The sequence below is a fragment of the Malania oleifera genome, chromosome 6, assembly GCF_029873635.1.
Source record: "Malania oleifera isolate guangnan ecotype guangnan chromosome 6, ASM2987363v1, whole genome shotgun sequence".
In the NCBI taxonomy this organism is placed as follows: Eukaryota; Viridiplantae; Streptophyta; class Magnoliopsida; order Santalales; family Ximeniaceae; genus Malania; species Malania oleifera.
In genome coordinates, this window is record NC_080422.1 from 102,224,355 (window position 1) to 102,296,443 (window position 72,089).

The 72,089-nt window shown below is 35.9% G+C and overlaps 3 protein-coding genes across 3 annotated transcripts; all 3 read left to right on the forward strand.

The window, feature by feature from the left end:
• Positions 1-8,868: 8,868 nt before the first annotated feature.
• Positions 8,869-36,305, forward strand: LOC131157225 (NADH-cytochrome b5 reductase-like protein). The gene is made up of 13 exons (XM_058111210.1): positions 8,869-9,218; positions 20,720-20,762; positions 22,889-22,964; positions 30,224-30,283; positions 30,430-30,480; positions 30,563-30,617; positions 30,744-30,814; positions 30,912-30,963; positions 31,774-31,851; positions 32,119-32,208; positions 32,326-32,439; positions 35,426-35,494; positions 35,591-36,305. The coding sequence occupies exons 1-13, from the start codon at positions 9,054-9,056 to the stop codon at positions 35,645-35,647; spliced, it is 981 nt and encodes a 326-aa protein (XP_057967193.1). The 5' UTR covers positions 8,869-9,053; the 3' UTR covers positions 35,648-36,305.
• A 13,256-nt stretch (positions 36,306-49,561) lies between these two features.
• Positions 49,562-59,054, forward strand: LOC131157226 (zinc finger CCCH domain-containing protein 34-like). The gene is made up of 3 exons (XM_058111211.1): positions 49,562-49,809; positions 50,560-50,670; positions 55,161-59,054. The coding sequence occupies exons 1-3, from the start codon at positions 49,738-49,740 to the stop codon at positions 56,598-56,600; spliced, it is 1,623 nt and encodes a 540-aa protein (XP_057967194.1). The 5' UTR covers positions 49,562-49,737; the 3' UTR covers positions 56,601-59,054.
• LOC131157227 (uncharacterized protein At1g15400) lies at positions 58,481-59,054 on the forward strand. The gene has a single exon (XM_058111212.1). It carries the CDS (start codon positions 58,481-58,483, stop codon positions 58,829-58,831), a length of 351 nt encoding a protein of 116 aa, XP_057967195.1. The 3' UTR covers positions 58,832-59,054.
• Positions 59,055-72,089: the final 13,035 nt, after the last annotated feature.

The window sequence follows — 72,089 nt, forward strand, 5'->3', positions numbered from 1 at the left end:
TTTTCCCAGCCAGAACTCACATTTCTTGCATTTGGCATAAAACTTCTTTTCTTTTAGCAGCTGGAGTACCAACCTCAAATGGTTCTCATGTTCCTTGGGACTCTTCGAATAAATCAAAATATTATCAATAAATACCACCACAAACTGATCCAGGTATTCATGAAAAACTCTGTTTATAAGGTCCATAAATGCAGGCTAACCAGTCCATTCCCAGAATTACATCAAATTCATGCATCTCAAACACTACTAAATCAGCAGGTAGCACCCTTCCCTATATACTAATTGGATAATCTTTAAGTACCTTTCTACATACCACTAAGGTTCCCGTCGGTGTGACCACAGATAAGTCAGCATCTAATGGTTGAGTTCCTACCCCACACATTTTAATATACTCCAGAGATATAAAAGAATGTGTTGCTCTAGAATTAATTAAGACCATTGCTTGCTTCGAAATTATAAAGATATTACTTGTCACCAGCATTTTCTACATCTCCCGGAGTAAGAGAATAAACTCGCACCTGAGCGGTGCTCCTTTGATAGTTGCCCCGAGGTGCCTGATTGTTTCCTTGATATTGATTAGGAGTGGGTGCATTATTTGGTGGCGCACGACAGTCTCGTGCAATGTGGTCGAGTCTACCGCACTGATAACAGATAACACATCCAACCCGGCATTCATCCCAATGCCTCTTATAACAACTAGAACAAGGAACGTGTGGCGACTTACCCTGATAGGCCCAATTCCCCACTACTCACCTCTAACCACGTTATCACTATTTCTCTTCCATGGACCCTGACTTGCATTAACATGAAAACTAGGAGGCATAGGCCTCTTCCTCTGGTTCAGTACCTTTGTACTTTTCTGTAGGCCTTTCTTCAATAAGGTTGCTCTATCCACCAACTCTGAAAAGTTCTGGACTTGAAATGTCACCACCTGCTCATAGATCCTCAGACTTAAACCTTTCTCAAATCTCCAATCCTTCTTGGATTCATCTGGAACCATATCCGGGCCGAAACGAGACAATTCAATAAACTTGGTCGCATATTGCCGAACGGCCAAGTTCCCCTGAGTTAAATTGGTAAACTCCTCCACCTTGGCATCTCTGGTGGAAAAGGAAAAATATCGAATCATAGAAGATTTCCTTAAAACGGTTCCATGTCAGGGTTGCTAGTTTTGGCCTTTATTCTTCTAGTAACTTTACGGAAATCCACCAACATTTGGCCTCCCCAGTCACTTTAAAAATGGCATATAAAACCTTCTACTCTTCTACGCAGCGAAGAGTTGCCAATAACTCCTCCATCTCTTGGATCCAGTCCTCCACAATGATTGGATCAGCTCCTCCCGTAAAAGTTAGGGGGTTCATGCGGGTGAATTGCTCGATGGTGCAACCCTGGTTAGGGGGTAGGCAGTTCTATCCCCTAGAATTCTTCATAATCCTTGCCATAACCTGCTGGTTTAGCCCACGTAGCAATAAAGTAGAATCAATGTTCTCTTCCTCATTGAAAGCCCCCATATAACTACTTCCTTCAGCATCCACGTTCTTATCTCTGGGATCCATCCTGAAGATAGGACAAACAACTAATTTAGGATCCTAATGCCATAACACGATCGGCTCAAATATTTCACTAGGAATTATAAAGTACACAACACCCTACACAAGATTACATAGACTCTCTCTCTTAGGGACTTCTCCCTACAAATCAACCAACTTAACGTTCAAGTTCCAATTTTTAAGCTCCAATCTCACTACTCAGAAACAAAACCATTGATGGTTTGCCATGGCTTTTCTGAAACCGTTGTTTCAGAAAAATCACAGAAGACCGTAGAGGGATTTCTTCCTCCCGGCTGCGAGACAAAACAAAAATTCCATTTTTCTTGCTGTATTTTATTGCGCTATGCATCCTATACCCAATCCATCTTACAACACTTTGCCTACCCATTCCTACCCTCATTATAAATCATACCTATGCTCTAGTAAGATTATCTACTAAAGTCTATAGAACCTAGTAACCTAGGCTCTGATACCACAACTGTAACGCCCCGAACCTGAAACTGGGGTCTAAAGTGCCACATAGGAATAAGTATACTCTCTAATACCACAATTATAATGACCCAAACCCAGTGGGATCCAAGATGAGACTTTCCATACATTAATTCAATCTAAGTAGTGGAAATAATATAAATCTCAAATACTATACTAGAGTACTAAACCATCACAAGCATATATGTATCTCCAAATAACAATATTACGACCCAAGAGTTATAGACACATACTTAATTCAATATTTTACAAACACTTACTCTAAACTATATTATCTCACCCCTTCCCAAAGCTCACTAAGCTTGATTTCCTGTAGGTCCTGAAAAGTTGAAATATTTGTTTGGGTGAGACACCTCTCAGTATGAAGGAATAAATTATTATCAGTGTGTGGCTAACATGAGTTTTAATGTGCACAAAATACCTTCATTAATCTAACTTTAAATAAAACTGCATTTATAAGCTGTAACTCACACCTATATAATTTAAAATATACATTTTCCTTCAAAACATAATTTCGGCTCAATAATAGCCCCATTTACATAAATCTACAAATATGCATAGAAGAACACCCCCTTTTGGACTAATGACATGTTAAACCCCCATGACGGGTTGTGCAGTCCGAAAACTGGACTTAACTTGGTTAATCAAATCACAGTTAAGTCAAAGTAACTCATCTGTAAGTCCGATTTGCCTACCGCATCCTGGTCCAGACTCTAGGAGGATACACAACCCTTCTTTGGCCAAATTGACTATCCACCGCCTACACTTCCACAACAGTGTGGCTATACTAATATTTCTCTCTAGTTACGGTACCGAGCTTTCAGGACACATAGTCCATCAGGGATCTTAAACCATATATTGCAATTTACATATTAAAATAGATAAAATGATCTCATTTTCTCAACACATGATTCGCAATAGCTTTTTCACAATTTTCCAACAATCCCCGTGATCGGCATAAAACCGTTATATTCAAAATATGCACGTTATTCTCAACCATTCAAGAAATTAGTATATCACCATATAGTTCATAGTATATTACCACAAAAAAATCCAAATAGGCTTTTATTATATAATAAATGAAATATTCTCATGCCACACGATTTGAGTGTTAAATCATAATTTAATAAACTACAAGAGAAAGCATGTCATAATATACCCGGTATATGCTTTATTGAAAATATAGGTATGATCATCTCTACAAAATTAACTTAACTCAAAATATTTATTTAAAATGGAAATGGAGATGATCAACCCTACTCACTTTATTTCTTCCTAGACACGTGTTTAATAGATCAAAATCACTAATTTCATATGCCTGATTCATTCAGAAAATCTGATATGATATACCTATATTTGTATACTCAAATTTAATCGGTTAAAATTTCAAAATAAACTGACATAACCTATTTCCCTTACATATGCTCAAATTTAACTGGTTGGATTTTGAAATAACAACTAACATAATATCCCTAGGATCATAAACTCCAATTTAATTGGTTGAAATTTGAAAACAAACTGACATAATTTATTCCCTTTATTTTAACCCTGGAGTGGTGCCTACAATGTCCAAACAACAAAATCTCTCTGGTTAAAACGTCGAGGAGTGAAACTAGGACCCGAAAATGATGTTCGTTTTTCAAGTTGGCCGAGAAATGCAAGAAAAATTAAGATAGAGAGAGAAATAGAGTGAAGAGAGAGAGAGAGAGAGAGAGAGAGAGAGAGAGAGAGAGAGCAAAACGTGAGGGGGGGTTTTGGAAATCTTCATGAGGAAGTCTCCTACTTCCTTTATATATATATATATATATTATAATATTATAATATTATAATATTATATCTTTATATTAAATGGTATTATATTAATATATATCATATTATATTACTTACTTAATAATTATTATTATTAAAATGGGCAAATGGTTACATGAGGCATAAAAAAATGTGAAAACATGATAAATTTTTATTTTATAAAAATCAAATGAATTGATTAGCTGATTTGTCACGAGCTAAGCTTGTTCAGGGTATTATGCTTGCCTGTGACCGCTTATCTCGTGTGCTTGGGATGAGTTTCCATCATGTAAATACTAGTGTAGGGTTATTTTCTACTAGTAGAGTCTTTGTAAACCAAATAAGGTAGTATGACTCTTCGGTCACTTTGACGTTTCCTAATTCCAGGATAATAATTACATAAAAACCTCTTTAGGGGAGGGTGATTGTTCATCAGTCATTGTAAAACTCACTAACAATTGTAACGTGCTTAGCCTACTTGCTTCCCTCGCCAAGTACAACATGTCAACGGAGGATTTGTTAATGAATTACGTTTGCTTCAATGTTTACTGCTTGCTTGCCACGACTTTCATGAATTGATTACTATTTCTGCTGCTATCTGAATGAATGTTAATGAAAGTGCTTCGTGGATGAATGTTGGTAAATGATAGGCTGGCTAGTTAAGTAAGAGTGCTTTAGCTAGCGCCGCACGACCCTTCACAATGGTGTGAAAATAGTCGGACCGTAACATTTGGTATCAGAGACAAGTCGGTGACACTTGGTGAGAGCCCAAGGTTGAGTTGCTACGTGAATTTGATTGCCTTCGTTGTTGGATTTGGGAAGCTTTGGTGAGTGACCATGGCACCAAACACTGCTGAGAGGATCAGCGTGTTGGAAGCACAGGTTGAGACAACAACCAACACTATGGCCACGGAGGTGGCCCAAATGAGAGAACTTGTTGATGAGGTGATGGGATCACAAAAACATCAAACAGGTTTGATAGGCGACATGTCTGAGGACTTTCGCCACACAGTTGAAACTTTGCAGTCGCAGATGGCTGATCTGGATGCAAAGGTGAATGTGATGGTTCTTGCTATGGAGAACTCCAACACTTCGGGAGTTAGCAAGACCAAGGTGCCAGAACTCAGGATGTATGGGGGTGCTCGAGATGCCAAGGAGTTAGAGAACTTCTTGTTTGACGTGGAGCAGTACTTTTGTGTTGTGAGGATGGCCTCAGAATAGGCAAAGGTGGATACTACAACCATGTACTTGGTTGGTGATGCCAAACTGTGGTGGCGTACCAAGTACAGAGAAATTGAAAATGGAAGCTTTGTAATTGATAGTTGGGCAAACTTGAAGAGAGAGCTCAAAGCCCAATTCTTTCCTGAGAATGTTGAGTATAATGCAAGGAGAAAACTGAGAGATCTCAAGCATACGGGGTCAATCAGTGAATATGTGAAACAATTTTCTGCTTTGATGTTGGATATTCGGGATATGTCGGAGAAGGAAAAGTTGTTCTATTTTCTAGAGGGGATGAAATTGTGGGTAAGAACTGAACTTCATAGGCAAAGGGTTCAAGACTTGTCAACTACACAAGCGGCTGCACAACGCTTAACTGACTACGTTGGTGATGATACCGCTTCGTCCAAACGGTTTGGCAGAGAGGGAAACAGTGGAAAGTCTTTCAAGAATGGCAAACCTAAGAGTGGGGGAACCGACTCTAAATCATTAACCTCAAAGGAAGCTTCGTCGTCTCAAGGGTTCAACACACCAAATGGAAAGGGGAAGAGCAAAATTTCGTGCTACTTGTGTAGTGGGCCTCATAGAGTTTTTGAGTGCCCTCACAAAGCATCACTTAATGCTTTATAGGCTTCCATTTCAGAGCAGGCAGTGGAATATGGTGAGGAAGAGGATGATGCCCCGAGGGTGGGTTCAGTGCGGCTGGTGAGCGCATTGGAAAAGCAGGAAAAAACACCAAAAGTAACACGAGCAAAAGGGTTAATGTTTGTGGACTTGAGGATAAATGGGAAGAGTACTCGCGCTATGGTGGATACGGGGGCTACTCATAATTTTGTTTCGCAGTTGGAAGCATGGAGACTTAACTTATCCTTAGAGAAGGATACCGGACGCATGAAAGCAGTTAACTCTGTAGCCCACCCTACTTTGGGAGTAGCCAAGCAAGTGGCTGTAAAGCTTGGACAGTGGGAAGGTCATGCGAATTTCACAGCGGTGCCATTGGATGACTTTCCAGTCATTCTAGGAATGGAGTTCCTAAGGGGGACGAGGGTAGTGCTGATGCCTTTGGCTGGTTCCCTGTGTCTGATGGGAGATCACTCGTGCATAGTGCAAGTCATTGCAATGAAAGGAGATGACGGGAAGTCCCTTTCAGCCATACAACTCAATGAAGGATTGGGTAAGGGTGAGCAGACATGTCTAGCCACGGTGGTGGTAGACAAAGAAGTAGGCCAAGAGCTGGAGCCTACGACCATCCAAGCAATGTTGGATGTGTATAAGGAGGTGTTGCCGGATAAGCTGCCTCATCATTTGCCTTCATGACGGACTATGGAGGATGAGATCGAGTTGTTATTAGGAGTGAAACCACCTGCTAAAGGGCCATGTCGGATTGCGCCTCGAGAGATAGTAGAGTTGGGGAAGCAACTTGATGAATTGGAAGCGGGATGTGTTCGCCCTTCCAAAACACCGTTGGGAGCATTGGTGTTGTTTCAGAGGAAACATGAAGAGCATCTACAGAAGGTGTTTGTAGGTTGAGGGGAAACAATTTGGATGTGAAGAAGGAGAATTTCTCTTTCGCTTGGCGAAGCAACAAATTCCTTGGTCAAGTGGTTGAATAAGGTCGCATTCGAAGGGGTATGGAGAAGGTAAGGATGATTCAAGAACGAAAGATCCCCACGATAGTGAAGGATTTGCGTTCCTTTCTTGGCCTTACTGGATACTGCAAGAAGTTCGTTGAGGGGTATTCGCGGAGATTGACTCTAATGACAGGACTACTGAGGAGGTATTATGCCGCACACGCGGGATGATGTGGTTGATTATACCAAAACTTGTCTCACTTGCCAACAAGACAAGGGGGAGCGGAAGAAGTATGGTACTTTCATAGCCACACCAAAGTACTGTTTGGTAGAGGAGATGACACAATTGTTCCTTGTGACTATTGTGAAACATTGGGGTGTTCCCCAAGTTATTATTTGTGACCAAGATTTAATGTTCACTGACAACTTCTTAACAAAGTTTTTCAGGATACTCAGGTCACATCTTGACATCTCTTCAAGTTATCACCAACAGATAGCCAAATAGATGAAAAGATTCAGAGAGCTGCTAGATGAGTATTTGTGTCATTTTGTCAATGACAACCAGAAGAATGGCGTGCAACTACTTGATGTGGCTCCAATCTGTGGCAACGCCCAAAAGTGCTCAACAACCAACAAGAGCCCTTTTGAGCTTGTTACAGGCCAACTGTCGCTGTTACCTCACATAGTGGGCAAGCCGTACAGAAAAAAGAGTCCTAGGGCGTACATCTTCACCAGTGAAGGGAGACAAAATGCAGAGTTTGCCCAAGCTTATCTGGAGAAAGCTTCTGAGCATATAAAGAAGTGGGTAGATAAGGGGAGAAGACCGCAGTTTCATGTCAGCTGTCTCAAGCCATTCAACGCCAACACCAATGACCTGAGCAGAAGTCAGTTCAACATAATAGAGTTGAAGATAGTGCAACCTGACAGACATGAAGTTGAAGAGATCCTTGCAGATAGAAAGTTCATATCCTCAAGGAAGAAGCGGCAGAAGTTCCTAGTGAAGTGGAAGTGCCTTGATGACAAAGTAATCATCTGGATTTCTGCGGAAGATTTGAAGCCATTCATGGACAAAGTTGAAGTGTACTTATCACCAAAAGTCTATGAGGACGTCGACTGCATAAGTGGGGGAGAATGTCACGAGCTAAGCTTGTTTAGGACATTATGCTTGCCTGTGACCGCTTATCTCATGTGCTTGAGATGAGTTTCCATAATGTAAATACTAGTGCAGAGTTTTTTTCTACTAGCAGAGTCTTTGTAAGCCAAATAAGGCAGTATGACTCCTCGATCACTTTGATGTTTCTTAGTGTTAGGATGATAATTGCATAAAAACCTCTTTAGGGGAGGGTGATTGTTCATCAGTCATTGTAAAACTCACTAACAATTGTCAATGTGCTTAATCTACTTGCCTCCCTCGCTAAGTACAACATGTCAACGAAAGATTTGTTAATGAATTAAGTTTGCTTCAATGTTTATTGCTTGCTTGCCACAACTTTCATGAATTGATTACTATTTCCACTACTATCTGAATGAATGTTAATGAAAGTGCTTCGTGGATGAATGTTGGTAAACGATAGGTTGGCTAGTTAAGCAAGAGTGTTTTAACTAGCGCCGCACGGCCCTTCACAACGGTGTGGAAATAGTCAAACCGTGACACTGATCTATGCTTAAATGAAAACTTTCAATTTATATTATTAGTTTTTAGTGGATTGTAACTACGATTGGATTGTCTCAGTGGATTACTTGAATATTCAAAGGGACTTACACACACTATAATAATTTATATTTCACCATTTTGGATTAAATAATTGCATACAAGCTTTTTTTTAATAAGAAATAAAAATAAAAATAAAATTAAACCATTCCTAAATTTTATAGAACTTTGAAAACTAATCAAATCATCCAAAATATTTCCTCAATTTTCAACCGTTGTATGGTTATTTATGGAGGACTAAAATTAAGTTTAAAAATAAAATAAATAACTAAAAATAATTAAAATAAACTTGTATTTTTGTTATTGTATATTTTAACTACATTTTCTATTATCAAGTAAATAAAATAGTATAATTGATTTTTATTTTTACTAGAATACATTTTAATCTATATTTTGTATATTTTATTACCATAATTACATTTATTAAGGTTTGTTTGAAAGCATTAATCTCAAAAATTAAATTTAAATTTTGTAGAATTTAAATAAAATTGTGTATAATTATGTTCAATTTTAATTTCTGTTTTGGCTGTTAATTTTTCTTTATAATTTGTATTTTTATGTATGTTTTTTTAACAATGACGCTGAAACCAAATTGCCGTATAATTTAAACTGGATTCTCTCAATTGCTTCAGCGTTGAGCCCTGCGGTCTGTGGAGCACCCGGTCTCCCTGTTACGGCTGAGTCGAAACCCTACGCAGTACCGACTACTGTTCTTCTGCTATCAAAATGGCTCTGTTCTTCAAAAGACTCGCTCAATCTGCTCCAGTGATTTCCAATGCTTTCAGAGGCCAACATCAGTCGAGCCTAGGCAGTTTTCGACTACCCATTGGGTCCATTGCTGCCGTTTCTGGTGGAATCTCGTTCTACTATTACTTTTCTTCACCTGATGTGGTAATTTCGTACACTCATTTCCTTTTGCTCTGTTGTTTTTGTTTTCAATTGCAGATTAATTGTATCGGTTTGGTTTTTGGAAATGGTAATGAAAACGTAGTAAAAAAGAAGAAGTGGAAGAAAGAAAATTTGCGTCGTCATAGGGGTTTCTTAAAGGCGTACGTGTTGAGGGATTTGCATAATTTAGAATTTAGAGTAGCGGGTCTTCTTACAGAGACTTTAAGCCAAGATTGATTGGGTTGTCTTTTATCTGTTTGATATCTACTTACATTGGTAGATTAGGGCACATATTCATCATTGTTTTTAATAAAAGTTTTGAATAGGGCTAATGTTGAAAAGTTGGGGCTTGTATTATTAGGAGATATGTTTGGTTGGAATAATGAATTGTCTGAATTGCTTGAGGGTTGAAATTGTTTGTCGTACAAAGTGATACGAAGAACATACGGGCAGTAACAAAGCTGGTCAGCCCAATAAATGGAAAAAATATACAAAAAAATATTTTTTGTAAGCATCACCCTTCAAACTGGAGATTGTTTAACTGAAAATTTCTGGAGTTTGAATTTCAAAAGCTGAAACTGAATGGTAGCATGGGACTTAGGAGGCTTATTTAGAGGAGATGTGGGATAGGAGAATGGGACCTTCATGCACAGGATGGGAAGCAAACCAGCAACATATCTTGATGTTTCTAGTGCATTCATGGAAAACATCATTTTTAGCCAACTGAGTGACGCAATTATTATCACGAAATATTCTAGTTCCCGAGAATTCAAATCTCCCGCCCCATGTGACAATCTCTGTAGCCATACAATCTTTGAAGTGGTATCTCCATGGCTTGTACCTTTCTTCAACACTAGCAAGGGCTACAAAAAATTGTTTTTTGGTGGAGTCAAAGAACTTCCCAGGAAATTGCAAAAACCAGTAGTAGGTCATCTGTCACCCAACCCCCACCCACTTCCCAACCAGTATATGAAAGAGTTTTAAATTTGGAAATTGAAGGATAACAAACCTTGATATAAAGTCCCTCAAACTTACCTCAAAATGCAAAAAACAACAACAAAATGCACTGGATTATAAAAAAATATAAAAAAAAAAAAAAAAAAAACAAAACAAATAGCACTGACCAAGTTCCTCAGGTTGGCTAGCAATATGAAGAGCATAGTTCATGTCAGATCTGCTAGGATAAGTAAGACTACCAACCAATTTCTTGTAAAAATGCATTCATAAGAGGCTTTCCATCAATTGAACAAAGTTTAGCAAAATTCACAAGAGGTGTATCGGGAGTCTTATTATTTATTTAACTTCTAAGGAAATAAGGTCAGAAGCATATTTAATTTGAGATAAAATATATGCACGAGGATGCAAATTCCACCTCAATACCGAGAAGATATCTCAAAAGAACTAGATCTTTCCACTCAAGGCATTTACCAAGTTGCTTCTTGATGTCCTAAAGGACAACAACACCATTGCTTGAAACTGCCATATCATCAACATAAGCAGGTAGTTAAAAAGTACCTAACTCATAAGCTTGCTCATGAGAATGAGAGTAAACTAGTAAACTACATGGTCTGGCTTCTGACAAGGGCTATGATTCGAAAAGTAATTTTTCTCAACCCAGAATTCCTTTGTTAAAAGCCTCCAATAATTGAGTGAGGCAGCCCCAACGGGTTATTACCCGCCGTGTAAGACTTAATTTATGAGGGCAAAAACGACGGTGTGGAACGTGCGAGGTATAGGCACGTCAAAGAAACGCTTGAGGAATTTGGTTAGGAAATATTCGATTTTTGTGTTGGCCATTTCGGAACTGTTCATGCAAGAGGACTATATGTTTCGTTTCGCACAATTTTTAGATTTTCCTAACTATTGTTCGAAGGAAGCAATGAGAGGTAAAGTGTGGGTTATGTGGAATGAGCATGATGATTTTGAAATAGTGAGTATGTCGAATCAAATGATCGCAGGATGGGTGGTCTTAAATGGGACAAAAGTGCTTGTCACCTTTGTTTATGTGAAATGCTCCTTTTATGAGTGTAGGGGTCTTTGGAAAAGATTTAGAAGCTCTACAAGTAGGGTTGAATCCTTGGCTTATTGTGGGGGACTTCAACATTATTCGGGAGGATGAGGAACGAAATGGGGGGCAGCCTAGACCTTTGGCTGCTATGGAAGAGTTTAATAGTTGTTTAAACAATTGTGGTTTTGTTGATTTAAAATTTCATGGTGGGCATATGTCTTGGTTTAATGGGCATGTTGGTCTGACTAAGAGAAGGGCGAAGCTTGATCGGACTCTTGTGAATGTGCCATTCATTAATCGTTTTCAAACTAATAGGCTGGAATACTTGGCGAGGAAGACGTCGAATCACAAACTTGTGCTGATACACTTCTCAAATCACTCAACAAGATATGGGCCACCTCCTTTCAGGTATTAAAATATGTGGAGTTCCCATGAAAATTTTTTCCCTTTTATACGTTAGATTTGGATGGAACCAGTTCAGGTTTCGAGCATGTGTAAGTTGGTTGCAAAGCTCAGAAAGCCTAAAGTTGCTTTAAAAAGGTGGAATATAGAGGTCTTTGGTCGGGTGGAAATTAATATCAAGGATTTAGAGAATCGAATGAGAGACCTGGAGGAGCAGTTACAAAGGGGATATAGTCAGGAGGTGGAGATAGACTTCCCCGTTACAAAATGTGAATTGGATTATTGGAAAAAAAGAGCGGAAACCCGTGTTGCTCAGCTTGCGAAGAAGCGATGGTTGGTGGAGGGTGATCAAAATTGCAAGTATGCGGTTATTAATCAAAATAGGAATTCTTTGATGATTAATTCTATAGTCTTAGAGGATGGTACGGTTCTGGCGTCCCCCGAGGAGATTCATGAAGGTGCGGTTATGCATTTTCAAAATTTTCTCTCGGAACAATCTACTAGAGCATTACTTGATTTGAGTCAACTTATCTCTAGGGAGATATCGAATGAAAAAAATGAGTATTTGGCCAAAGATCCTCTAGAAATGGAGCTGAAAACAACTCTAAATTCTGTCCCAAAAGATAGTAGTCCAGGTCTCGATGGTTTTGGATCAGGATTTTACAAATTTTGTTGGGACTTTGTAAAATAGGATTTGTTGGAAGCTGCCAAAGAATTCTTTAGTGGAGCGCCTCTACCAAGATTTTTCACGTCTTCGTATTTTGTTCTTATCCCTAAGGTAAAGGATCCCAGAAGCTTTGAAAAGTTTAGACCAATTAGCCTATATTCTGTCTCATACAAAATTTTTTCAAAAATTATTGTAGGGCGATTGACGCGTTGCCTAAATAGAATTATCTCTCCGGAGCAAGGGGCTTCTATCCCTGGTAGAAGTATTTTAGAAAATATTACTCATGTGCAGGAAATGGTTCACTCAATCAACAAAAAGAGTAAAGGAGGAAATGTAGTTTTAAAAGTGGGTATGGCAAAGGCTTATGATGGGGTTGACTGGAGATTTTGGATTTGGGTCTTGGACGGTTTTGGCTTCTCTAGTCATGTTTGTAACTTAATAGCAGAATGTGTTAAGACCCCATGGTTTTCGATCATGATGAATGGTACATATAGGGGTTTTTTCAAGTCTCAACGGGGCCTTCGGCAAGGTGATCCTCTATCTCCATATTTTTTTTTTTATTTTGATGGAAGAAATTCTTTCTAGATTATTAAAAAAAAAAAAAATTCGAGGAAGGCAGGATTGGAAATTTTTATCTTCCAAGGGGAGCTCCTTTAATCTCGCATTTATTATATGTGGATGACTTGCTTGTTTTTGCTAACGGAGAAAGGAGATCCTTGAAGATGCTTTTGAAGACGTTGGATTTGTATGAAAGTTGGTCTGGCCAATTAATCAACAAGGAGAAATCAACTCTCTTTTTGTCCAACAAGATCAACATTTCTAGAAGAAGGGGGCTTTTACAATTGAGGGGTTTTGCGGAAGGAAATTTTCCAACGATGTACCTTGGTGCCCCTTTGATTTCTGGTCCCCTTATTGCTAGAATGCTTGATTTGTTGGTCTCAAAAATTCGAAATAAGGTGGCAAGTTGGAAGATGAGGTTGCTGTCTCAGGGAGGTCGTCTCATTCTTATTCGGCATGTTTTATCATGCATGGCAACACATACGCTAGCGGTTCTCTCAGTTCCTTTGGTGGTGATTAGAAATATTAACTTCGTTCTCTCTTCTTTGCTCTCGGGGTAGAGTAATGGTAGGGCAAAAATGAAATGGTGTGCTCGGTCAAAGGTTTGTAAACCCCTAGATGAAGGGGGTGTTGGCGTAAGGGGCCTTAATGACGTTCAAAGATCTTTTCACATGAAGTTTGCGTGGAGACGGATGACGGTAGATAATCTTTGGACTCGGTTATTTAAGGCTAAATATGTTAAATCAGGTCACATGGTTTCAATCAATTATACTCCTACGGGCTCTTAGTTTTGGAAGACAATCTTAAAGGTCTTTCCAAAGGTCTATGAGAATGTTTATGTGAATGTTAGAGGAGGAAAAACTTCCTTTTGGTTTGATAAGTGGTTGAGCAGTGGTCACCTTGTGGAGTGTTCTTCCATGGTCCAGCATCCTGACCTTAAGATTCAAGACTGCTGGGAGTTTGAGAATTGAGATACAGATATGCTGAAAGATTTGGTAGGGGTCCCCAAAACGGATAAAATTTTGTTGTTGTCTATAAAACACAAATTGGGGCTTGATGTGTTTATTTAGAAGCCTTCCATTAATGGAAAATTTTCAATCGCCTCGTCTTTTGAGGTGATAAGAATTAAAGGGGAGCAGTTCCCGTGGATGGAGTGGGTTTGGCATAAACTAATACCTAAGAAAGTATCGATGTGTATGTGGAAAGCCATGTTCCAATGTCTTCTTGTAGATGAGAGAGTGCGGAAACTAGGAGTTGATATGGTCTCATGTTGCAACTGCTGCGTGGATAAAAAGGAGGAATCTCTCAATCATGTTCTGAGTACGAGATCCATCGCAAGTATGGTTTGGAAGAGAGCAGCGTCTGTCTTGGGAATTCTAAATTTTGATGATGAACCTTGGAGGGTGAAAATTAGTAGATGGTTCAGATGTGCCAAAAAGTCAACCAAAAAAGGCACGGTCATTGGTTTGTTACCTACTATAATTTCTTGGAGACTATGGCTCATACGTTGTAAAGCCCGCATGGAAGATAAGTATGAGTTGGAGAATGCAGTTTGGTTATTAGTGAGGTTTTGGCATGCAAAAATTGCAGAAGGCGTGAAGGGTTTCCTACCTGCTATTGAGAAGAATTTATTGGAAAAGTTCTAAGTGAAAACGATAACTCCGAAGGTTAGAACTCCTCGAAAAGTAGTGTGGGAAAAACCTCTTGTAGGTTGGTTAAAGCTAAATATAGATGGCTTTTGTAGAGGAAATCTGGGTTTTTGTGGTGGTGGTGGTATCATCCGTGACTCATCAGGTATTATTAAGGCCGCTTTCTCTAAAAAATTTGAGTCAGGTACTAATAATGAAGCGGAGTTGCAGGCTCTTACTAGTCTTGTTCGACTCTGTAAAGAATTGGGATATGAGAATATTTGTATTGAAAGTCACTCGGAATTAGTGGTGGGATGGATCACATCTGGAATTTGCTCTTCCTGGTACTTATGAGACTTTTGGGAAGTGTTAGAGGAGGAGCTTCAAGGCCTTCAGTTCTCTATAAAGCACCAATTTGGAGAAGGTAATCAGGTGGCGGATTACTTGGCTCGTCAAGGCAAGGGAGGCAACACGAGGAGATATTTTGTAGGTGATGAGATGCCGAGTAAAATGAGAGGTCTAATTCGTATGGATAAGATGAGTATTCCAAGTCTTCGTCTTTAATTGTCATCATTTGGCTCTCCTATGTTTTCCTCGGGTTTTTGTTTTGCAGGTATTTGTCTTCAATTTGCAGGTAATTTGTTTTTGTTTGTGTTTGTTTGTTTGTTTTGATCACATATGGACATGTTTAGTTTGTTTTAATTGGTTAATGATACGGGTTTTGATGGGCTTGTTTTGGTTTAGGTTCCTGGGCTGGTTTTGTTAGTTGTTTGTAAATCCCCTTGTGGCATATTTGTAACCACGGTTTTCCTCCGCCATAAGTCAGGGCTATCAATAAAGTTGGGTTTTTCGTTTAAAAAAAAAAAAAAACCTCAGATTGCTGAATAAACTAAGGCATATCATTTTCACCTTGAACAAAACCAAATAGATAATCAAAACTCTAAAACTAGGAGCAAGGTGCTTGTATAAGGCTATAAATTGCTTGCTAAAGTCAATGGACCATATAATGTTGGTGTTTTAGACCATTTGATGGTTTCATGTGAACTTCTTCCTGATGATCTCCATTAAAGGAAAAGCAATCATAATGTCCATCTGTGATAGCTGCCAGCCTCAAATAGAAACTACTGCAGTAAGAAAACAAAGTTCATCTGGGCAATTGGGCAACGTCTTTCTCATGGTCTATGCTATACTTATGTAAAGCCTTCGGCATCAATCTAGTTTTACATAACTCAATTGAGCCATCGGATTGATTTTTCACTTTATACACCTGCTTACACTCCACTGCAGATTTTTGAGGAGGGAGATCAGCAATTCCCAGGTATAGATTTTCTCAAATGCTTCTAAGACAACCTACATGGCTGCTTGCCAATAGGGGTTAGCATGAATAAGATTTTGGTTCATGAACAGAAATAATAGCCTACAGGAAACAATGAAAGTCGCGATAATGTTGATAATGTTAAGGGAAGACACGTAGCAGTGATTGGCAAAGATCAAGAACTGACTGCTTTGGATCACTGGAAGTAGAAACATAGTCAGGACAAGCATCATTAGAATGAGAAGGCATAACTTGTGAATTGGAGACCATGCCATTGTCTTCGTTAGGTAGGTTCATGAATCATGCAGCTGTAAAGGTCTAGATGAAGGTTGATTAAATCCTTCATTTGAATCATTAAAAGGATAGAGAAAGAAAGGGACTCAAGAGTCAGGTCATTGATTTCCTGAAGCATGACATTGCAGCAAATAGCTATGAATATTACACAACCCCCTCTTCTCCCCCCCCCCCCCCCCCCCACAAAAGGAAAAAAAGTCCTGAATGAGTGGGATGCTAAAGTTTGAGCTAATATTACTTATATAAGTGCTTGGAAGTTTATTTCATAGAAAAAAAAAAGCCATTTTTTCCCACATGTTTTGAAGGTTGGTTATGGGGAGAGTACACTTGTGGGGGGATAACTGTGTTGGGGATGCTCTTCTGATTCGAGCTTTTTCCTGTCTATTTCATTTGTGAACCTTCATAATGCTCTGTTTTCTGATTTTCCTTTAGTTCAGGAGGGTGTGAATCTTCGGATTTTCATATTTTGAGGATCTTGAGAGAGTGACAAATGATCTTATCCTTTTGTTTGACATGCTTGAATCTCTTCGTACATATTTGGGGAGGGACGGAAGAAGTTACATCTTGGATCCCTCTTAGGAATTTTTCTTGGAAGTTTTTTTGTTCGATTGATTCATGTTCCTAGTTCTAATCCTTTGCTTCTGCGCTCTTCCATTTAGAAAGCTGAGGCCTCCTAAAACAAAATAAATGCTTTTGCTGGACTGAATCCTGAATAAAACCAATACCAGCAATTTGCTCGAGATGTGGCTCCTTTCGGGCCAGATTTGATTTCCCTTGGAAAGTAAAATTGTTTGTGCTTTTTTATGTGGGAGGCAACTTTGGGGAAGATTCTTATTCTCAATAACCTTCAGACTTTAGAGAAGAGGTTTCAGCTTTGGTTAATAGATGTTTTCTTTGCAAAGTAGTTGCTGAAATTGTTGAACACTTACTACACTGCTCCTGGACCCGAATTTTCTGGAATCTGGCCATTGCTCTTTTGGGACAGCACTAGGTCATTGCTGAATATGCGATAAGTAAACTGGGCTGGGAAGGGAGTTTCTAAAAATAGAGAAACGATAAAAGCGTTGTCCTTGATCCTTCTCACCATTTTCTGGGTTACATGGAGAGAAAGAAATGCTGAAGCTTAAGAAGGACATACTTGTCCCACAATCGTCAAGGATAGATGGTTTCTACTCATTCTAGCTGGTTTAGCAGGCAGTACATGCTGGACACACATTTAATTATTGATCTCTTGTGGTACACTGTCAAACTGTTGATCATTTTTTTTGTTTTTTTCTCTCTTTTTCACTTTGTAATTGGTGTCACCCTTGCGGGGCCCTTTCAATGAAATCTCTTTTTGCTGATAAAAAAAATGTGTACATTGTTATGGGAGGGGGGAGAGTGGGAGACTTCTTCACATTTTTTCCTACATTGTCCTTTTCCTGGGAGGTCGTGGATAATTTTTTTGGAGTTTTTGGTGAGAATTGAGGTGTCCTCTTTCATTGGATGAATTTTGTACCGTTTGCTCTGGGAGATTTGGGATTGAGGGGAGGGAATCTTTTTGTAGGAGTATAGTTTTTGCAATTATTCAGCACAGTTGGTTGGAGAGAAATGCTCAACTTTTCTAGGATATTGTTACTTCATACTCTAGTTTGGAGCAGAACTTTTTCTTGCATCGCTTTGGCACCCTGCAAGTGGTTTCTTTAATAGCATCTCTTCAACTGACATGCAGAGATATTGGTATGCATTGCTTCATTAGTTTGTTTTGAGCCTATTCTTGTTTTTTGTTTGTTTTGTTTGTTTGAGTTGTTGATGGATGTCTTGTCCTTGTGTTATTCCTCTTATTTATCCTAATAAGGTGCTTTATTAATCAAAAAATAAATAAATAAAACACAAAATTTTCTGGTGCAAAATGATCGTGGCGTTGAGGAATTCAATTTTGGCTTGGACCCATAAAATTTTCCATTTAGTGACAATCAATGATCCAGAAGCACTTCAATCTAAGTAAGACATGGAGGTAAGTGCAGCATCCCTTTGAATTGTTTTGGAAGGAACAACTAGTAGTTGGTATGCCAATTCCTCAACAATGCCATTTTTCTGTGAGAGCATCGGTATAACTGTACAAGAGGTTTGAAGGAGAGTTCCCCAAGAAGCAAGGAATTTTTGTAAAGGACCATATTGATATTCCCTAGAAAAATTAGCACGAGAACTTTTTATAATACTAGCCAACTGTGTTTTGACCATTGTAGAAAAAAATTGATAAATTTGAAAAATTCGGAATGAAAGTGAAATAAATAAATACAAGTGTATCTAGAGTAATCATCAATAGAAACAATATAGTAACAAGAACCACCATCAGTGTGCATCCAAGGTGGTACCCATGCATCATCAGAATGAATTAAATCAAAGGGAGATGAAAAAAGCCAGATTCACATTGTAGTAAATTTTTGAGTCAAGGGACCTTACCCTACCGCCTACAGCTAGAAACTAAATGAACTTAACTTAGCACTAGAAACTAAGTACTTTTAAGTGTAGGAGTATCACTTAATTAATGATGCCATTAAAGAAAATAACGAATAATTATAAGTACTTTTAAGTGTAGAAGTATCACTTAATTGATGATACCATTAAAGAAAATAAAGAATAATTATCAATTGAAGGATCTAACAGTGATTCTATGACCAAACAACTTGATAAATTAGCACTAAAAGACACTAGAAGTTTATGTATTTTCAAAACAGAATCTTTGATCATTAAAGCCTGTTCCCCATCTACTTGTGCACCAAGGGATGTTGTATGGACAATGGCCACAACCTGAGGAAGAGAGATGTGGCTGTGATTTTGGTAACATAGTTGTCCAACAGATAATAAATCCATAGAGATTTCATGAAACAATAGGACATTAGAAAACAAATTTTATGTGGCTACAAAAGAGAATTAACATGGGTTTTAGATGTAACTTTTACATTGACATTATGAATTAGGGGTGTATTTGAGTCAAGTTGATTGAACATGGTGGGATACTCGAACTCAATTCGACTCGAAAATGTTGAGCTCAAAACTCAACTCGAGTTCGATCGAGCACAAAATTGTTGAACTTGAACTTGGCTCGGCTAAAATACTTTGAGCTCAAAACTTGACTCAAGCTTGATCGAGCACAGAATTATTGAACTCAAACTCGACTTGGCTGCAAGTTCTTAAAACTTGAGCTTGACTCGATTAAGCTTGATTCGATTATAAATTAATATTAAAATAATATAAAATACAATGTATATATAATATTAAATAATACACTATATATAATATGACTTATATATCTTAAAAATAATATAATTACAAAAGCTCAATTAGGCTCGATTAAGCATGTGAGTAGTATTAGTTAAGCTACTTGAGTAGCTCAAGCTTGGCTCGAACTTGAGTAGAACTGAGTCGAGCCTGAGTAGCTTGCAAATAGGCTTGACTCACGTACACCCCTAGTACAAATAACAGAAGCTGTTGAACAAAGAGTATCATGATCAAAATTCATATGATTCAAGGTACTGGAGTAAATATACCAATGAGTAGGATTATTACCTGAGGCAGCTGAAAGAGCAGAATTAGCAACCTTAGAATCATTACCACACAAGAAATGGCTTGTCTGGCCATCTGCTGAACCTGATCTATAGTGAGATAGTTGGAATTTGTCTTGGTTTGTTGAGGAGCTGTGCAAGGGTCAGGATCAAATGATACTAGGATTGCAAAGCAGTTAGTTTTCCCAATGGTTGACCGCTTCTTTGCTTCTGGATGATTATGCTTCATGTGTCCTGATGGCTGTAACTGCACTAAACCTTTGGCATGTCTATTTGATCTCTGTGGGTACTGCTTGAGGAATTAAATGATTTAGCACAGTTTTGTTTGTTGTGCTGCACAAATACCGATTCCCCCTCCATATTCCCATGACTTGGAGTATTCCTCTGAGTTTCTTCAGCCATTAGTTCAGGCAGGACAGCATCAACTGAAGGTTTTGGAGTATGATGGAGGATAGAGGCATGAATCCACTCAAAACACATCTGGAAGTCTCATCAGAAAAAAATAAAAGATGTGTCTTTTCTCTATATCGATGTATAAATCCCTATCAACAGGCCAGTTTGGCCCCATTTGAGCCAATTCATCCCAAATATTTAAAATTTCTGAATTGAAAAAAATTGGAAATTGAGTGGCCATAAGGATCCAATTCCAACTTGTATTTTCTTTCGAAGTCTTTTTGAACAAACTTTTTCACCTAGAAATCTCAAGCTTGCTTTGTTGTTTCAAACTTCCTCCACTTTATGGTAATTGAGGATGCCACAGAAAGAAACAATTCTGCCATTCCCCCTCCTCAAATTTTGATTATAAGTCAGAAATGTTGAACGTCATCACTATTCTGTTGCACAGGACAAATTTTTTCCCAATTGACAAATTTCCAAAGTCTAATGCAGTTAATATCTACACTTCAAGAGTAGTTAGAGAGTTCTATATTGAAATATAGACCGTTTAATATCTGAAAGAAAGAAGTTTACGCTCTGTTACCTTATTATTTAACCATTTTATGTTTATATTTTATGATGTTCTCATGATCAAAGCTTCTCCTTCACTTCCTAGAATTTGAATGTTTTTATGCTTCCTAATTTGCAGGTTCATCTAGATCAAATTAATGAAGAGGCTGGTCCTAAAGTTGGTGGGTCCTCCCCTCTCTCTTTCACACATGCTCACACACAAATGCACACGAAGGCACATATTGTATCAAGTTTTGTGTTGGACATGCCTGGAAGTGTCTGCAAATTTTATTTTTTAATTTTTGTTTTTGATTTGATATCATGTCTAGCCTGTGTCCTGGTCACCAAGTCTGTTTTTAACCCTACTGTATTCCAATTTTATTGCATATGAAAATTCATTATAATATAGAAACAATTAGGGGTGAGCAAATGGTCGGTTCGGTTAAATTCGGGTAATTAACCGAATTAACCGAAAAATTCGGTTAATATAAACCATTGACCGAACCGACCGAATTGACGAAAGACACCGAACCGACCCCGACCGAATTGCCCATTCGGGTAATTCAGTTAACCGATTTTAACCGAAATCATTTAAAATTAATTGTTAGAAATATAATACAATTATAAATTTTTTTTAAAACCAAATCCAACTTAATTAAATACCTTATTTATTAATTTTATTAATGAAAATAATATTTTACCATAGAACAAAGAATCCAAATAGGTTAATTAAACTCCTTAATGTACTTACATAAGCAAAATTTATATTCATAAATTATATTTAAAATTTAATTAATTAGTAATTCGGTTAACCGAAATTTTTTTTACCATTAACCGAACTGAAACCGATTAACCGAAATTTTGTAGAATTATAACCGAACCGACCGAACCGGGATTTTTACCCGAACCGAACCGACCAATTTCGGCCGGTTAATTCGGTTTTCACCGAATTTTGCTCACCCCTAGAAACAATGATATACCACCCTGCTTTGTAAAGCTTTGGATTTGGAATTGTATGGATTTGTGCAAAATGCAATGCAAAATTTTATTTAATTTTGTTGAATTGTACGTGGTTCCAAATCCAAGGTTGAAACCCTATGCTCCAGAACATAGCATAAGACTAATCTTCTTGAAGGAGTACAGACACAGGTAATAGATCTTTGGGAGCCAGTATGAACAAAACAAATTAGAAGATTTTATGGTGGTTTGAAATGTTCATGTTTAGTGTCCATGATTGAGACCCAAAATAGCCCATTGCACAGTTCCATCTCAACTGAGCTAGGTCCTGTGTGGTGGCTTCTCACTGTCCTGGACTTCAAAAATGTTTGTGTAAAGTAACCACTCTTTCTCAGGAATCAAACCTGCCAGTCTCATTTGATTCTAATTGTAGCCGTCTCTGGTGCACTCCCTCAACACCCCCCACACCTTGCTGTGTTGCGCGCTCACACGACACAATTAGTAGTCTCTCAATCAAAGTTAGAGTGAAAAGAACTAAGCTTGGAAACTTTTAGATTAAAATGCTTTGAGTTACTAAACCTTGGCTTCATGAATTTGGTGAAGTTTAGGGCCTGTTTTGTGGGGAAGCATTTTCCATTCCAATTTTTAGTTTTTCAAAGAGTTAATAAACATTTTAGCTTATTTTAAAATTTTTCAAGATTCATATTAAAAATATAGAAAATAAAAGTTTATTTAAATGTGTAAAAATAATAATTTTTATTTATTACTAAATTTTAAAATATTTACAAAAAAGATAACTTGTTTTCTAATTTTTAAAAATTTATATAAGGTAATAATTAGAATCATGTATTTTGGGGCTTGAATTCAGACTTGCATGGATTTAGAAGAAACACTATACATAATTCACAAATTAAAGTCCAAGATCCGAATTCCATCCTCCCATACTCAAAGCAAGAGTTAAAAATCTAGAAAAATAATGAAAAGATGTTTTCCAACTTTTCTATATAAATTTGGAAAATTGGAAAACAAGGTGGCTTTTTTCTAATTTTTTAAAAAATAGAAATGAAAAATAAAACTACTTTCACAAAAAAATAGTGCTGAAAACTGTTTATTGTTGCCCATTTGTTTCATGCAGATGTTGTAAAAATGAAAAATTAGCTAACTTTTTTGTAATCTTTTAGAAAACTTAGAATGGAAAATGAAAACTGTTTTCCACAACTAAACAGGCCCTTGGTGTTTGCCAAGTGAAATTTGAAGCTTAATGCTGAGTGTGCTGTTATATCATGTTTACCTTTTTTTATCAATTAACAATTATAAGCTCAAGGAATACTTTTTTTTTTTCTTTTTCCAGCACTCAATCCAGATAAATGGATTGAATTTAAGCTACAGGACACTGCAAGGGTCAGCCACAATACTCAGTTATTCAGGTTATTCTCTAGGCTCAACCAGTTTTTTGCTTCATAATTGTTTTGATAAAACCTTCTTGTCAACAAACAACTAAGCCGTAGTCCTGGCAACTTGGAGTTGAATAAAAATTGTATTGTTTTGATAAAACTTGATCTTAATCTAACTCAACTAGGCCTTTGTCCTATGCTCCTAGCTACTTGTGGTTTGATAAATTTTAGTCATTGAGATCATATTTTTAGCACCCAAGGGTGAACCTTGACCTAATGTTATGGGTGTACACCAAGCTAAGTCAAAATTTCAAGTCACAGGAGCAGCTTCACCAAATGTGGAGGTAAGAGTGCTTACACCATGCCCTTCCTAGTCCCCTGGTATGGTGTTGGACCCTTGTGTGCTAGGTGTTGCATCTTTTTTGAAGATTATATTACCACTTACATGTAAGCAGCTTATATAGATTATACACGTTTATCGCTTCTATTCTTTATATAAATTTCTGTCTCAAACAAATTTTATAATGTAGTTTCTTCAGATTCCAAATCAGGCTCGTATATGCCACTGAATCCATCAAAAGTACTGATTGGGTAACCATGCCAATTCAACCCATATTATTTTTTTTTTTTGCTGAGGACAGGAAAAGGGCAATGTGATAAAGGTTCATTTTCTGAATGGATTATACCTTAGATTTACTCTCTCTCTCTCTCTCTCTCTCTCTTCACTTCTGATTGGGATTTTTTGAGGTATAATTCTATGTTATCTTCCACATAGAATATCTGGACTCTTAGAGTAAATCTAACTTCGGTCTTTAGAACTCCTGTTCATGATGTGACAAGCATGGTGAATTGTAGTGAAGCCTTAAACATTTGGTGCAGATGAGTAATCTTTGAAGGTCCTGGTATTCTTGTTGGACAGACTCCTGCTAATGATTTTAAACCTTGGAGTTTATGCTAACCTCTAAGTAAGTCGTTAATCTAGTTTTTCACCATAATCAACAACAACAAAAACAACAACAACGATGATGACGATGACAACTAAGTATTAAGTCCCATTAGGTGGGGGGTTGGTCTGTATGATCTCAAGCAATATCCTAAAAAATTTGGAGTGTGGTCTTATATTTTCTTATTTCCAATGTCCAAGTCACTCTACATCTACCCCTACCTCCTACCACCTTCCTTTGGATGATAATGCTTGGAAAAATTCTCATTGTTGAAATTATTTTTCGCAAGGTGTTGTCTTGCAAGAAGGGTGGTGAATATGTAACTTCCTACTTATTCACTGTCCAAGTCCAACAGCATTTGATTTGTAGAACATGTTCTTTGTTTGGAGCGTAGTTGGCAATTCCAAGTTGATTGGAGAGGAGTTTTGATGAGGAATCAAGTGGAGCTTTGTGAAGGGTGATTCTGCATTGGTTGTTCTGGGGCGTTTTGCAGGAGAGGAACATGGGACCTTTAAGAATACCATGTGTCCACTCACAAGTTAAAAGTGTATTCTGTTGAAATATTGCTTTCGTGGGGTTCTTTCAGGGAATTTGTTGTCTGATTTCCAACAGGATTTGAAAGGGTCATTAACGTAACTATTTTTTCGGTTCCTTTAGCAGGATGTCCTATTTTCTGCTGTTTGTAACTCCTCTATTCCATTAATGAAATTCCTCTTATATCAAAAAAGAAATCTCCATTACCTTGGATGCCTGTCATATCAAATTCACAGGTAAGTCTTCATGAAATGAGGAATTTTTCAGTTATTGGTGTTGTTTGAGTGAAAATGGCCATCTGTTATTTTCATTTCATTTCTTTGTTGTGTACATCAATGTGCCTCTGGCCTTTTGGGCCTTTTTGAAGATTTCTTTTCCCCATTGTTGTTAAAAGTGCTTGCCTAGGTTGTCTAGCTGTGCAGGAGAGGGAGATGCATTAATATATACTTGCCTTACGGTACCACTCACCTGGTTCAAGTGCAAGGGACTCGCCTGGGTTCAAAAAAGTTTGTTCCATGTTTTTTTTAATTTATTTTCAAAAAATAATAATAATTTTTTTATTTCCCTCCCCTCCTTGTATTCTGCCATTTTCGATTCTCAGTTGTTCATCTCAAATGATAATGTAGATGAGAATATGAAGCTCAAAAATTGAATTTTCATTGCAAAGTGTGCATGGCAGGAGTGGAAATGAAGTATTGAGTAGTAGAAAGGCCAACTAGGCAATGAGTCTTTTAGGATTCTTTGCCTATTACCTAGGAGTTTTGATCCATTGCACTTTTGCATGGATTTCAAAGCCCTACCATTAGGCCCACAGTAGAAAAATATTTTTTAAATTTCCTTGGTTTCATCTATTCATGAAAAATCCCTTGAAAAAGAGTGGATATCGATAATATGCATTTAGGGAGCTTTTTTTTAATTAGAAAATTAATTTTTAGAAAACTTGGGGTAATACTGGTTAGGATTCCTTTCCAAGTCATCTTGGGTTACTATAGCCACCGCCCTTAATAAGTGATAGGAACTATAAAAGATGCCACTGCTTCTAGCTTACCTAGTTTAAGTAGTAGGATTGTAGGAACTTAATTGACCTCTTATATAAAAAGATCACCACTTCTAGGCAATGCAAATGAAGTAGTAGGAATCCCATTTTAGACTGCAACCTTTTGGTATATGTGCCAAAATGATAGGAATCCTGATGAATTGTTGCCTCCCTAAAATGTGAGTTAATGATAGAAACCTTCATAACGCTTTTCATCACAAATTAACGTAGTTTTGGAATCCTGATTCAGTAATAGAATCATCATCTTATTATTTTAGGAAAATTAAGCAAAACTGAAATTTGAGGAGCTGTTTGGTATCACTGTCAAAAGTTGTGAAAATGAAACCAAAAAATGGGAACTAAAAAACAGAAACAACTACCAACTACTAAAACCCAAAAATAGCACCCTGGAAGGCCAAGGTTCCTTTTAAGGTCTGGGCTTTCACCTTATGTCTTGTCAAGATTAATGCAAAAGACTTATCACAGGTAAGGAGGCCCTATAAGGCTCTCAATCCAGATAATTGTATGTTGTGCCGCAAATCCAATGAGACTAATACACACATTTTTCTTCTATGCTGGGTGGGGAGGAATCTTTGGGATGCTCTTTTCCCTTGTTCTGATGAAATGTTGGTGGCTTTGTCAGATGTGTACAGGACCACCTTGCAAGGCTAAATACTCCTGGGTGACCAATAGTGAAGTATTACCGTGAGGGAAGGGTGAAAAGAACCCTCATCGGGGAGTGAAATAGAACATGAAACCGTAAGATCCCAAGCAGTGGGAGGAGCCCAGGGCTCTGACCGTGTGACCCCTTAATTGCGAGATGTTAGGGTTTTGGAAGAGTAGAAGAGGGAGAGCTGAAGGCTATGTGCAGTGCATGCAATCTTCTGGATGCTGTGGCTTGAGATGAACGCAAGGATATTTAATGCCCTGTTGACCTCTCCTGCCCAGCAGTAGGATAAGGGTTTTTTTTTTGCTTCTTTTGGGCATATCGCTGGCTAATCTTCAATGAGATCAGACAGCACTTGCTTTGTGACTTGTTATTTTGTGGAGGATACCTTACCTTCCTTCTTCTGCACTTCTGTTTTGTTATTAATGGATTTTTATTTTCTAAAAAAATATTTCCAAAATGAAAACAATTAAAAATCCAAGTGAACGTATGCCCATTTTTTCCTTATATCAAATAAAAATAAAAAGTATTATTGAAATAATAAAAAATACAAAGAACAAAAGTTAAAGATATTCTAATAAAAAATAAATTATTATAATTACTTAATTTCTTATATTTAAAATCTCAATTTCAATGCTACAAGATAAATCCTCAATCCTATCATACGTGACATTAAAAAATAAGAAAAATATATTTTTGAATGATTTTAATTATTTTATTTCAACATTTTTCTAAATTTTTGAATAATTTTTATATTAATTACTTTTAAATTCATAGTCATTTTATTTTAATTTTAGTTGAAAATTATGTATAAAGTTAATGATTTATTCCACAAAAGTTATATAAAGTATGCTAGTATGCCAAAACAACTGAAAATTATAAAATTTTGGTAGTGGTAACAGCTAAAAAGTGATAACAAAAATAGAAACATAGCAACGTAAATGAATGTGTTGTCATGATCTGTTTTTCTCTAGACAACAATGATATCAAGCCCACCTATGGAATCTTTTGACGCTAACAAGTGGTATCAGAGCCGATGGTTTGTAATTCTGAGTGAGTGACATCATAAAAAAAGTCGAGGTGTGAAACTAATTCTCATGATGTGCTAATAGTTGGAGGACCAAGTGTGTGACTGAGACTAATAAGGATCATCTAGGCTTGAAAGATGGATCCGAATAGGGTCAAGATGAGGGAGGTAAGATTGGTTGAGAGAATTAGGCTTACTCCCATAGGGGAGACAATTTCCATTTAAGGAGAAGCAGTTGGAACTCACAAGTGAGGGAGAGATTGTTGAGAATTCTACTTGTGAGTTTGTCCCACATTGAAAAAATGATGATGGGTGTTTATATACATGGTTGGGTCTAATACCAAATAGGCTTAAGCTTTTGGGTCAAGTCGGTGTTCACCAATGTTTATCAAGTCCATCTATAGACTCTTCTGGTGCTAACAAATGGTAAAGTGGTGATCTAACATGGTATCAGAGCTGGTTACCAGGAGGTCCTGGGTTCTAGTCTCATCACCCGCATTTATTCTGTAGCATTTAAAAATTTAATGTGTGTTTATCTCTCCACGTGCTGTCGGGCCGCACATGCAGGGGAGTGTTAAAACTTGATATACTTTGTTGGCCTACAACCATGGTTTTAAATAAAGGCCGTGACCGTTACGTAGTACCGTTAAGTAATGGTTTTTTGGGTTACCGATACCGTTACACACCACGAAATCGGTGCGAAGAAAAATCACAGTCGTAGCTGCCGTTACGAACCGCCACCGTTACGTAAAGGCCGCTACGGACATTACGTAACCGCTATAGGATTGTTACACCAAAAAGTTATTTTATTTTTTACTTTTTCTTCTCACTCTTTCTATCTCTTTCATATATCATTCTCAATATACCTAGTGGCAAGGGGGGGAAAAGATTATAACGAGGATGACAATGATACAAAATTTACTATTTCTTTAAATACTAACAATAGATGCATTAATTAACAATTTGAAAATACTAACTTGTTAGGAAAATATTTTATTTTGATAACATTAGTAATGTGATATTTATGTTCTATACTTTTCATTTTCAACCTTCTTTCTTTTCTAACTATTTTTTATTTGTATTATTCGTATGTCTTATGTGTCTAATAGATTAATAGAGTGTATAATGTATTTTGCTTTATTAATTAAATAAGCACACATAAGAATTTATCACAAATAAGAACAATGAGAAGTATAAATATGTGCACACACGTAATTTTTTTTTATCAATGGTGGTTTAAAAAAAATGTAAACTTGTTGCCTTTACCAAATAACTTAGTTACACGAACTAAAGGATCCAAAATACACTAAAACTCTTTCTAAGAAGGGCTAAAAGTTTAAAACATGCAAGTACGCTAATATGCACAAGGTTGTGCGTGCTTCAAAAAAATTCATGGCTGTTACACTTGCTTCCCTTTATGTAACATCTGCTACTCCCGCTTCCCATTACACCCATTATTGTTACTTATGCTACCCGCTACCTCTATTTAAAACCATGCCTACAACCTAATAGTTTAAACTTTTAGGTAAAGTGGTAATCTAACAAATGAAACACAAATAAAAAATAGAAATGATGCCAAACAGTCCCTGATTTCTCATTCCAACATTTGGAAAGGCATCCTAAGGGAGGTCTAAGTTATAAATTGAGAAGGTTAATGAACCTTGGGACATGCCACCTCAATTTGGGAAATGCCTAGTGACCCTCTCAATTTGCTTCTTTTGTCCTTATTTGGGAAACTGGTATTTTTCATTTTGAATGACAATAAATCCCAGCACTCAATTTAAACTAATAAAAAAATAATAAAAACATGATGCAAATAATAGATCATGCATAAACAAACATGCAATTATTCAACTAAGACACAAATCAAACATTATCAATTAATAACTGCATACCCATCAAACATGTGATTATACACAAATAATGATAAATATAACATCTTTACTCAATTTTACCAATTACATCACCATGGGACCAAGATTTGACACCTAAGCCTATATGGAAGGTTTTGGTTGAGCTTTGAGTTGAGCTAGCCGTGGGTAGAACATCAATAAAGGAACTGGGACCATGATTCAATGTCTAAGCCTATGTTAAGGCCTCAATTGAACAAATAATAGTGATAATGAATAAAAAGAAAACGAACTTTGGACCATGATTTGACACCTAAGCCTATATGGAAGACTTAAGTTGAGCAAACGGTGGGTATAGCAATTCATTATAGTCCAAATATTAGTTAAACTAAAATATTAATCTAATAGTAAATACATGAATATGTTTTAGCCATGAGTTTATAGATGGGACAAGTTTCAAATTTTCTAAACCCTTCTTGAATGAGGAATCAACTTCCTAATATAGTTCAAATACCTCTATAGAGCAGGGTCAAAGTATCCCTTGATTCCCTTTGATGTCTTGCTGCCTTGGAGCATCTTGAGCTTTTGACAATAATGCTCCACTAACACCCAAGTGTCTGGCTCGTATGGAAGTATGAAAGATAATCTTGACCATTGAACTGAAAGCACGTCTTATTCCTTCCTTTGTAATTGAATCTGTGGCCAATCCATTAATGAGCGGACCTCAATCAATGCAGTCAAAATTTTACTTTATGTTGGGATTTAAAAAAAAATATATTTTACAGTACTCTCTAAGTTTGAATGCACCAATCAAGCCCCAGTGGAACCCAAATCTAATCAACAAATTAGGCATATGCTGTGCAATGGGGAAAGTAATTTCCTGTGGCCTCAAGTGAGGCGTACAAAAAAAAGAGTCCCTCCAAATTTGGTGATACCTAAGTTTTAGTGGAGAATTACCGCATGCGCACATGTGCATGTGTACATATATATTGAAATAACATTAGCATTTATATTGAAAATTCAAATTCAAAATTCAAGTTCTTACTTTGTTTGTCCATGAAATTTGAAAGCATGAGTGTGTCACCTTTGAAATAAAAATGAGCTTCCTAACCTTGCTTATTGAATGATCTTTTGGTGTTTGGGACCCTCAAAATTGAATTAATACTGGAATAAATTCATTCATTGTAACTAAAACCATTTCTTTTCCCCTTGCCCTTTGATTTCAAAATTGCAGGTTTTCATTTGATCCCAGTGCCAAATTGGGTCTTGATGTTGCTTCTTGCATGCTTACCAGGTATGCTCAGTCTTCCTGACAAGTGAAACTAGCTGCAGAAAATTTTTCATTCAAAGGTTTTAGGTTTTGGAAGTAAGAGGGCATTTCGGATTAGGATTCAGAGTCACCATTACACTTGTCATCTTAATATTTTCTAACTTGTACAGGGCTCCATTAGGACAAAATGCTGAAGGGAAAACAAAATATGTCATTCGCCCGTAAGGAAAAGTGACCTATTTGCTCTATTATCATGCATCTTATATGCATATTTTTCAGTTTGGATTGCTTTTATCTTTGAAGGTATACACCAATATCAGATCCAGATTCTAAGGGATACTTTGATTTATTAATTAAGGTATGATGTTTGTAGTGGGTGTACTTGTCGTTGATTTTTCAGCTTCACTTCAACAAAAAATGCTTTTTCTTTACATATGTATCAGTTGTGATTGTAAATGTCTTTTCTGCTATTGATTGCTTGCAGGAGTATCCAGAAGGAAAAATGAGTCAGCATTTTGCTAGTTTAAAACCAGGCGATGTAGTAGAAGTGAAAGGGTAAACCATTCACATGTGCAAGTATTGGCTGAACGTGTAATGCGTATCTTTTTCATCATCTTATATATATATAATTGGATGCTTCTATTTCTGGCAGGCCCATCGAGAAGCTCAGATATTCTCCAAATATGAAGAAAAATATTGGCATGGTAAGATTAGTATATCTAGAATCAAACTTCATTTGTGAATATTAGCCAATAGGAGGGAAAAGTATAGTTCTTTGTCTTTTTATTATGAAAGGTAGAAGATTTAGTCTGTCTGGATGGAACAGTCTTAAGGTTCACATGTTTTGACTTGATTTATCATATGAGTTATGCCAGTGCACTACTTTATTGCATTTAAATATATTCTACATATTGCACATGCTTGTAAGTGCAGTGTAATTAATTTTTTTTTTTTTTACAATTTTGTATTTGTGATTATTTGGATAATTGTTTGGTATTCCTATATAGATAACATTTTCAAAATTTCTTGAACACACTTTATTTTGGCATTGGTATTCTTGAGGTTTCAGAATTAAGGATTGGGTTATTGGATGGTAACAAGTCCTAAATTTGTTCTCAAGAATGGTTTTTTAGTACTAGGTGAGAAATTTTTTTCTAATTTTTAAATTACCCTTATAATTTTATGGGGCATTTAAGTGTGCCAAACAAATGAAAGTTTAAGTGTTTATGAAAACAATATAATTCAAGTTTTGTTGGTACGAAAAATTTCGGTTGGTTGGTGAAGTCAGTGGCAGTTCTTTCTGATGTTGAGTAAATATCATGGCATTTGTTCTCTCTAACTAAGATTTCTAGCACACTTGTCTTCTATTAGTCATTGCAATTGCCACACCTAATTAATTATCTATAGTTATTACGAAAGTTGAATGTTATAATATGCAATGACATAAAATTTAAGCTTAAACAAAATAGTACGCTTACCTCTCGATTATGTTTGTATATATTCTGTCCATCCAGATTGCCGGTGGTACGGGCATTACTCCAATGCTGCAGGTGATTGAGGCCATACTAAGGAATCCTGATGACAAAACCCAGGTAAGGCTATTGCTTCACCATCTGGTACAACCATAAGATTGCTAACTTTTTTCCCTAATTGTAGATTTTCTGTTGCATAATTTTAATATGGTAAATCTAAAACTAGTCCTTCCAATGTTTTGATTATCAATTTTAGGGACATGTCTGGACATTTTTGCTTGTCAATCATGTGATGAGGCCAAAATATTTGTGCACTGTGTTTGTAGATCAATTCATGATGTAATCTGAGTAAACTTATATTTTAATAATGATCCTCCCCCTTTTCAGATATCACTGCTTTATGCTAATGTATCCCCTGATGACATACTTCTCAAGCAGAAGCTTGACATACTGTCAGCTAGCCATCCGAATTTGAAGGTACTACCTGTTTCCATTTGGAAACACTTTTGCTGTTTTAGGCTTTTAGCCCTCAAATTGGGATTTTCTTCCAGTCTCTTTTTTTTTAAAATATTTTTATATGACAAAATTTTGCAGGTATTTTACACAGTAGATAATCCATCCAGGACTTGGAGAGGAGGTAAAGGTTACATATCAAATGATATGGTTGTGAAAGGGTTACCTGGTCCTGGTGAAGATACTCTTATCCTTGTAAGTTTAATTCTGTTGTTTCTGGACCTCAACTTTCACAGCTTTTAACTAGGCCATCAGTAAATGGTGTCAAAAGGAACCTGCACCAGGACACTGTGTGTAGCCATATATTGTCTTTATCTGGTGCATTATTACAATAATATATTATAGGATTGCTTGGAGAGCAAATCATAGAAGAAATGTAGGGATTAACTAGTAAAGGTAAATGTTTGGACTAAACAGAGGGCAAGTGAACCTAGGCAAATGCAAGTTTACTTGATTGATGAAATTTAATTGATTGTGCAGCTTAAAACACATATTAAAACAAGGTGTTCGTTCAGTGGCACCTGCTTTGTCGGGGTGGGGGGTGTTGGATTGGGGGATACAAAAAATTGTCTCCCATGAATATCTGAACTGACTTGAAAGCTGGCAATCCAAGCACGCACAAAAAACAATAAAAGTAAATGCAGATATAAGGGAGAACGACAAACTAAAGTTTGATATCGGGTTGCTCCTGAAGAGCTGGTCCTGTGCCCTTTCACTATTTCAAATCCAATATAGCAGTGTGCAAGTTGCACTACAGGATACTCGATGACAACGAGACTACACAATCTTTGGGTGCTCAAGCCACAAAGTTGTGATAGTAACTCCCTCATAAATTCTCACAAAAGAACAAAACAAAACTCAAGGACAAAGGCCTTTGTCTCAAATGCTCACTCAAGGTATTACAATGAAGTACTTAAAACTGTAATCAAAGAGACAACTTTAAGAGATTCTTCAAATATCCGAATTCAAATTTCAAAATATTTTCTTGATGCAGAAGGCAATCAAACATGTGCCCCTTATTTAGAAAACGTGTACTGTTGCTAAGGGATACACTCATGTGTATGGTCTAGATTATTCTGATACTTTTTCTCTGGTTGCCAAACTTACATTAGTACGTCTGTTCATCTCCTTGGCTATTACTTGTCACTGGCCTCTGCATCAGTCAGATGTGAAGAATGTTTTCTTGCATGGTGATTTTGAGGAGGAGATTTATATGGAGCAACCACCGGGTTTTGTTGCTCAGGCTTAGCGTGTTGGCTCAAGAAGGCTCTATATGGTTTAAAATAGTCTCCCAGAGCATGGTTTGGTCGTTTCAATGCTGTAGTACTTGAGTTTGGTCTTCGATGATGTGCTATGAATCATTCTGTGTTTTACCATCCTACTTCATCGGGTAGGATCCTTCTTGTTGTTTATGTGGATGATATTATCATTACAGTTGATGATGATAAAGGTATTTAGAGTCCAACACTTTTTCTATAGACTAAAATTCAGACCAAAGATTTGGGACTGTTGAAATACTTCTTGGATCTAGATCTTGTATGGGAACTCTTTTGTCATAGAGGAAGTATGTTCTTGATTTGTTGGATGAAACTAGATTGTTGGGATCTAAACCAGTTGATACACCCATGGATCCTAACAGCAAGTTAGTGTCGAATATAGGTGATTTGCTACCTAACCATGGACAATACCGGAGACTTGTTAGAAATTTGAATTATCTCACAGTTACTTGGCCAGGTATATCTTTTGCAGCAAGTGTTGCTAGCACTCTGGCAATCAAATAAGATTGCCAAAGTGTTGACAAGATCTGCTTAAAATGTGTAGGATTTTCTTCCAACATCTGAAAGCATATATTAAAGATATTCCAGTAATAATAATAGCTTCAGATACGCTAGCATAAGAAATTCTTAGTTTAAACCATGATAATCAAGTCAAAATAATTCCAAAGTAAGAAATCTACTAACTTAGAGGCCGTTTGGTATCATTGTCAAAAATTAGAGAAACAAAAATCAGAAACAAAAATTAAAAATCAGAAACAAAAACTATAAACTAGAAAGCAGCAACTTGTTTGGTTAATATTTATAAAACTAATACAAATTAAAAAATTAATGAAAAAATGTTCATTTTTACCTTTAAATCACATAATATTATAAAAATATGATTAAATTAATAAAATTAAAAATAATACACATTAACAAATTGCTATAATAAAAATAAATTTATTATAATTATTTTACTTAGTTATTCTACTTTCAAAATTTACTTTACGATAAAAAATTTATTGAACATGAAAATTGAAAATTAGTAAAAGTATTTTGTGACTTTATTATTATTTTTTAAAATTTATGCATATATTTTTTAATTGTATTTAAATTCATATGATCATTTAATTTTTGCTTTTAATTTAAAAGAGTATAAAATTTAATAATTTAGTCCAAAAAAATTATTTCTGGAGATTAAAATTCCTGACAGCAGGTTGTCAAAACAATTGAAAATCATAAAATTTGGTTTTCAGTTTTTTGACAAACAGCTGAACATCGACAACAGAAATAGAAAACTGACAACATAAACAAATGTGCTTTAATAATCTGTTTTTCCCCTGTGGAGAAACAGAAACAGAAAACAGAAAACAACAATAATACCAAACAGACCTTTAATTGTTGAAGCAAGTAAAATATGTACTGTTTCAGATCAGGTTGAGCTTTCTTATAAAGTTGAGTCAGCTAATCTGTCAGTTATCAACTAATCTCTAGAAACAAAAAAACATATTTTGAACAAGTAAACTTGTAAGAAAGCAATTGAGCTTGCACGCACAGAGACTCATTATTCCAACGTCCAACAATTACGCAGTTTAGCCCAAAGATTAAACTGTGTACAAGTTCAAGTTTTGTAGTCATTAAAATCATTCCTTCAAGCCAACACAAGGAAGAATAAATATGCTATGTAGAAGTGCTTTAGGCAAACTCAAAATATATTAATGGTTGGTAGAAACTGCATCATATAATGCAGAAATATCTTCCAGTTACTCAAACTGGATTTACAGATAAAAGGCTTCCAAGGTCAACTAGAGCAGATTTCTATAGTCCGTTAACAGTCGTGCATGATTTCTAAGATCATGCTTCATTTCTTAAAACTTACCTGCAGTTTTCATTCTTATTCTTGAACCTCATCTTTATTTGTCCAGGTGTGTGGACCCCCTGGAATGATGAAACATATATCAGGGGACAAGGCAAAAGACCGCTCACAAGGCGAGGTATGAAAGGGCATTCTGTGTCTCACCCATGGACGATCATTTAACCAAATCTCTTCTTCCTTTTAACAGCTTCCTTTCTTATTTGCTTTATTACAGCTCACGGGTATACTCAAAGAACTTGGATATACAGAGGAAATGGTTTACAAATTTTGATAAGGCCTTGGCATCTTAATCATCCCTTTTGATTGAAACCTGAATTTTGTGCAATAAATGATTTTTGAAGCTTCAATTCAAAAGCTCGGAGATTTCAGAGGGTTGCTTACCGATGTAAATTTTATGTTTTGTGATTGCACCTGCCAGTGCGAGCACGACCCTGAAGAGCATTGCTGCGGCTGTTTGCAATGGTTGAGTTGGCTACTTCTTACTTGCATCTCTGAATGAATGTTTCCAGATTTAAAGGCACATTAGTAGGAAACTCTACTGCTGTGGAGGAATAAATTGTTGTTATAGGACATGCTTTTTACATTTTATTTTTTTTTGGGACGAACGCTGGTTTTCATATTAAAACCTAGAACTCATGTATGATGATGACAATATCAGTACAATGAAGCTCCTCAGCTGAGGGAGTTCCAGGCAATCTTCACGAAGGGGGTTTCAGCCCTGTGTCAATCTTCTGGGTCTGTTGACTGGGGTCTAGTGTTCTGCGTTATGGGTAGTTTATGCTATTGGGTTGGCAAAGGGTGGTGTCTTCACTGTTCAATGTGTCTGGTAACTTTTGCGTGTTTTGATTTCTTCATCATGGTGTGTGGTATGATAATTATGTACCCTGTTTGCAGGTTGCCCAATTTTAATGACAGGGATTCTAGTTTTTTAACTCCATACTTGTGCACTAAATTATTGATTTGGATCGGATGTAATATAATATTATATTAAAATTTGTATAAAGTCATCCAAATTTAAATATAATATCTGAAATTTATGCTTTCAAATGAGTACAAGAGTTTGTATTTGGAATTGTGTAATTTTATGTCAATTTTTTGGGCTACATGTAGTCAAAGTTCATGTTACCAAAAAAGAGAAATAAAAATTGAAATTATTTTTTACATTTGGAATTTGGTTCAAGTTCACATATTTAAATTCGAAGCCAGAAACTAATAGTCTCACGTGCAACTTTTATCAATTTAAAATATTTATTTATTTCTAGCTAAGCAAGTGAGAAAAAAGTTGAGGAAGGCAATGAAATAAAGCTATTTATTCTTTCTATAATTTTTATATGATTTTTATATTTTAATAACTAAAAAGGTAAATTCTTTTACAATTTTCCTCTTTTTATGTATGAATAAATATTTGGTTGAGATACTTCGGGAGGGTGACAAATTGTTCTACTTCAGTTGTCAAGAGCTAGTGAGAATCGAAAGTGATACCTCGATGATCTCTTTGAAACCTCTCGGTATTACCATTTCACCAGTGATTTTCTTCAGGAAATTCAAAGCATACTTGCTTTTGTTATCGGCATAGTATGGATTTGTGACTGGAGACTTTTGGTTCGAAGGATAAGACCATTTTCTAGTACATAATTTACTTCAGACATATAATCTACATAATTTACTTCATACATATAATATGTTTTTAAGCAAATCCAGTAGAAGTCATTTATTCATAATCCTAGCACTAGTGCTCATTAATCTTCCTGAAAAATCACTTTCTTTTTTATTATAAATTATATACAGAAGCATATTAAAATGGGTGCCAATACCACAGAGGGTTTCTTTCTTATTCACAACAAGGAAGAATAATTGTAATAATAATAAACACATGCATGCACATGTTAAACTTCATCCATCACGCTTTATACCCCTTAAACATGCGCTAATATCATTACAACACATGACCTTAGCCTAGTCATACTAAATTATACTATGCATTGTACAGAGAATTTTTCAAAGAGAATTAAAATATCCATATGGTGTATTTTGTTTTTAGTAAGAGTATTTTTAATCAAGTCATTTTCATTTTTATAAGTAAATGAATAAATCTTTGCAATAATGAGTAATGCATTTATACTTCGTCGTGCTTTAAAATGATTGTTAAAGGTTTCTTTGGCTTAAAAAATTCAACATTTTCCTATCCATGTTGAATTTAAAAACTCTTTCCCTCACACTTTCTCATTAGGTCAAATGAATATGAATTAGCATGTTTGGTCAATCCTTTATCCTATCTTTTGGTTAGTTTTTTCCACTCATTCAGGCGTGGCTGACTAATTTATACCCCACATAGTAGATAGTTGAGGAGATATAAATCCTCTATCAAGTAGATCAGGATGGTAGAATTAGAGCGCTCTTCTTCACTCCTAACATGTTTTACTTTTTCATTAGGCTTGGTAAAGACAGGAAGCAGGGTAGTGATATCTTGATAAAATTTTTTCTTACCAAATTGAACTGTTATGAGTAATCATTTCTTTATATTCTAAGATCTTATTTGGAACTTGAAAATATGGTGAAAAAGAAAAGAAAAATATAAAGAAATTGGCATTTTCATGCTTGAGGCAACTTGGTCCATTCTCATGTGAGTACCACTAGTTTGAACTAGTTGTGCCTTTTTAGATGGGGATGAGTTAGGGCAATAGTTTTGAACATGATTTTATAACTTGGATCAACTCGAGGTTTGATCAAAATTGATTGCTTGGTCGGTTTGGGTTTAGGATGAAAACCAAGAATTAACTTGATCGAGAGTCAAGTTGGCCAACACAATGCAACTTAGTCCGTTCTCCACACGTACTACTGGTTTGAACTAGTTGCATTTTTTAGATGGGAATGAGTTGGAGCAATTGGTTTGAACATGATTTTATAACATGGATTAGCTCAAGGTTTGACCATAATCGATTACTTGGTCGATTTGGGTCTTGGATGAAAACCAAGAATTTACTTGATTTAGAGTCAAGTTGACTGACGCAATGCAACTTAGAATAAACTAACTAGTTCAGTGGCTTAATAAAGTTGACTCAGTCATAAAATCAAATAAATTGATAAAATGTGAAGGTAGGAGGAGTACTATTCCTCCTATACAAAAAGAGAAATAGTTGCAATAATGCTAGGCCTTAGTTTTTTTTTTTATCAATTAGGGGAAATAACTAGATTTGAATACTATTTGATGTCTTTTTACACTTTCATAAATATTATTTCATTTTTGAAAAAAAATATTAATGTATTATTAATGTATATATATAGATATATGACATTTAAAATTGCATATGCATATACGCACACATGAAAAATTAATCTTAAACTACTAATGGATTCAGCCGCGATTCAGCTTGTAACTTTATTTGTAGCGAATGTTATGTGGATATGTATATTCTACGACTCCTTTATTTTCTTTTTTTTTTTTTTAAAATTATTTTTTAGTATTTTGATAAAAAAAAAAATATAAGTTATTAGTTATGAACACATATGTCAAATTCTATATGTGCTAAGATGACATTTTACATCTAATGTTTATTATTTAATTTATTTGTAATCACAAACCACATACACATTTCTTGTTTGCATATGAAAGTTAGAAGACATCTTATTTATTTTTAAAAATTTTATTTAAATATTAAAAAATTTTAAAATAAGGTGATATGTTTTTATATTTATTTAAAAAATTTTAAAATAAAAAATAAAATTATTTTCCACACCTTAGTGCCCTTATCTTTTCCATTTAATAGCTATGGCTTGGCCAGACATAAGGTCTAATGACTGAAACAACATCAAATGTTGCATGTGTTTCATAGTCACCCTTGGAAACTTGGAGGACTAGGTGCCTTGCATGCTTGGTTGTACTGATAATTGCATTGGGTCTTTGAAGTGACTTGCCTCTATTAAACAATGTAAGCAAGGAAGTTAACAAATTGGATACATGCTCTTGGGAAAAAAAAAAAAAAAAAATCTTTGGCTTTGAGTATTTTTTTAATTTTTTTTAAAATTTTAAAATTTTTATTTATTTTTTAACTAAAGGAGGGCAGCACCTCCAATTATTTATTGATATACCTTCACTTTTGACAGAAGAATACCGTGGTAACAGAATAAGTATTGGGAGATTATAGATAAAAAAGATATTACATGTCTCCCCAAAAACAACACCAACAACCAACCAAAATAAGACTACAAATCCAAACAAAGTTAAATAAAAAACAAATCTAAACAGGTCTAGCAAAAAACAAACATAATAAAATAATCTAACATAAAAAAATCTAAACCAATCAAACAAAAATCGAGAGGATGAACTAATGACGAAGGGAAGTAAGACCCAACCTATCCATCAAAAGGATACCTTTCAGAGAACATGGTAAAAGATATTGTTCTTTGTAGGTTACATTGTTTCCTATTTCTCCTTCTCTAGCGAGAAAATTAGTCGTATTATTGTCTTTCCTATATTGATGAATCATCATGAAGTTCACTCCTTCTAACTCCACTATAAGGTCCTCCCAAAAATCTCAAAGATACCACAAGGTACATCTACCTTTTTGAAACCAATCAACAATAATTTTCGAGTCACTTTCAATAATCACATTAAAATAAAGAAGTTGTTTGCATAAATGAATTCCTTTTAAGATTGCTTTTAATTCCGCACTATTGTTCGTACCATTACCAAAATAACTTGAAAAAACCGCTTTCACCATACCATGACAGTCCCGAATTATTCCTCCACCTCTTGAAGTACCCGGATTGCCCCTACAACTCCCATCATAATTAAGTTTTATCCACCCAGCTGGGGGTTTAACACACAAGATAATTTTTTCAGGCCTGACACAAACTCACTGATGCTAAATTTGAAACTCTTTCAAAATCGTAATGTCCGATATCTTCAATTTTCGAAAAGAATTAGAGCTCTCAACTAAAGAACTAACCTAGTATCGAACACTTCTCCACATCTGATCTGCACTTTGATAAACTCCTTCCATTCTCCCTTTACATCTTCGATTCCAGAGGCATAATGTAATCAAACACGAAATCAGATCGATTAAAATACCTTTAATAGATGATTTTCGAGCATAGTGGAACCAGTTTGCAATTTTGTTTTTTCAGTGAAGTAACCGTTGGAAAGGAATCCCCAACACCACATTAGCTTGACGCCAAACCTCTAAAGCCACCTTGCCTAAAAAAAATGTGATCAATGTTTTCTTGACTTCTCTGCACGCAACAATTACAAGCCGAAGCCATCGATATTCTTTTTGCCTGAATTGTATCATCTACTGCCAAACATCTAAACCAGACTTTTTATAAACACATTGAGATTCTTTTAGGCAATAGAGAATGCCAAAATCAGTTATTCTACTCAAAATTATCACTTCTGTTCCTCACTGCCTCCCATGTCCTTTTTGTAAAGAAATTGTCGTCAAGGGCAGGCTTCCGGATGAATATATCCTGACCACTTTTACCAGCTGACACATTATGCAAGATTTCCATTGTTCTGTTGGCCCCAACCAATTTCATTAATAAATTAGAGTTCGAGTTATTATTTAGTTAGCAATTCTTAATACACAACTTCTTGTTCGAAATATCCTCAATGTGCACCGCTAACGGGCCTGATATAAGCCACCTATCGAACCAAAAAGAAGAATTCCCACCTCTCACCAAAATTTTAACATTATCTATAACTTCCAGAATGGTGGCCATCACAGATTTCCAGAACCAAGAATCATTTGGTCTCCCATTCCTTATCAATAAATGATCATTTCTATAATATTTAGCCTTGAAAAAACTTGTCCATAGATTGTTAGAAGTGAGCAGTCTGAAGGCAAATTTCATGAAAAGCAATTTTTAGACTTCTTTAACATCTCTCGAGCTCATACCCCATTCCGAGGTGGGTTTACAAATTTTTTCCCAAGAGCGCCAATGAATCTTCCTCTTACCTTTCAACTCTCCTCATAAAAAATTAGCAAGAAGAGAGTTGATGCGAGAAAATGTGATATGTGAAACATTAATAACCGACATCAAATGTATCGACATGCTAGACAACACATGTGGATTGCCACATGTTGTTTCTTCCTTTGGCTTTGAGTACTTGTCATTAGGTCTACTTTTGAAATCACATATGTGAGTGGACTGCTTAAGTTGCTCTCATAGCAAAAAGTGGATTGCCACATGCTGTTTAGGTCAAATAAAGAATGACTCAACTTAAAACTTGTGCAAGTAAGGAAATCTAACGATCAGCGAGACCGAGGGGCGGAGGACGCTGATCTAGGTTTGGTCCGCACCATAGGATCCGAAGGGCTCGTTGGTGGCTGGAGTTCCTATGTAATAAAAAAAAAAAAAAAAAAAAAAGGAAATCTAACACTCTGATTAAAACAAAATATTATGATAGTTTGTGCATTGAAGAGTAATGTTTTTTGTTTTATAATATTTTGTTTAGTATTTATTATTGCACCTAAGAATTAATTATTACGATATTGAAATATGCACATTTTATGAAAAAGGGTTTTTCTTTTTTTTTCTTTTTTAAAAATTGTGTGGTGATGGTGTTAATGTATGTTGACGAATTTGTATGGTTGATAATGAAATGTAAGCGCTTAGGTAGCTTTTACTTATTAAAAAAATTATGCAACAATAATTTTTTAAAAAAAAATATAGGCTATTTTATGAGTAACATTTTTCATAATATTTTATTAAATACTCATCATTGCAGATGGACTTTAATTTTATATAGGAGAATAAATGTATATTTTATTCATTTAATGGAAAGTAAAAATGCCATTTGATTAATGTATAAACCCTTATTTTTTTGTGGAGTTAACCATTGACTTATAGAGGATTATTTTTGTTGATAAAATTTTTATTTGGGTTTTTTTTTTTTTTTTTGTAGTTGTTAAAAATTTGTGGGGTGAATGTTAAAATATGACCCACATGAAATGAAAGGGCAATGGACATTTTGGATTAATGGATTAAGGTGACTTTTGGTTTTTAAAATTCCATGAGAATTAATGGGGAAGTGGAAGGGTTTTTTTCCTATTAATGCTTACTTTTATGAGGAATGGGATAATGGTTATATATATATGGTTGGAAATTATCCTCTTACTACCAATCCTTTCTCTCATCATTTACCCATATGATCTAGTGAAGAATAGAAATAGAAAGAGGGATAAGCGAGAGAAACGATTCCTACAAGTCTTCTTCAAAGACTGGTTTATATGACCAATTTTGGTATGGTTTTCTTGAAACTTTATTTTCTGTATGAAGCTAATACATGTGATGATCATGATAATTAAAGATCGTAATTCAGCAAATGAAATATGAAAAATTTCTTACATGTGGTATCAGAGCTTTGGTTGAAACTATCATGGTTTTCTTTTAATATAGAAATTGATTTTGTTAACTGTGTAATGTTTAGCGTTTATGATGTTTGTTCGTTTGATTTTGGAAAATTCTCATGTTGTTTGTCAGATTTAATGAAATATTGATGGAAGCATGTAGTGGCTGGATTTATTGGATTGTAATATCATGATTCCGAAATCGTCATCACTTTTGTAGTGAATATTGTACTAATTACGTATCTAAGGAAAATTCTGTTTAGAAAAGTGGGACTTAAGTGGTCTATTATGACCCCCCACTTCCCTGAGAATTTACCTGATGTAATTTAGTACAATCATCACTGGGCCCCAATGCCACTTCATTAGAGCCACCTTAGCAAATGACATCATAACGACCTAGGAATATTTCGCCAATAAGGGAATATTTCGTTGTGCATGCTTTATTGTTTGAATTTAGTATGGACTCACTTACGTTGGGTTAATAAATGTATTTATGCATGCAAGGGCTTAAATGTTATGGGCCAGATTATATATTTTTTATAATGAAATTCTTATTATGGGATATTATTTATTTGCTTTGAACATGGACAAATTTTTTCTTGGATATTTATCAATCAATGTTTATATTATAGTTAGCATGTTGTCACCAAAGTGATCTTACTGAGAAGAGTTATAAATATTGAATTGAAATATGATTTTGCAAAAATTATTATGGAATGATTATTTGATTATTACAGTTAACCCAAAGGTGCACCAACTTTCAAGTAATCATCAAATTAATTAGAATAATTGATATAATAATAGTGAGATTAGAATGGATGCCCAAAGGTGACAAACTAATCAAACTTTAAAGGGTTATCAATTATGCCTAGGTGAGTGAAAATTACCATCAAATTTGAATGTTAGTATATTGCATTAGTTAATCCAAATATTGAACACAATATTACTAATGAAAGTGATTTTTCTCAAGGCATTAATGTTGTAATAATTTCTTGCAGTGTCAGTATCTATTTCACTTGATTCGTTAGCTTCTTCTATTCCAATCTTTAATGGAATTAATCTCTCTAACTGGAAAGAACAGATTTAGTTTCACCTTGGTGTTCTAGATCTTGACTTAACATTGTGAATTGACAAACCAATTGTTATTACTGAAACAAGCAGTGCAGAGCAGCAAGCTTTGTATAAGTCATGGGAAAGATCGAACATATTAAGTATCATGTTTATGCAATGTGTATTGCAAACAATATCAAGTCAACGCTTCCTCAAATTGAAAATGCAAAGGATTATTTCAAGGGTGTGGAAGATCGGTTTAGTTCAGCGAACAAGTCCCTTGGAGGGAGATTAATGGCTGAACTTACTGCCATGAAATTTGATGGTAGCCGTGAAATGAATGAACATGTCCTTGAAATGACCAATCTAGTTGCAAGACTCAAATCTCTGGGTATGAATGTTGATGAAAGTTTTCTTGTTTAGTTCATTCCAAATTCCTTGCCTACTTAATATGGGTCATTTCAGATTCACTACAACACTATTAAGGAAAAGTGGAATGTGAATGAATTGGTGAGTATGTTAATTCAAAAAGAGGCAAGGCTTAGGCAACAAGGACAATATTCAGTTAATGTTATGAGTCATGGAGTTGGAAGCAAAGGAAAGAAACCGAAAAAGAGTTTCAAGAAAGATCCATTAAAGGTTGCGGGACCTTCTCACGGCAATGAGGCTCGCAAAAAGGAACATAATGGACCAAAATGTTATTTTTGTCATGGCTATGGGTATTTAAAGAAAAATTGCCCGAAACATAGAGTTTGGTTTGAAAAGAAATGTAAGCTATTAGCTTATGTATGTTTTGAATCAAATATGACACAAATTCCTTCTATTACATAGTGGATTGACTCTGGTTCTATTATTCATGTTTCATATTCAATACATGGATACCTTTCCATCCGGAACATAAAGGAAAATGAGCATTTTATAGTCTTGAGAAATGGGACTCAAGTACTAGTTGTTGGTGTTTGAACTTTACATTTGTTGAACATAAGGGTTTCGTTTGTTAAGAAATGGCTTATTTGCAGGTTTTGGTGTTTTATCTGAGGGGTTATATAGATTTAATCTTAATAAGAATTTTTTTGAAACACTCCCCACCCTACATCATGATGTTGGAACTAAACATAGCAGAATTAATGAAAATTCCTCTTTCTTGTGGCATAAAAGATTGGGTCATATGTTTAGAGAAAGAATGGAAAGATTGGTAAAAGATGAGATTCTTTCAAACCTTGATTTACTGATTTCAATGTATGTGTGGATTGCATTAAAGGAAAGCAAACTAAATATACCACAAGAAGTGGAAAACTTTTGGAGATTATCCATACTGATATTTGTGGACCTTTCGACTCACTATCTTTTGGTGGAGAAAAGTACCTTATTACTTTCATTGATGATTTTTCACATTACAGTTATGTCTATTTGTTGCATGAAAAGTCTCAAGTAATAAATGTTTTAAAGGCATATATTGCTAAAGTTGAGTGACAATTAGATAGAAAGGTGAAAATCATTCCATCAGATTGAGGTGGTGAGTATTACGGAAGGTATGATGGAATAAGACAATGTCTAGGACCGTTTGCTAATTTCCTAAAAGAGCATGGTATTTGTGCACAATACACAATTCTTCGTACACATTAGAAGAATGGTGTGACTGAAAGGCGAAATCGTACTCTTATGGAAATGGTTAGGAGTATGTTAAGTAACTTCTTAGTGCCCATCTCATTGTGGATGGAAGCTTTTAAGACAGTCGTTTATTTGCTTAACCGAGTTCCTAGTAAAGCAGTTAAAAAAACTCCATTTGAATTGTGGACTGGAAGGAAACCGATTTTAAGACACTTTCATATTTGGGGTTGTCCAACAGAGGTTAGATTTTATAATCCATATGAAAATAAATTAGATTCTAGAACTATAAGTAGGTACTTTATTGGTTACTTAGAGAAGTCCAAAGGGTAAATGTTTTACTGTCCTAACCATAGTACAAGAATTGTTGAAACTAGAAATGTTAGATTCCTTGAGAATTGTGAAATTAGGGGGAGTGATGTGTCACGTAATGTGGTCATTGAAGAAGTTCGGTTGCCTATCCCGATGCCCAGAATTTCAACAAAAATTGTTGTTTCTCTAGTTATCGAACAATATGATAACACTAAACAACAATCTAGTGATCAGTCACTCCATAATGATAATGTCACCAATGAACCAGTTGTAGAACAATCACAAGGAATAACATTAAGGAGATATCAAAGAGAAAGGAGATTAGTTATTTCATATGATTATTTGGTATATCTGCAAGAATATGATTATGATTTAGGGACAAGTAAAGATTCAGTTTCATTTTCACAAGCCATTGAAAGTAGTGATTCCAAAAAGTGGATCAATGCTATAAATGATGAGTTGAAATCAATGGAGAAAAATAAATTTTAGGACATCGTTGATTTTCTTGAAGGTTTTAGGACAGTCGGATGTAAGTAGGTTTTTAAGACCAAACATGACTGCAATGACAATGTTGAACGACATAAAGTTAGACTTATTGCAAAAGGTTTTACTCAAAAGGAAGGTGTTGATTATAAAGAGACGTTCTCTCTTGTATCGAAAAAGGACTCTCTTAGGATCATAATGGCTCTTGTGGCTCATTTCGAATTGGAGTTACACCAAATGGATGTGAAAACTGCTTTTCTAAATGGGAATTTAGATGAAGAGGTTTATATGGATCTACGTGAAGGTTTCTTAATTAAAGGAAAGAAGCATATTGTATACAAATTAAAGAAGTCAATTTATGGACTTAAATAAACTTCCAAACAATGGTATCTTAAGTTTAATGATACCATCACGTCCTTAGGATTTAAGAAAAATATGTTGACGATATATTGCTTGCCAGTAATGATATTGATTTACTGAATGAAACCAAAAGATTTCTTTCTATGAACTTTGAAATGACATATATGGGTAAGGCAACTTACATGATAGAAATTGAAATATTTCATGATAGATAACGTAGACTGTTAGGGTTGTCTCAGAAGGGATATATCAATAAAGTTCTAGAAAGATTTCATATGGTTGAATGTGCAACCACTCATGCTCTTATTTGTAAAAGGGACAAGTTCAGTGAAAAGGATTGTCCACAAAATGCATTAGAAAAGAAAAGAAAAGTATGGAAAATATTCCTTATGTATCTGTTGTTGGAAGCTTGATGTATGCTTAAACTTGTACGAGACCAGACATTATTTTTGCAATTGGAATGCTTGGGAGATACCAAAGTCATCCTGGAATGGAGCATTGGAAAGTTGCAAAGAAGGTTTTAAGATACCTGAAAGGAACAAAACACTATATGCTCATGTATCGAAAGTTTGATCAGTTGGAGGTGATTGGTTACTAGGACTCAGATTTTGCTGGTTGTGTTGATAGTTGGAAGTCAACTTTTGGTTACTTGTTTCTATTAGTTGGAGGAGCAATATCATTGAAAAGCACCAAATAGACTATCATAGCAACTTCTACTATGAAAGCTGAATTTGTGGCATGTTTTGAGACCACAGTTCATGGTTTATGGTTGCGGAATTTTATCTCGGGACTTGGAATTATCGACAACATTGTCAAGCCACTGAGAATATATTGTGATAACACCGCAGTAGTCTTTTTCTCCAAGAACAACAAATATTCTAATGGCGCTAAGTACATGGAGTTCAAGTATTTGACCATTAAGGAGGAAGTTCAGAAACAAACAATGTCTATAGAACATATAAAGACTGAGCTCATGATTGCAGATCCTTTGACCAAAGGGTTAGCGCCAAAGATATTTAAGAAACATGTTGATCGCATGGGTCTTTCTTGTAATCCCTAATGTATGTTTGTGGATCTTTATGTTTTGTTCTATAACATTTATAGAGATATCATTAATTGTATTTTTGACATTTTTTCATGCTTACCATCAATTACGTAATTATGGAGATGAATTATTGATAACAGGAATCGTCTTTGACAAAGACATTACAGGGACATTACAATTACTTCCTATCATGGATTATAATTAAGTAATTTGCTAATATTTGTAGTACATGGAAGGGAAGATGTCACCTTATTGATATTTACCGCCATGACTCATGTTGGTAAGTTATTTAATTATGATATTATTATAATCTCACTAAAGTACGAATAAACTAATGTTATGTGCATATTATGTTTGCCTTGTTAATCCAATATGGCCAAGTGGGAGAATGTTGAAATAGACCCACATGAAATGAAAGGGCAATGGACATTTAGGATTAATTGATTAAGGTGACTTTTGACTTTTACAATTTTATGAAAATTAATGGAGAAGTGGAAGGGTTTTTTCCTATTAATGCCTACTTTTATAGGGAATGAGATAATGGTTATATATATATATATATGGTTGGAAATTGTCTTTTTGCTACCAATCCTTTCTATCATCAGTTTACCCATATGATCTAGTAAACAATAGAAATAAAAAGAGGGTTAAGTGAGAGAAACAATTTATACAAGTTTTCTTCAAAGACTAGTTTACGTTATGACCGATTCTGGTATGGTCTTTTTAAAACTTTTATTTTTTGTATGAAGTTAATACATGTGATGATCATGATAGTTAAATATCCCAATTCAGCAAATAAAATATCAAAAATTTCTTATAGTGAATTGTCATATTTAAAAAATTTAAGGAAATGTATTTGGATTATATTCTAAAATGAAGAGAATTATGAAAGGAGAGATTTCCTGGAATAAACATGTTATCAAAAATATTATTTTATGTAAATATTAAACTAATTTCTTATCCCCCAATATTTAATGAGAAATGACAAGAAAAAACTTTTGATCAAATTATATATATATAGACACACACACAACCCATGGTCACGCACTATGTGCGTGTTTTACGATTTTTTATTTTTTAAAACTTTAAAAAAATTATAAAGATAATAATAAAAAATTAGATAAAATAATGACAATTTTGGATAATTATAGATAGTTATAAAGGTATTTTGAAATAATTATGAGTAGTTATAGGAATAAGTTTGACATTATTATAAGAGTATTTTAAATAAGTTGTGGGTAATTAAAGGAGTACTTTGAAACAATTGTCAGGTTATAGGGATAATTTTGACATTTTCAAAAGAAGACACCAGTCAGGCCAACTCAAGTGATAAGAGCGAACTTGTGACTTTGGAGACCTCAAAGTTACAGGTTCGATTCCCCCTTGAGGCATTACGACAGTAAATTACCAGAGATGAGTCAATGGACTTGCAGCTTTCACTCTTTTGTGTTTGGTATCACATCATAGTATCCAATGTGGTGCAATGGTAACCGGAGTCCCCGAGTTATATATATATAAAGATGGTTTCAAATTGGTGAATTTCTTGGAACTAAGGTATAATCCTTTCCTCCTTGTTTCGGTACCGTACAAGGGTAAAATGGTCATTTTAATCAATTTAATAAAAGAAAAACACCAATAATATGAACAAACAAATAATTTGGAAGGAAATAATAATGTGAGAAAAGAAAAAAAAATAGGTAGAATAAAATAATACTGTAAATCTCCCATTAAAAATAAATTTAAATTTGTATAAATTGAGATAAAATTTTGTAAAAAATTAAAATTAAAATTAAAATTTTGACAAATTCATGAAAATTTAAATCTAAATTTTAAGATTCATTACGAACATTGAAGCAAATCCACCAATTTTTTTGGGGCTGGAAAAAGCAAATAGCTAAAAATAAGTTGTGAAAATAAGGAATACACAAAAAATCAGGAGCTTCATTGCAAAAGAAACTCAATCTAAACTAAACCCCAGGGAACTGCCAAAGGACTATAAAACCCAAGCGCACAATAACTCTTCCCTCACGCTCCCTTCCACTCTCTGTCGTCGATTGGTCGCTCTGCCGCGCCATGCGAGCAAACCCAAGCATTCATGGTGACTTCTTGATCTCCATCTAGAAAACGCCCCCTGTGCGCATTCCTCCGTCGAATATGGAGGATGAGTTGCAGAAACGGAACACGGACTGCGTATATTTCTTGGCGTCACCCCTTACTTGCAAGAAGGTTCGTCATTTGCGATCACCCGTTTCGGCTGTTGTTGATTTGTTTACCCTAATTTGTTTCTCGCGGTTCCGTTTGCTCGCATTGCTGCAAAATGGCTCTGTTTTTTGATCTTTGTCCCCGAATTCATTGTTGCGAAAGTTCAGATCGAGGATGTTAGCTTTAGGGTTTTTTTTTTTAATGAAAAGATCTAGCGTCTTTTTTATTTGATTGAAGTTTTTTGGTAAATTTTGGTCCTTTGACTTGGAAGTTATGTGGAAATGGATTTTCTTTTTCTACCGACCATGGATCAAAATTTAATTTTCCTTTGTTATGGATAAATAGAAGTTACAAATTGTTCTAAATTGTTGTAGAAGTGGGCGAGATTTACTTACTTTGTAGAAGATTTATGTACTCAAAATGCACACACAAATAATTGTGTCAAGCTTGAAGAAGAGTGGGGGGCTAGGTGACTGGGATCTTATATACTCATTTGGTTCTCCGTCAGAAACGAAGCTTCAAAATTGTTGATCAAGAGAGAGAATTCTTGGTCTTGTTTTTTTGTTTTTCTCCATTTACTTATCCCTGTTGTCTCAAGCAATACTTAGGATACGTTCATCTTTTTCACATGGCATGGAACGCTGTATTTATTGCCCTTTAAATGAGGGGAGAATGAAGCATTTGGATTTGTTCAGTGCAAATTTTATTTTCTCGATTGTTCTATTTTGCCTTTCATTTGCACTAATTGAATGGGATATTTTATTTACTTTTCAGGGTATTGATTGTGAGTATCGGCACAGTGACATAGCGAGGCTTAACCCGAGGGATTGCTGGTATTGGTTGGCAGGGAACTGCCTTAATCCAACATGTGCTTTTCGACATCCTGTAAGCTCTAATTCCATCTGATCCTTCATTTTGATTATGAAGTGGCATAAACCTGGAATCTATGCGATACAGCCCTTCTGCCCATTTGCAGTTTTTAGGTGTAATTCTTTAATTGGTTTGCAGTGCTAGGTTGTTGCATGAACTCCAATTTGATAAATGGTTGTGCTGCTAAAGCAGAGGAATTTGTACCTGGAGTGTCATATTTGCATTTTGATTCATATAAATATAAACATTATCATCCTGGTTTTTGACATGTCTCTGAATGGTGTGGTCTCTATGTCTAGCTGGTAGCAAGAACAGCAGAGTTAGGAAATCTTTATTGATCAATTTGAATTCTCAGTTCTTTTAACATTCAGTAGTATATCGAAGACCCCACATTTGTAGGTGTAAAAGAATGTGTAGTTTGTTAGAAGCTTTTTAAACTTATGGCAACTATACTTGAAAAACATTTCTATGCATGATAACTAAGTTTTTGTGGAGTTTTATATTATAAGTTAATTAGATGGACCAAAAATATGTTTTTGAATGTAAATGAAGCTTTGAAGATCTCCTAGAATTACATATTAGCAAGGAGGTGAAGAGATTGAAATGGATGTGTTGGTGTAACATGGATTTGATGTTTCTAACACAGTTTGCAGTTCAAGTGGTTGAATGATATCCAGCATGCTTGTGTGTGTGTGTTGTGCATGTATTGCTGGTACAGGTATGTTCTTCACTTGATGACTCAATTAGCTTCATTATTGCTATATTAGGAATTAGCAAAGTGAGTGCATCAGTTGGGAGGTGGTGGCCAAGTGGATTAGGGGGTTAGTGATTGTTGTTGGAGACTGAATTTTTTTTGTTAGAATGTAAACTTTCAATTATTTTATCTCAGGGGAAAAAGTCAGTACGTGCCGGGTGTTCGAAATTTCGTCTAACATGTTCTAATGGATCTGGGATGGGAATTATTTTCTTATATGGAGAGGCTCTTAAGGGGTCTTATAGCCTGTTGTTAATGGGATACCTAAAGAAGATGAGCTAGGTGACGAGGAAAAGGTTGTTTTGAGTCCCTTCTAGTTTTAAAGTTTTGATGTCATTTGAGCAATGAGGTTGAGGAGTACAGGGAAAAAATAGGAACATAATTAGTGTTGCTGTTGACTCTGTGAAAGGTGGAGAGTGGTTCAAGTAAGAAGTGGCTTCATGGGTCAGGTAGTTCTCGCTTTATTCCACTCAATTTTGTGCATTGTCTGAAAATGTATATGGTTCAAATTCATAAAACATAGTTGCTATTGTAGAAGTGGTTTTGAATGATTACCATAGTGATGCTTCAGGAATCTTAGCTGGGGATGCAAACTGTTATTTTGAGTTTGTAGAACCGCTATAGTCTTGATTGGTGTTTTGGAAGCCAGAGGGATGTTTCTTACAGTTTCATGAATGTTGAGGATGCTTTTCAACAAGCTTGCTTTGTGATTTGGGGGCAAATTGAATTTTCAGATAAAATTCTACATTGCTTGGGCTTGATAGGGTTGTTAGAAAAAGGAGTTTCTTTGGTGCATTGAAGTTATTTTCGTTGTGGTGTGATATGATTCAAGAAGGGGGTGCAATGTATTAATTGCACCTCATGTTTGGAGTTCTTTTCTTGTATTGATTCCATTGGTTTGGTGCAAGAGGGTGGCTCACCCTGTGATCTAATTACAAAATAATCTGAACTTAGTATGTTCCGGTTTTCAGCTTCATAGCTAGAGCACTTTTAGACACCTAAAAACGATATTTGTGCTACCAAAGTTGGATCTTGGTGCGGCCATAGTAATTGTGGTGTCTTAGTGTTGGGGAGGAGAACTTTTTTGCTTTGGAACAATGCAGTTGCAGTGGATGGTTTACTGTGTTTATAGATTCTGACAAAAAAATTTGTTTCTTGACCCTCGCTGTATTTGTCTCCTCAAAATCATAAAATGCCTTAGAAGGATCCTAAAAAGATAAGGGATTTTGGTAGTATCATGATGTAATATTGTACGCTTTGCATGTTATTAAAATCATAATATTTGGAACATGTAGATAGAATTGATTTAAGTTTTTGTTTGTTTTGATTTAGATTTTATTTACGTTATACTTTGTAGCAGAAATTTCTCCAGAAACTTATGTCAAGTACTAGAGTTGAGTACAGTTTTTTTAGAAGTTATGATGGGTTTATTGCTATCTTGGTTCATCAAGTATGGTTTCTGGTCAGGTATTTTCTATGATGCTAAATTGGCAAGATGAATTTTAATATCACCTTGCATTAACTATGGATACAGATATGGGAATGCAAAATATGAGTATGGGGATATCAGTTTATTATAAATAATGACGGTTGTACACGCACAGAGTCATCAAATTCTACCAGCTTCCATCCAAAGACAAACACATGTAACGAGCATCAAAGGGGACTCGAATAGAATATGAAAGAGTAGAAATGCATGAATTTAAATATGTTATAATTATTTGCCATACCTTGTGTTGATTTCTTTAATTATTTAGCTATTGCCTTTGCTGGGTTTGAGCAATGCATGGGCCATGGATTCGGAATTCTCTGCATTGAACATGCCACCATACAAAATTATATGAAGTCATCCAAATCTCAGGCTTCAAAACCATGCTCCAAAATGCAGCTTTGATGTATTTAAATGTCAAAACATCTACATACATGCATAGGTACATCATTATAGCAACATATAATTGTATATGCATGTATTTTATATATACAGGACATGCTGTGGACATGTTAAGATGCATTATTGAAGTCTCTAATATAATTTGGAAGCATTTGGCATGCATTTTAGTATCCTATGAATATTAGTATCTAATTCAGTGCCTCAGAGATTACTTGTTTTAGATGATTTTTTTTTTTTGGACAGAGGTAGGGGTGATTGGGAATTGGGATATCTATTAATTTCTTTTTATCCTCTTTTTTTGCTGGCCTGCGCAGCCCCCCTTGGGGGGGTGGGGGTGTGAGGGTTGGTGTTGACCTGCAGGTTGATTGTGAGAGTTGGAGAGTGACATTAGAAGGGACTCTGAAATTTTGTCCATGAATTCATTTTTATCTGTCTCTCTCTTTTCTTCCCTGTGGTATCATGAGTTGCTAGTCTGTGAGTCCTATCTTATGGTTCCATGCCTTAAACTGTTCAGATGTGCAAGGGGGATGATTTGATAGAGGAATTAGTTGGGTTTGTGAGGAAATGTATTGGGTTTGGTCTTTGCTGAGATTGCTGTTTGATTAGGCATTATTGACATTCTTTAAGGGGACATTTGGTTTGTGGCATCTTTAAAGATTTCCTAGAATGTGATGCTTCTGCCATCTCATTCCCATGTACATTTGAGCATTGGAATATGATGTGGCAAGAATTTTCATATTTCTGGGAATGAAAGGATTCCCAAAAAAGATGGACATCCCATTCCCCTCCTCCCTCATGGATAAATTTTGTAGGAATCTCATTTCCATGGGAATCCTACTTTTTGGAACAAATTACCCTCACTATTTTGTTGGGGTGGACAACAATCCCCTCATAATATATATTATTATCACTCTCTATTATTATATCTCACCAGATTACCCTAAATTATTTTGGTTAATTGATTATTTAAGTGTAGAATTTTTTCAAATCGGTTGATGGAAATCTTAGGACATGGATTTAATTAAGTAGGTACTATTGTTCCACTATAGTATAGTAGTTTGGGATAAGATTTTGGCTGTCTTAACTCTTTTTAGATGTACTTGGACTTTTCCAAATGCAAAAAGATGCAGCATTGTAGCATGTGTCAATGGAATTCTTGGCAGTTCCATGTTATTGTCTTTGGAGTTGGAGCTGCATAATTTTTCATTTTTGTTGTTTTGGGGCACATTGATATTTGTGACAAGTATTGACAATGGTGTCTTGCATCACTTTCACATAAGGGGCTGGTTAGGTGTGCAGAAACTTCTCCTCGAACTGTTTGATGTTTTTTGGAACAATAATGGTAGGCAGATATTTGTAAAAATTGCTCTCCCAGTTTCCCAGTCAATATGCCGGGCTTTGGAGTGCAGTTAGCGTACGAAGCTCTTGCAATTGAAGGGTCTAGTCATCTGGGGAGGATGTTCTGATATAGACAGATTACCACTTCATATGGAGAGGCATCTGCTGTGATTATCCAGATAAAAAAACTGGTTGTCATCTTCTCTCAGTGTCTGCTCTCATGTGTGCACTCGCCAATATTTTGAAAAGGGAATTTGAAGAGATGGAAGGGTTGGCTCTGCCCAAACCCTTTTCTCATATAGCTTGCCACAAAACTTCAACTAAGGGGATTGAAGGCATCAGATGAATTTGGAGAATTCTAAGTGTGTTTTAATACCTTGTTTTTTTCATTTCTGCCATAGAGCTTTCCTTTATTCCACGCGTTCTGTACGTGAGTTGTCATTTTATGTTTGTGTTTGTGATGTTCAATATTCCAGCTTATTGTTGTCCCTTGGTTCTCTTAATTGATGTGTTTTTCCACAGCCATTGGATGGGCACAGTGAAGGGTCGCTTGAATCTGCTGCCGCTCCTTCGCAACAATCCTCTGCAACCACTAACAAGACCAATGTTCCCTGTTACTTTTACTTCAACGGATTTTGCAATAAAGGCGACCAATGCTCTTTTTTGCACGGACCAGATGGTAGTACTGCTTGGAAATCGGTAAAAACTACATCTGCAGGTGCTGATGCACCATCCTTAGACAACAAGACATCTGTAGGAAGTGACATCCGTCATGTACCAAATGAAACACATCCTAATCTATCTGAGACTGCTCAAAAGGCAGCATCGGAAATTCAGTTTCAGCCTAATGATGTTCACCAGAAATCAGTGCCTAATAAAGTTGTGAAGCAAAGTGCCTATCCTCAGACATCAGTATCTGAGTCTGAGGAAGCTGCACCAATAAAGTCAGAATCCTTGCCTCCAGAAGGAGGATTGATTGAAAGCGGATCACTAATTTGCTCAGATCAGAGTTCAGATGAGCAAGTGGATGGCCATGTTGAGCCAGAGGAGAGGTGGGAATCATCTCCAGGTTTTGATGTCCTTGTGGATAATAGATCAGACGATATGGGTTATCAGGATGATCCAGAGTACGCTGTAGCACTTGAGAGGGAGGGAAGGGAGGTCAATGACCACTTCTTGAGGTATGATTTTGAAGATCGGGTCGAGTATGATTCCATATATTCGGATGCAGAAATTTTGTGTGAGCACAGGATATATGATTCTTATGACCGTTTGGACTATGATCATAGATCTGAATATGGCCAAGTTCCCAGGCGCATGAGGCAGAGAATAGCAGATCCTATATTGTCTCGAAAGAGAAAATTATTGCCAGTGGGAATGGCTGAGAATGGCCGGAATGGTGTAGATCTTCGAGAGCATCTCAGGAAACACAGGATGATTGATGGTCATCCGGTTAACCGTTTCTCTAGGAGGAACGACTCACCTCGTCTTATTGGTCGAAATCGGGAGAGATCTCGAAGGCATGGTGCAGGTCAGCGGCTGCATGGAAGATTAGCTTCAGAAGTAGGAAGAAACATGATTGGATCATTTGGTGAGAAGGAATCTGTTTCAAATGGTGTCAACCGGCAAGACCGGCTAAGGCGCTTGCGACTGAATAGGCCCAGGCACCATTTTGAGGAAAAGAGGCAGGCTAAGATGCAGTTTGTTCCATCAGAAGTTTCAAGGGAACCACCCACAAGGGAAAGGAGATACACTTCAGAATCCTCTTCATTTACCGGACCCAAGTCCCTTGCCCAGATCAAAGAAGAGAAGAGAAAAGCTATGGAAAGTGGGGATTGCTTTGGTGTAAGGGCGGATCCAAGCAGAATGTCTGTAGCCGACTTCCAGGGTCCCAAACCTTTGAGTGAAATCCTCAAGGAAAAAGGGAAGCTGGGTTTGGATGAGGAAGACAACATTTGTTGAAGCTGAAAAAACAATCATATTGCACAAAGCTGAAAAAGACATGACCACCTAGCATGCTCTCTTGATCGTGAACTTGTCTGCTGGGATCTTTCATTTCTTTTAGTAGGTGAAGATAGTTTTCTTTTTTCCTCTTCTTTTTAAATTTCATTAGTCGGTTAAGATAATAGGGCCCATCGGGCCCTCGAGAAGGAGCCCATCAGCACGTGCTAAAAATCCTTTCAAGATCCCTTCTATTAGCATCCAAACAACCTAATTTGTGAATGCGAGACTTTAACTTGGACCAGGCAGCGTACTGGCACCTGCATATATAGATTTTCTCAGAGGTGATTGAGAGCTTTGTCTTGATTTCCTGTATAGTTGTTTTTGACTGCTCACTTCTAGTTAGCGCATTTTGTATGAAAAAGAAACTCTGGGTAAAAGCTGTTGATGGCTCCATGGTTTTTGTTCTGGCTAGCAGTTCTGGTATCTTCAAGTATCAACGCCCCGCCAACTGAGCTTATTATCAAAAGTTTTTTTGAGGGACATATTATCAGTTATATTTTACCAATTTCCCAGTGATAAACTTTGTGTTAGTCTGCTGGAAACTCTCTGCTTCAAGAAATTGCTTTTAATTGTTGGTGTTAGATAAATGGTGCAGTGGCAGCAGTACCTTGTATAATATATATATATATATATTTCCTTCTTTGGAGCTAAACCAATTTATCAACTTCAGTAGCATACGAATTAACAAGTGATGCTCAGAGGATGATCCCACGTGGTGAGGGTTGCCGAACACTTTATTTTCGTAAATTTGTGTGCACAAACATTGTTTTGAAAATATATATATATATATATATATATATATATATATATATATATATATAAATAAAGAAACATTACTCTTTTCTCTTACCATTATTTTTAAGATATTTGAGGTAAGGAGTCTGAAGATGTGCTACGGTATTTAACCATAATTCTAATTGCTTCAAGTGGGATCTGGTTCTATGTTCACCCTATTGAAAACTATTTTTGGTCTGGAGAATGGTCCAACTCAATTACACAGAATGATTACCACTTTTGTTATCAAATGATTGCTAATGATGGGCATAAGCCCTGTTTACCCCATCATGCTCCCTTTTGAGCGTTCGCATCACTGTGTGCTAACCAGCTTAACTATACCTAGTTCAGGTGCGTAGGGCCAACCCTAACACATGGAAAATTATAGGAATTAAGGCTCTTTTGCCTCCTGAATTGTTTGGGTTTTGGGCTTAAAAGGAATTTTGATACCTTTATATATATATATATAAGAAATTGATCTGCTGTTATAATTTCAGCCTTTAGGGATAAGTCGCCCTCCCTATGTTTTAGGTGGTGTTAACAATCCATTTGTATTCCCTCTTATGATTAGGTTTGTTTGGGTTTAGTAAAAATCAAATTTTAAAATCAAGTAATCAACAGTTCCTTTCTATTCCTAAAGTTGTCCATAATAATAACTCTTTTTTTTAGAGAGAGAGAGAGAGAGAGAGAGAAGGATTGTGGAACTACTAATTTGATGTTACTTTTGAAGTTAATGGCATGAATGCAATGTCAATAACTTTACAAAATCACAGGCTGTAATGAGGCGGCAGGTAGCAGCGAGAACAGGGAGTTGAAGACTGTTAAATTAAAAATGTAGTGGGGAGGATTTTGTAATTTGGCTTCTCAACCATGCTGGTGTTTTGTTTCTATTCTATATACATACATGATAAATTATTGATAATTCTCCCCTCTTTTTCATTTGTCATTTTCATCTCCGTCTCTCTCTCTCTCTCTCTCTCTCTATACTTGTAAGAAAAATTCCAAACTACGCCACGCACAGACACAGAGCAGCTGGACTTCATTGAGAGAGAGAGAGAGAGAGGATGGCAGGTCTGCAAAGGTCTGAAATATCCTTCAGAAGACAAGGATCATCAGGCTTGGTGTGGGATGACAAGTCCTTCTTATCTGGGGAATTGATTGCACAAGAGCAAGATCAGGAGAAGCCAAAAGCAGAGCAGCACCGACAAGAGGAAGCAACACAGATTAATGCAAAACCCAGAGAGCCAAGCTCATCCCGGAGCGCCGTAATCAGATCCGCCGCCGCATATCGGACGGTGAAGGGGCCTCCGGCAGCCACCGACCCTCCTTCCCCAAAGCTCTCTGGTTGCGGCTTCTGTGCCATTTTTGGGAAACCAGTTCAACCCAAAGCCACCCAAGCTCATCCCCACTCCTAGTGCTCTCATTAATTAACTTGTACATGTTCTTTCAGTACGTAAATTGCTAGACACAGTTTCAGGTGATCATCTTCATTATATCTCTGTTTCATATATACATCTGTGTGCGCGCGCCTGTGCTTCTGTCTTTTGTTTGGATTCTCTCTTTTTTGATCTCCCAAGAAAAAATTAGATAGAAAATGAGTTGTATGTATAGCAAAAGCAAGTTCTTTTCTCGATTTCATTCTCTTATGTTCATGTAGTTTGGTTTGAGCATTGGTGTCTTGATTTTGGTTTCTCCAAAATAAACCAGATTAATTCTATATTTGAAGAAGATTTACATTAAATTTGGATAAAATATAATATAAATTGTATAAATTTTTTTTAAGTTGATTCAAATTTAAATTTAAATTTAAAATTCAAAATTCAAAATTCATGTTTGTTATCAAACATAATGAACCCATTTAGATAACATTCAATAAATGAAAATTCTCTCTCTCTCTCTCTCTCTCTCTCTCTGATTATGTTTTTACCTAATTAGTATATAATTCACACTAAGAAGGTTGGCTATGTCATATGGGCCCAAACTATGAATTCTTTTGTTCTTTATATTTTTTTTCTTTAGTGGGGGCTGAGTAGTGAATGGAAGGGTCATATAGAGCGGCGAGTCTGAGCAGGGTGAGGTGTGAAGCTGTTGGATTCAAACTTGGGTTACTCACATGTGATGTGGTCTTTATTTATTATTTTCTTTTTTGGCAATATTCAATATTTCAAGAATTGTATTTCAGATGAGGTTCCATCCCATTAAATATGTGAGTAGTATCACATTCATAGTATGTGTGGTCCTAAATAAAAAACAAATTGATTAATCACTTTCTTGATTCAGTTTGACACGAAATATGTGATTTTATTATTTAATTTTAGTCAGTTGTTAAATACGACTTATACTATCTATTAATCGAAATTTGTTTTGACTATTTTTACTGATTTTCTTTCAATTTGATGAATCAAAAACTTAGATCGGTATTCGGGTTAATGGATTTAAGGGGTATGGATCAGTTAGCCCATATTCTTTAAGACAGACATTAATCATTGTCTAATTGTTTATAGGGAATTAGGATAGAGGGTGTTGTTAGTGATAATGATTAATAGTAGTTAGGGGGCCTGTCTTGATTTGTGGTTGGTACAAAATGGCTAATCAGTAACGTAACCATTTTGTCTTTCATTAAACACTTCTAATTATTGCTCAGTAACATGTCCTATTTCCCACTGACTCGCTGACTCAGTAACATGTCATATTTTGGGTAAAATATTTTGACAAGAATAAAAAATAAAAAAATCATGAACCCTTTTTGAGATTTAAAAAATTTTAAAGACCATATTTAAAATTTTACGGGCATTTTCTAATATCTATCAAAAAGTGTAAATTTTTTTTTCTTTATATTTGACAAAAAGAGAAGTTTAATATAGGTGTTCTAAAAATTAAACATTAGGGAAAGTGTGATTTTTGAAACCTTAGGGAAATTTGCTTCTTTTTTTTTTTGTAAAATTTAAGTTAAGGGTCCGTAAATTTTTTAAAATTTTAGAGAAATTAGTATTTTCTAAAAGAAAAGAAAAAAAGAGAAAAAGAAGGAAAATGGTTTGGAACAGACCAAACCGTCGACGGTTTCAACTATCGAGAGCTTTTATAAAGGGATCACAGGGCCAAACCGTCGATTAATTTATGTTAAGAAGTCTATGGTGATTTTTTTATGATGTTGTACTAGAAATGTATAATATTATATTGATTTTATTGGAATTGTTAAAAAGAATCCACGAATAATGAAATGATAAATGGTAAGGGGAATAGATATGAATGATATCTTTGTTGTTTTTGTATGGTGATTTCTATGGTGGGCAAATCTATAGAGTTTTAGGATACTATTGCGTAGGAAGCAAAAATTTTAGGGTGTTAAGGGAGATGGTATTTTTGCGTAATTAGGTTCTTAAATGGGATTTTCTCATTTTACAAGCATAAGCTTATGAAGGTCGTGTAAATTAGGTTGAAGGAACTGTAGTTGGGAAGTAAGGTGTTAATGTAGCATAATGAAAGCTTAGGATACCTTTGTTTTGAAGTTGAATTTAAAATCAATGACAAGGTCCTAGTTAAGAGAAATTTTGTAGCTAAATCTAGACTACTGGGAAGTATCTAACAACTCGCGTTTCGACTTTGGGGGACTGGAAATGACAAGTAGAGTTGTTGAGCATTGGGATTGTAGCAAGGGATATTAAAGTAAGATGTTCAATCCATTCATTCGTATTAATTATCAGTTTTTGATTTGGGATGTTTACGAGTTTAACTTAAATCTAGTGAGTTCATGATAGATTTTAATTGGAGTTATCTTTAGCAAATTTCGAGGATGAAATTTTTTATAAGGGGGGGAGATTGTAGGGACCCGAACCCAGGAAATAAAATAATATAGAAATAGATAAAAAGAAAAGAAAAGAAAAGAAAAACGAAAGAAGGAAAAGGGTTTGGAACAAGCCAAACCGTCGATGGTTTCAGGAGGCTCAGGAAAAAACCGTCGACGGTTTTAACAGGGCACAGTTTGGCAAGACCAAACCGTCGACGGTTTCAAAAATCTCAGGAAAAGGTTTCAACTACTGAGAGCTTTTATAAAGGGATCACAGGGCCAAACCGTTGACGGTTTCAAGAAAATCGTCGACGGTTTTGTACGGGCTAGCTTGCCTATAAATAGAAGTTAGTTCATATTTTTTTTAGAAATTTCATATTCTCTCTCTCTCTCTAAAGCTATAGTTATGAACTTCTCTCTTTCTCTCTCTTCTCTCTCTCTCTCTCTCTCTCTCTCTCTCTCTCTCTCTCTCTCTCCCAAGATCATCCAGAGTCCGCTCTCGCTCCCCAATCGTTTCTCTCTCCTCTTTCGGCTTGTCGGCTTACTTCCCATGACGAGTTCAAGAAGATAGGGTTTCCATCTTTCAAGTGGAATAGACATATTTTCAAAAACATGTAAGGGGAATAGATTATGTCAGCCTGATTTCGAAATTGAACAGATTAAACTGCAGTATATGGATATATGATTATTATGATAGTTGTATTTCAAAATTCAACGGCTTAAAATTGAGTAAAAGTAAAGGAAATAGATTATATCATGTTATTTCAGAAACTAAATCGTTTAAAACGGAGTATGTGATTACAGGAATATTATGAATGATTTTCAGAATGAATAAGGTATTTGAAATGAGGGTTTTGGTATTATAATGGTATTTTGGGAAAATATAAAGTGAATAGGGTTGATTATCTCTGTTTTCATTAGAAATATATCTTTGTTGAATTAAATAGGGGAGATGATCATACCTGTATTTTCAGCAAAATATACAAGTATACTATGACATCCTTTTCCTCGGTTAATTTATGAAAGTATGAATTAATATCCAAATCGTGTGGCATGAGATTAATTTTTGTTATGACATTTATGGTGATTTTTATGATGTTGTACTAGAAATGTATAGTATTACACTAATTTTACTAGAATTGTTAAAGAGAATCCACGAATAATGAAATGATAAATGGTACAGTGGTATACGGACCACGGAAATGATAAATAATTATGGTGAATGCTCGATACCGAAGCTACTAGAGGAAGTATAGTGCAGCCACACTGTTGAGAAAAAGTGTTGGTATGAGATAGTCGACTTGTCTAGAGAAGAGTAGTGTTCCTTCCCTGTATACGCTGGTCAGCATGGGATTGTATCCTCCCGATATACAAGTCAGCATAAGGATGTACCCTCCCGTATACAAGTCAGCATGGGATGTTATCCTCTTGTGTACGGGTCAGCATGGGGTTGGCAAGTCATACTTACAGAAATGACTTAATTGACTTAGCCTTGGGCTGATCACCCAGACTAAGTCCAACCTTCAGGCTGCACAACCCAATCATGCGGGGTGAATACATGATGTTACATGATTGTTAGACAAAAAGGTTCTTCTATGTATAATGACAGAACTATGTTATGAATGGATTGAAAAGTACGTATATCTAATTACATAGGCGTGAGTTACAGTTTTAAATACAGTTTCCTTAAAGTTAAAGTAATGGTTATATTTTTTCTACACTGAAACTCATGTTAGTCACATACTGATGATAATCTATTCCTTCTTACTGAGAGGTGTCTCACCCCAATGAATGATTAAACTTTTCAGGACCTGCAGGAGATCGAGTTTAGGAAGCTTCGGGAAGGATTTAGTTACTGTATCTATACTAAGTGATTGTAAGACATGGAACTTTTTATGTTTTATTTTGATCTTTGGGTTGAAATAACGTTATATGGAGATACTTATGTTTGTGGTTGTTTAGTACTCTGGTAATTGTTGGCTTTTTGAGTCCGATCCCTATTTTGATGCTAACAAAATACAAGTTACTTATGCGTGTTTTTAAGTGCTTGAACATGTTTACTATTCAACACACACATAAAGGAAAATGGAAGCCAGAAAACATATAGCTTACTTCAACTGGTGCATTTCATGGAGTGAAGAGCAAAAGAAGAAGACATTTTGATTTTAGTTGTATTGCATTTAGTTTTTATTATTTGGTTTGTAATAATGCATGCATTTGCATGATATCGATGAAAACTCAGAATGACCGTAGATAGACCTTAAGGACCAGCACACTTCACAGAAAACCTTTTTCTTAACAACTAAATCATACAAAAAAGTTCGGGGTAACCAACGTTGGATTTTTGTCTTAGTTAAAGAGCCTCGGTCGACCGAACCCTTATGTACTAAATGACTCGGTTGACCGAACCTGCCACGTGAGGCATGTGCTGTGAAGCCTCAGTCGACAAGCCCACCATGCACAAATTAGCTCAGTCGACCGAACAGATCGTAGGCCAGAAAATAAAAAATTTGACTAAGCCTCAGTCGATCGACCGATTTGCGTTATAAACGCTTTGGTCGACCAAATGGGTGAAAGTTAAATATTTGAATTTTCTTAGTCGACTGTCCTATTATTGAACGCATCGTCCTCGGTCAACCAAACCATAAATCTCTGACACCCCAACTACTTGGTCGACCAAACCTTGTAGTTCAAATTGGCCTTGGTCGACCGAACCATATAAGCGGTTAACTAAACCTAAGTCATAGTCGACCGAACTTATGAAAAGTTTAGAATTGCCCTGAGATGTTTGACCAAACCTATAGTTGAAATTTGTCTTGGTTGACCAATTTTATAAAATGGTCAACTGAACCTTACCCTTGGTCAACCGAACCTCTTGGGTTGGTTAATTTTTTAGAGCAGGTAAACGAGGTTAATTTTAATTAAACATCATTCATCTTTTTCTAAAATGACCTCTATGTCCCCAACGGTTATATTTTCCTGAAACTTTATATATACCCCTTCATTTGCTTAAATTATCAACTTTGATTAACTCTAAATTTCTCTCTAATATTTTGTTAATCAAAGTTCCCCCAAATCAAGTTTTATTGCTAAAATCATATTTTTGGGGCAAAATCTTTAAAGCAAATCTCTTTCAACTCTCTTTTACTTGTTTATTTCAAAATCATTTTTGAAGAGAGAATTTTATTTTAGGCATTTAATTTGCATATACTCTCACTTGTTATTTATTTCTCAAAAATCATTTTTGAAAGTATTGCTTAGGTTTTCTCCCGGTTATTTCTTTGATAAATATTTTTGGGAGACAATTATTTACAGCACAAATATTTTCTTGAGCTTAAATTCCTAGATTCTCCAAATATTCTTTATTTGCAAAAATATTTATAAGAGAACATAATACTTATTTTTTATATATATTTTATTTGTGCAAAAACTACTTGAAAAGCAAACCCTAGGTTCTCCTATATTGAAATATATTTTTGGGAGAATTTTATTAGGGTCATATCTTTGAGTATTTTATCATACACATCAGTTCTCGAAAATTGAAAATATTGTTTTGAGAAAACACCATTTCTCTACTAAGCACATTTCATATCATAAGAGAGTGCATGTATTTGAGTTTTAATGTGTACATCTCTGCTTATACTCAAAAGCATTGTAATATGTACAAAAATGTTATTTTTAATGTATCGGTTGAGTTCATCATGTTAATTGAACTGCGAAGTCTCAACCCTGTAAGTGAGACCAGTTGGGTTCAGCCCGTAAATTGAACTGGGGAGTCTCCGCCCTGTAAGGGAGACAAGTTTGGTTCAACCTTGTAATTGAGCTGCGGTTTACCTCGCGCCGTAAGGAGAGGTTGTAACGGCTTCTGCTTTGCCTGTTTAAGTAAGCAGAGTTAATGGAATCCTTGGGGGGTATGCACAAGACAGGACGTAAGCTGGTTTGGCCGAACCTTGATAACAAATATCGTGTGTTTCTCTCTCTCTCTCATTTAAATTCACACACTTTAATTTCCACATATGTATGCTTGTTCATTTATCGCTATCATTACTTTTGCATACATGCCATTTATTTAAATGAGATATGAGTCTTACGTGTATGTTTACTTTCATGGCTTAATCATTTTCACATAAACGCTTTGAAGATTAAATGGGATATGATGTGGTGATTGTATGCAAGTATTTAATTTATTGATTGCATACTTGATTATTGGATATTTATTGACCTTGAGAAAGCATATGATATGATACCTAGGGAAGTTCTATGGTGGGTTTTAGAAAAAAAGGGTGTATGTTGTAGGTATACCGATGTCATTAAGGATATGTACGATGGAGTAATGACTAGTGTAAGGACTATAGATGGAGAAATTAGAGAATTTCCAATTACCATAGGTGTACATCAAGGATCTACTTTGAGTCCTTATCTTTTTTTCTTTAGTGATGGACCAATTGACTAAGAGTATTCAAAAGGAGGTTCCATGGTGTATGTTATTTGCAGATGATATTGTATTAATTGACGAAACTAGGGATGGAGTAGAGGTTGAGTTAAAATTATGGAGAGAAGCTTTGGAATCTAGAGGCTTTAAGATAAGTAGAAATAAAACAGAATATATGAAATGTAATTTTAGCAATGATAGGAGAAATATTGGAGACAAAGCTAAACTTGATGATGAAGAAATAAATAGCACTTGTAGATTTCGATACCTTTGATCTATTATGCAAGTTGAAGGAGAAATTGAAGATGATGTAATGCATAGAGTTAAAGCAGGTTGGGTAAAATGGAGAAGTGCTTCAAGTGTGCTATGTGATCATAGAATACCCTTAAAATTGAAAAGGAAGTTTTATAGGACAGCTATAAGACCAGCTATGCTATATGGATCGGAATGTTGGGTGACGAAGAAACATAATATCTAAAAAGTAAAAGTTGCCGAGATGAGGATGCTTAGATGGATGAGTGGTATAACATTGAAAGATAAATTAAGGAATGAACATATTCGTGGTAAGTTAGGTGTAGCTCCTATAGAAGATAGGATAAGGGAGGGACGACTCAGACGGTATGGACACTTGCAACGTAGGCCTTATAGTGCAGTTATGAGGAAGAGTGACTTAGTTACTGTGGGGGGCAGTAGAAGGGGTAGGGGTAGACCTAAAATAACTTGGAGGAGATAGTGTGTAAGGATTTAATATACTTGAATCGATCAAAAGAAATGGTCTACGATCGCATAAATTGGCGGAAAATGATTAATATAGCTGACCCCACTTAGTGGGAATAAGGCTTGGTTTTGTTGTTTTATACTTGATTATTGGGAATGCTTAGACATAGCCTAGGTTGTGAAATACTGGTTGCAAATTGAGTTCAACCTAGGAGAAATTTTTAATATCCAATTCACCCCCCCTCTTTTAGGATCACATAATTTCCAACAGTAATATATTTGAGTTTTAAATGGTTTTCGCTGCTTTCATTGATAATTGTGGTATCAGAGATAGTATAGTATAGAAAAATAACACTCCATATGTAACGACCCAAAGAATAATGTTATTTAAATAAAAAAAAAAAAAAGGGAAATGGGAACAAAAACAGAAGGAGGCAGTAGACTTCATCGAAGCGTTCATCGACGACATTGCATTTTGGATATAATAACCCTAGAAATTTTTCCAAGCCTCGTCAACAAACACAGGGGTTTCATCGATGAGGGTTCTTCAGGACCTTGTCGACGAGGTCACGTCTCGTCGATGAGAAGATACCAAGAGAGGATTTTTGGGAAGTCTGAAATTTGTCAACGAAGGTGTAGGTTCGTCAACGAACTTTCTATAGGACTCGTCGACGAGGTGACATGACATGGCTCGTCGACGAGGTGACATGGCTCGTCGACGAATCCCGCAGTATAAATAGTGCAAAACTTCGGATTAATTCAGAAATGCAGTGCTGCTCTCTCTCCTCTCTCTCTCTCATACGGCCCCTCTTCTATCTCTCTTCGATTTCGGTCCCGTCAGTCGTCGGATCGACAATCTGAGGCCACCACAACGCTCCTAGCGGAGTTCTCTTCAAGTCTGCCAGAGCGGATCGTTGGTGGAACGAAGTCGGAATTCATCCCAAATCTAGGGTAAGGTCTTTTATTCGGAATTTGGGTTTCCAGCAGTTGTAAGAAATGTAATAGACGTAGAAATAGTAATGTTTTGTTTTAAGATTTATGGTTTTCAGGGTGTTAAGTGGAGAACCCTGCGGACGTAGGACCCGTTACAGTAGGGGGATTTTAGAAGAAATATGGTAAGGGAAATATGCTATGCTAAGTTATTTGAGTATGATTTCTGTGTAAAATTATATATATGTTCTACCAGAGTATTATTCACAGCAGAGATTTATATAGTTTGTCAAATATGATTAATATGTTTTAAAGTTACTGTGTGGCTTGAGAATATAGATATAGTATAGAAATATGCTTTATAGTATTTTCCTGAGTTATGTTTTACAGAATATACGGAGAGTGGATATGTTTTATAGTAATTACAGAATACCATGATTATATAGTTGATACAGACACAGTTTACAGTACCATGACATATAGTTTTACAGTTTATTTCAGAAAATACAGTAGATACAGACACAGTTTATCACAGCATCATGGTCAGTTATTACAGAATCATGGTAAAACAAATAGTTGTATATAGAGATGTATTATATAGTATCTGATCCTTTTGGACCATACAGTTTACAGAGCATGGTACCGTAGCTACATACAGTTTATAGAGTGCAACCACCTATTCAGATAATACGTGATATAAAGGTCGATCGCATATAGCCCACGAGTGGACAGGCTCCCCATCAGATATGGGTAGAGGAGGGCTGATCAGATCTATGGAGTATAGTGATTTATTCCTGGTTGGCCAGTCAGGGTAGATCCAGCCTACAGGCCGCACAACCCTATCATAAGGGGTTAAATCATGACACACAGTTATCCATAGGGAAGTTTTCAGTTATTACTATGTTTATACAGATTTACAGAAACAGAAAATATATATATTTATTAGAAGTATTTTGAGTAGAAGCCTAAAGTATAGAAATGTTAAGCAACAGATAAAAGATGATGGTTTATATTACTAGTATTGTATTTACAGAGTCATTGATACATGATTATATAGTAATAGATTTTCATAATATTGTAATTCATCTGTCACACACTAGCAATAGCATATTTCGTTTTACTGAGTGTTGGTTTATCCCAATTAATTTAACATTTTTCAGGTGATCTAGTTAGGCGAGCAGATTAGGCTCGCAGGTAAAGGGGCTTCAGTACTGCCCTGTCAGTAGAGAGTGAGTATCTGTTTTGGCGTATTTTTGTATAGCCTTAACCAGTCGAGGGTATTTTGGGGAACTATCGTGCTTGTATATTTTGGGAAACATTTTAGCACTTTGGTATTGTATATAATTACATATGATTATGTTTATTTGATTTCTGCTTCTCACTGCTTAGGTTGATGATTGGGTTTAATCTAGTATGGTATTAGAACATTTTAAATGTTACAGTATAAAAAAAAAACCTAAGTTAAATAGCGGGTCGTTACAATTTGGTATCAGAGCCTAGGTTGCTAGGTTCTGTAGACTTTACAATGCAGCGAAAGTAATATTAGAGTATAGGAAAAGGATTTGAGATCTGTAGCCTAGGTTGTTAGGTTCCGTAGACTTTAGAATGTGGTGGAAGCAATACCAGAGTATAGGAAAAGGATTTGAGGTCTGTTCGGTTGTCTAGATACGGGATTTCTGTGGTGGTTTCTGTGTTTTTCCTGGGATGACTATTCCAGGAAAACCATAGTAAATTATTGTCGAGTTGTGTGTATAGATGACAGAACTAGATATTGAGTTAAGGTCAGGGAAGGTAATTAATCTTGAATTGGTACATGATAGGTCTGTATAGGAGATAAGGTGCTTAAGTGTGTTTCTTATTTTCAGGATGGACCCAGGAAGAAGTGGCACGTATGCTGGGGAGGATAGGCCAGGACCTTCCAGCATAGGTGGAGGAGATACATATGTCGTACTGCGTAACGTCACTCAGCAGGTGATGGCTGAGATGGCCAAGAGCTTTGGGGAGCGTGGCTGTTCGATTGAGCAGTTTACGCGGATGAAGCCCCCATCCTTTGGTGGAGGAGATGACTCGATTGTAGCTGAAAATTGGGTCTAGGATATCAAAGAGACACTGGCTGTGCTTCCTTGTACGGATGAGTAGAAAGTAGTATTTGCAGCATTTAAGTTGACAGGGGAGGCAAAGCGTTGGTGGAGATCAACGCGACTAATAGATGAATAGAGACCAGTTCCAGTATGTAACGACCCGGATTTTAAATGAAATTTAAATAATAAAGAAAGGAAAATTGGAAAAAGGAACAGAAGGAAGTTGCCAAGCTTCGTCGACGAACACAGAGTTTCGTCGACGAAGGCTTTAAGAATTTCGTCGACGAATACAGGGGCTCGTCGACGAGAAAATACCGAGAGGGGTTCTGAGGCAACCTAAATTTCGTCGATGAATAGAGGGTCTCGTCGATGAAATTTTTGAAGGACTCATCGACGAAGAACGGGCTCATCGACGAAATCCTTTGTTTTATATATATGAAAATCCAGAAAATTTAAGCTTCTTAAAGAAGCTAACACACTCTCTCTCTCTCTCTCTCCCCTTCTGCCCACTCTCTCTCTCTCTTCGTTTTTGGGCTATTTTTACGCCGGATCGAAAATCCGAAGTCACCACGACGCTCCTGGTGGAGTTCTCTCCAAATCTGCTGGAGCGGATCGTGGGAGAAAGCTAGTTGGAAATCACCCCAAAGTTGAGGTAAGGCTTTTTTAAGCCATATTTGGTCTTGCGCTAGTTATAAGAAATGTTGTGCGTGTTAAAATATTAAAGTTTAATACTGAGAGTTTTCGTTTCCAGGGGTGTTGATTGGGAACGTTGGGAATCCTCCCTAAGTTGAGGTAAGGCTTTTAAGCCTAATTTGACTTAGTGATAGTTATAGAAAATGTTGTATGTACGAAAATACTGAACTTTAGTTCTGGTGAATTTCATTTTCAGGGTATTGAGTCGGAAACCCTGCGGGTGCAGGGAAGAGTTTCTTAAGGGCTGTTTAGGAATCAGGCAAGGGGATAAACTAAGTTAGTTTCTGTTTTTGAGAAAATGCTTATATATATATATATATATATATATATATATATATATTTATCTTTTGTATTATGGAAAATGTGTATGTATATATATATATATATATATATATATATATGTTTTATATTTGCAAAATACTGTGAAAATGATCGTATGTTGAATATGTGGAAAATCCGTTTGTGTGGCATGAGTATAAAATGTTGTGAAATATTGTTTTCTAGGAATGTGGATGATATAGGTTTTATGATGGAAAAAAAGAATGGCGTATGGGCCGATATATTTTTATATATATGTTATTTGCCGGCGTACGGGCCGAGCTATGTGATTTGCCAGCGTACGGGCTAGGCTATGTGATTTGCCGGCGTATGGGCCGAGCTATGTTAAAATGTGTAATACCGGCGTACGGGCCGATGATTTTCATGATACACGTATATATATGCAAATGATATGATCGATGTGAAAATGAGTGATATGAGATATCTATGTATCACGGTTTTAGTATATGTATATGATATCAGAACCTGGTTGGCTTGGTTTAGGCTAGCACTTGCACGATACCGTTGCTATGTGTCCATGGTCTTCGTGATCATGATATCTGTGTTAACACCGCTGTACGGAATGGTGTGAGATTGGATGGTCGATGTGGTTATTTTCAAGAAGTGTGCTGTTATCGCCCCTGGTGTACGGACCAGTTTGGGTAGACCCATCAGACTTACAAACTAGACTATTGACTTGGCAGTGGTAGGCCAACCATTGTCAAGTCTCGCCTTCGGGCGACATAACCCAGTCATGTGGGGGTAATACATGACAACAGCCATCTAACCTACCAGGATGGTTTTTATGTTATTATTATTATTATGATATGAGATGAGAAATGTTTATGAAAATGCAGTATGTTCTGCCATGTTTTGATATACATATGTTTTCCCAGATTTGATAAATAGTATTGAGTATGATATGTATGGTATATGTAGAACACGGTATACTCATGTTGCCACACACTGGTATTAGTTTATTTCCCTTACTAAGAGGTGTCTCACCCCTAAATTTCATTAACTTTTCAGGAGCCTCAGATAGGAGAACGGGAAAAGCCCCGCTGACATAGTGTGGATTATCAGCCCTTTCTGGAAAGCTAAGTTTTTGGTAGGGATAGTTGGGTTTTGTGGGAATTGTCCCTAGATCCCATTTTTGGAATGTATATACGGAGAGATAGTGATTGTAGTACTATGGTATGTTGTATTGCACATTATGATGAGATGTATATAATTTTATACTATCTGCTACGCAAGCTTCTGCTGTATGTTCTAATGTATCCCTAGTACCCACGGGTTCAGGTGGATTGTGACCTGCTGAGTTGGAATGAGAGATGTGTGATGTTGATATTATTATATATAAAATAAAAAAAAATGTGAAAATGAGCTGGTCGTGACACAGTACCAGTGACGTGGGACCGATTCAAGGAGCTATTCTTCGAGCGGTATTTCCCTACTATCATTTAAAGCGCGAAGGCAACAGAGTTTATGCATTTGGTACAGGGGCAGATGATCGTATCCCAATATGCGGCTCGGTTTATCGAGTTGTCACGTTTTGCTCCACATCTAGCACCTGATGAAGAGAAAAAAGAAAGGAAGTTTGAGGAGGGATTGAGACAGAATTTGTTTGAGCAGGTGATTGGCTTTAGAGCTCAGACATTTACGGAGATTGTTGACAGAGCTGCGATCATTGAGAGTGGTATTCAGAGGGGTATAGC

What these genes read in the sequence shown, in the direction of transcription:
- LOC131157225 (XM_058111210.1), top strand. Translation starts at nt 9,054, where the DNA reads ATGGCTCTGTTCTTCAAAAGACTCGCTCAATCTGCTCCAGTGATTTCC. An exon ending in ACTTTGATTTATTAATTAAG is followed by an intron (nt 30,618 to 30,743) that starts GTATGATGTTTG and finishes GATTGCTTGCAG; the next exon opens with GAGTATCCAGAAGGAAAAAT. An exon ending in GATGTAGTAGAAGTGAAAGG is followed by an intron (nt 30,815 to 30,911) that starts GTAAACCATTCA and finishes TATTTCTGGCAG; the next exon opens with GCCCATCGAGAAGCTCAGAT.
- LOC131157226 (XM_058111211.1), top strand. Translation starts at nt 49,738, where the DNA reads ATGGAGGATGAGTTGCAGAAACGGAACACGGACTGCGTATATTTCTTG. An exon ending in CACCCCTTACTTGCAAGAAG is followed by an intron (nt 49,810 to 50,559) that starts GTTCGTCATTTG and finishes TTTACTTTTCAG; the next exon opens with GGTATTGATTGTGAGTATCG. An exon ending in CATGTGCTTTTCGACATCCT is followed by an intron (nt 50,671 to 55,160) that starts GTAAGCTCTAAT and finishes GTTTTTCCACAG; the next exon opens with CCATTGGATGGGCACAGTGA.
- LOC131157227 (XM_058111212.1), top strand. Translation starts at nt 58,481, where the DNA reads ATGGCAGGTCTGCAAAGGTCTGAAATATCCTTCAGAAGACAAGGATCA.